At 44.1% G+C, this 71,929-nt stretch overlaps 3 protein-coding genes across 3 annotated transcripts; 2 read left to right on the top strand and 1 right to left on the bottom strand.

Annotated features, from left to right (window-relative positions):
* Positions 1-3,162: 3,162 nt before the first annotated feature.
* SEC61B (SEC61 translocon subunit beta) lies at positions 3,163-11,058 on the bottom strand. The gene is made up of 4 exons (XM_073332534.2): positions 10,411-11,058; positions 10,230-10,327; positions 9,672-9,773; positions 3,163-3,527 (listed from the first exon to the last, which is right to left on the bottom strand). The coding sequence occupies exons 1-4, from the start codon at positions 10,411-10,413 to the stop codon at positions 3,440-3,442; spliced, it is 291 nt and encodes a 96-aa protein (XP_073188635.1). The 5' UTR covers positions 10,414-11,058; the 3' UTR covers positions 3,163-3,439.
* Positions 10,719-13,569, top strand: ALG2 (ALG2 alpha-1,3/1,6-mannosyltransferase). Its single transcript, XM_073332532.1, is given in 3 exon segments — positions 10,719-10,775; positions 10,777-11,223; positions 11,822-13,569. Coding segments are annotated over 3 exon segments (1,392 nt in total). The 5' UTR covers positions 10,719-10,733; the 3' UTR covers positions 12,725-13,569.
* A 31,349-nt stretch (positions 13,570-44,918) lies between these two features.
* LOC144930218 (uncharacterized) lies at positions 44,919-49,709 on the top strand. The gene is made up of 3 exons (XM_078851657.1): positions 44,919-45,191; positions 46,965-47,111; positions 49,541-49,709. Exons 1-3 carry the CDS (start codon positions 45,044-45,046, stop codon positions 49,561-49,563), a joined length of 318 nt encoding a protein of 105 aa, XP_078707783.1. The 5' UTR covers positions 44,919-45,043; the 3' UTR covers positions 49,564-49,709.
* The last annotated feature ends 22,220 nt before the right edge of the window (positions 49,710-71,929 follow it).

A 71,929-nucleotide genomic window follows, 5' to 3' on the forward strand; every position in this document is an offset into this window, starting at 1 on the left:
TGAAATTGACTAAATGGACCACGAATTTGGTAGCTAATTATATTCCTACAACTTAGATCTATTTAGCATGCAATGATTTTTTATATATATATATATGACATGTTAGTTAATCATAACATCGCACTAAATAAATGAATGATAAAATGAACCAATTAGCTACCCATTTCAAAAGAGGTGATAACAAATGGACGGTTGGGGACAGATATCTAATGTTGGAGCAAATGAACATGGAATTGGTTCACCAAATGCATTCGTACAAGGATGTTGTATTTCAGGAAAGTAAATTCTGGGGAATCAAGAATGCAGTATGTAAAGTGCAGCGGAAATGCTTGATGTAAGTGACCAAAGACTGACCTTATGCCACAAAATTACAGGAACAGATGTGCCAATGGAGGGTATTGCGAAAAATGAACAACAAGATTTTTTGATTACAAGATACCCAGTAGTCAGTTTTCTAACATGCGCCCTAACCGCAGGGTGCATTATGTGCATAAATACTAATGAGAATAAAAGGAACTATAAGCAGCCTATGAAAAATGGGGTACCTGTTAGCCGACGGCCAAGGATGTTTGGTGAGGTGCCAGCTATGCCCGTTTATACCATCCGTGACTTTAACCGCTAGGACGCACTGTCCCTTCGCGGCAGGCAGCCCGGGCTAGGCTGACGGATGCCCCAAGGTCCTAACCACCCGTGACTTTAACTGCTAGAGCTCAGAGCTCCTTCGCAGCGGGCAGCCAGGATTGACTGACAGGTGCCCCAAGAGTTTGCCCCGTGGAGGCGGCACAACTCAACGCTAGGCTCTTAGTACTCTCACCTAATGGCCAGGCTTTAGAGCCAAAACGGCTGAGGTTCTTTAATTGTGTCGGCTGCTTTACAGTAAACCAGAGAAAACAAGTCAGGCTTATGCACAAATGGTTACCAAAATTTATTAAGCTAGATTCTAATCATGTGGTTACAAAATTGCTAGTGCCTACGTATTTAAATGTAGAAATGTTACACACACACAAACAAGTTACAAAACTGAAGCCACAATCCCAAAGAAAGAAAACAAAGTATAGAGCTCTATTTCAAAATATGTGTACACTAAAGATAAGAGATCAGGTGCGGGTGCTTCTTACCCTCCTTGCATCTCTCGATTCCAGCGGTGCCAAGTCAGGATCGGTCACTCAATTCCACGGAAAGACGAATAAGGGACAAGGCTTAGGGACCCTCTTAGCTGTAGAAGCCTTGGGAGGCTGTCACTTATCTGACCAGCAGATAGATAGTGAAAAAGCACTCAAAAATCATGGTGCTGTAGGTCCCCTACTTATACCTCTGTACTCCTTTATTCTCTTTCTCCTTTCTAATGCCAAATTGGGGCTGGTCTGTCGGGGTGACGCCAGCTTTCGCAAGAGTAGTTTACACTTGCAAAGGAGAGAAACAATAAGTGTTGACTACTGGACATTTCTTTTATCAGGGTAAATATTTTCCCACCTAGGATGTTGGTGTGTGTGCATCACGCTATTTAGTAGGGGCTAAGAGCCATGTCTGTCACAGGACCTCTGCCTGCTGTGAGCTTAATCGTTCTAGCAGCACACCTGTGCTTTTCACAGCTTCAAAGGCTGTGCTGGAATATATGTTAAGTGCCCTGTTCCAGCTTCCTCCTGTGTTTCCAGCAATGCTGATCTGCGGGGGGGGGGGGGGGGGGGGGGGGGCTGGCTGTCTGGCTGGCTACAGGTACCCCAATATTCTTGGGGGACACTGCAAATAAGGAAACAGGGTGGACTCCTTCACGCACATGCACAGAATGGATAGTCAATATCACAAGATAAAAGAGGGCTCCCAAATTGGGTAAAATGAGCTCCCTAAGGGAAAACTCCAGCAGGACTCATCCCTCTACTGATGATCAATTGGCAAGGCATCTATCAGACCCTCTGAATATCATTAAGGATGTGAGTATGACTATATTTGTACCTTGTGCATAGGTCTTTAGAGGATTTCTATATGTTTGGGTAATCATAACTTTAATAAAACTTGTAAAACAGACTAGACCTTGTACTTGGAAATGTTTGTGCGGTCACTGCACCCTTGGTCTTCATGTGTTCCTGGAGGCTCTAAATCTAAAGCAAGTAGCAGAGGTGACTTTCGTTCTGTTAAGCTTGAAACTGTAGCCACCAGAGCCAAACCCATGGTGGTGTAATACCACATTGTTTTATTTAAAGTGAATTCAGTAAACAGCTACAAGTGTGAACTCCCCAGCACAGGGACTGTCTAACTGTTTTTGTACTCCAATCCTAATGAATAGAAATGCATGTGTAATTAAGTTGCCAGATGTTTTGTCAGAGAAAAAGGAGATATTTGCCCTCTCTCTGTGGTAGTATGACTTTCAAATAGTTATCAGCCTCAATACCAAGAGTATTCAAAGAGAGAAAAAGGATGGGAGGGTGAGATTCTGTGGCCTGCAATGTGTAGGAGGAGGTCAGACTAGATGATCATTATGGTCCCTTCTGACCTTAAAATTGATGAGTCTATGATGCTGCTGTAGCCTACTACCCAAAGACAGCTCTTTTACTCAGGGCTACATATCCAAGAAGCCAAAAAGCATGCATTTAGCCTCTCTTGCACAATAGTTTTAAGTGCACCTGGCTAGGGAAGTGAAAAAAGAGCAAGTGAGCTAAAAGTCATTCTACCCAATATTGAGGGAAACAGATAAATGAACCAGTCCTCACTCAAGAGTTTACAGTGTGCAATATAAGCAATTCTAATTGTAGCACAGATATATATGCACTGAGGGAAGTGGGGGGCGGGGGAGAAAGAGAGAGAGAGAATGGGAAAAGGTTTTTCTGTGATCCAAAGCTGGCTGATTACATGGTCTTTGCTGTGGAATGCCAGATCAAAGAGGTGGAGCAATCTACCAGCACATGTACCACACTACGTTTTTATGACCAAGTGCATTAGCATATGTTATTTCAACTATTTTCATGTCTCACAAATTTTGTTCCAAAAACAATTCTCTGATGTAATATTTTATTTTCTACCTATATTGTACAGTATTCAAAATTCCATTTTGAACTATTGTTATACCACTGTTTACTCAAAACTATTCAGAGAGCTCTTTATAATACTTCATGACAGTGCTGTGTTGGGGGGTGGGGAGGAGAAGAGGAATAGAGAATGCATTGCTTCAATTTATGTATACAAATTTTATTGCAAGACCTGTAATTTTTAAGTGTACAGGCAAACACACAATGACCTGTGACAGAAAGACTTCAAAACCAGCACAAACAGAAAAATTTAACAGTTCATTCAACACTAATACCAAATAAAAGTGACAAGGGACTCCTCAATAGCCAAACAGGAAGCTTTCCAAATATTCTCTCTCCATGAGCAAACAAAATCCTCCATACTTTTGGTCCAAGATGTATGCTTTAAATTGACAGACATATGGATGCAGAGGAGTCTATGAGCGAGTGTACTTGCCCCAGATATGCAACATAAATACAGAAGCAATAAAGAGGAGACTCATAACCAAAACTGGAACAGGACCACTAGAAAGAAAGAAAAAAAGTCAGTTAAATCTCAACGATACATAAAGACATCTTGTTCTGAAGGTTAGGTAGAACCAGCCAAATAAATTACTCAGTAAATACACAGACTTCCCACTCCACGCCCCTCACCAAATTAGTGATGGGGATTATTTTGTTATCTATTGCAAAAGTTTTAATACAAACATTACTGGAATGCAGCTTTTAGTAGTACAAGTTAACCCTTTAAGATTAACAGAAATACGAACCATTTTCTCAGAATTCGTATCTGCCACATTAAGTTGGAAATCTAAGATTTAATTTTGATACCTCAGTTTTGAATTGCTGAAAGAATATGGATGCTTCCATTTGTACTATAACTATTACAGGGAGTATTTAGTCATTCACTGCTAATCACTTGTTGAAATCAGGATCTTAATACTCTGATCGTAAACTTTATCTCCACATTTTTCAATTCATGTTTCCGCCTCACATTCTGGTGGGTCTGCTACTGAGTTAGTGACCTGAGCATACTTGTACACAAATAGAGCACAAGAAACAATAGAGTCCCCTAGCAGCTAGTCAAACTTAGGTTCAAAATTAGAATATTTTAGCTTGGGAAGTAATTTACAGCCAACTCTCCAGTTTTTAAGAAGTGAACAGAATTTTAAATGCAGCGAGGCAACAGATACAATCATTTTTCAAGTAGGCTTTTATAGTTACACCAGTTTCAGTTTGATTAAATTTACTGCAAGTGACACTGAAAAAAATCACAAGTGGAAGCTCTGTCCATTATAAATCCTTATCTAAAACTCCCAATCTGAACTTCGTGTTGGAATCTTTTATGCTCACTAATTCTATTTTTAAGAAATTATAATTAGGGTATTATTGTTTGGAAAACTTCTCACACTTTCAATTTTAGACTGTGTTAAACTAGCTGATCTATGCTGTGACTAGTCTGAAGGGGATCCCAAGCAAATTAACGTGAGCGTTCCATTACAATAAAAACACCATTTTCTTACTGTGCATCTCATAACTACGGCTGTCAAGCAATTAAAAAAATTAATCACGATTAATCGCATTATTAATTGCGCTGTTAAACAATAATAAATACCATTTATTTAAATATTTTCGGGTGTTTTCTATATTTTCAAATATATTGATTTCAATTACACGACAATACAAAGTGTACAGTGCTCACTTTATATTTATGATTACAAATATTTGCACTGTAAAAAACAAGAGTATATTTTAATTCACCTAATTCTCAATCTCCACTTACTGATAATTTGCTTCCCACAACCAAATCTCTGTACAAGTTTTCATGAATGATGTACCCAAGTATTCAGATTCTAATATCTGAACTGGTGTGAAGACTTAAGTTTTTTTATACCAGCATTTTATTTTTTTAATCTTACTTTGGTGCAAATACATCAGCATATAGTGACAGGCAAAATGGGCCTCCTTAAAGCAGACAGTTTTGTTATGGGTTCCCTCTTTATGAATTTGCATGTGACACAGATCTTACATAAGCTCTGTCTCTTCATAAACATATGCAAAACCAAAGACTCTCAAGTGCATTAGTCTTCATGGAAGAACTTGGTACCTTACTAATTATCATCACTATTAAGGAGTACTAAACTTCAGTAAAGAAAAATTGTACTTCAGAAATTTAGTAAACATCTGCTACATAAATTACATTATGCCACGATGGTAACACACAGGAACATTAGCTACAAAGAGACCAAAAAGCCTGTTTCTATAGTTTAGAGATTTTACAGAACTGATTATAAAAAAAACCCCAAAATGAACTACTCAGTACTGACAAATCATTACATTTTCAATTACACTTCCTCCAATCCCATGGAAGGTCCTTGCTGGAACCTAGGAGATCAACCATTCTCCCCACCAACACACACATGCTTCTCACCCTCATTAAGGTCAACATTTTTTCTGACTAGCCGGATGAATTCCCTTAATAAGAGTAACAATGTTAAATAACCACAGCAGTGACTCCATATCTAGAGTTCCCTGCAGTCAATAAATTTGAAGTCAACTTTGATTTTCTATACAATCTAGTTTTATCAAACCAAACCATTCTGCTCAAGATTTCTATTACATAGTCTTGACATTCTCACAGTGATCAGATTCAGAGTGCCACAGAAGGAGGGCAACAGGTCTCAAGCGAACTATTTTGCTCTGACTATCCTTCCCATTAAAACATATCCCCCCCCCACCACTTCCCTTAATAGCCAAGACATTTTCAACTTTAGCCCATTGCTTTTTGGTAACACTCACAACCAGAGTGAAAGGGATAAGCCCCTCAGAAACAGGGCCTTGAAGTTTGTCTGCTGAACTGGTGACTAGCAGAGAATGCAGGGCAGGAGTTGATGAAATTCGGATGTTGCAGGTCATAACTGAGACAGAGAAGGGGACAGCACTAACCTGTGTATACTGGAGAAGAGCTTATGTTATTGGGTAGTGACCACTAACACTTAGAAAGGTGAGACATCAAAAGTTCACCAGTGATTTTCTTTGTAGTGGCTGTTTTGACCAGTCTCCCTTAGACCTAAATACTGTCACCACCACATGCTGACAAATTCCTGGCTCAGACATCAGATTCATATATTTACTAAAATTGTCTGTGGAGGTCAGAAACATGCATAGAGAAAAGAAGAATTTTTCCTTCTGGATAAAGGTTTTTGTCATTTTGATGAGATTGGAACAGATAGTTCCTTCCTTCAGGGTTGGCAATTTCCTGGGAAAAACTAGTTTAGGACAGAGTGCTGATAAATAAAAGCTTAAACCAGGAAACTGAGGAAAAAATTTTTATTAGAATATACTAATGAATATTACTGAAAAACATTTAGCAATTTGATAATAGTTTTGCAGTAATGTGGTCTGTTTAATTTAAAAATAAGGAAAACAAAACAAAATAAAAAAGAGCCTCAAAAGAGGTATGCTATTGTTTGAAACAAAAACTTCTTAATCTGGGAGACTGGCTGTTGGCCAGGAGCCCAGGTCTGAAGGCAGAGCCGCCGCCAGCAACAGCACAGACAAACGGGAGGCAATACCATACCATGCTATCCTTACTTCTGCGTTGCTGCTGGCGGCAGCTCTGTCTTCAGAGCTGGGCTCCCAGCCAGCCACTGCCGTTCTCCAGCTGCCCAGCTCCAAAGGCGCTGCTAGCAGGAGCACTGACGTAAGGATAGCAGTACTGCAACCCCCCCACAATAAACTTGTGATCCTCCCACAACTCCTTTTCCAATTACAACACCATGAACTTCATGATTTCAGCTATTTAAATCTGATATTTTACAATTTTTAAAATCTTATCACCATGAAATTGACCAAAATGGACAGTGAATTTAGTAGGGCCCTAGTTATTAAGCATCAAACTTTTCAAAAAATGATCAGCTGCCTATGGTCAGGCTACAAAAAGCAGGTAGCAGGTGAACTGTTAGACACTGATAGCACGAGAGTGGAAGTAACAAATTACATGGAAAAAAACAGGTTTCAGAACAGCAGCCGTGTTAGTCTGTATCCGCAAAAAGAAAAGGAGTACTTGTGGCACCTTAGAAACTAACACATTTATTTGAGTATAAGCTTTTGTGGGGCTACAGCCCACTTCATGAAAGCTTATGCTCAAATAAATTTGTGAGTCTCTAAGGTGCCACAAGTACTCCTTTTCTTTTTATGGAAAAAAGTTACACTAATGCAAGATGAAAAAAAGATGGAAAGTATAAGAAGTGATTTGGAACAAGACAACAACAGTTTGGTTATATATTAATGAGCATCATGTTGGCTAAATCTACTTGGACAAGACCTTATCCCAAGTGCTTTGATGAAACGTTGTAGATTTACAAAAGTATTTTTGTAATCACCGTCAGCCTGGTTAAAAGAATACCAAGGATCTGTAAAACCCCAAATCTGTGGTGACATACGATGGAACACTCAAACATGTATGGAAACCTATATTAAAAATCAGTTACATTATCTCAGGATTGTGAGCGGTCTTGAGGAAGAACTTGAAGATAGTGGTCAGTATAATTGATAATCAAAGGGCTTTCCGGGAAACAAAGAACTTGATCAATCAATTGAAACCAGCTGTTGTGGCACTTGACACTTCAAAAAGGGACACATCAACAATTGCTGTTGCATGCAAAGTATGGTTGAACCTAATGATAAATGAAGATCTTGCACCATATCAAGCAAAAGTACACAAAAATTTCATGAAGCAAGTATTCATGTACACATGTTGGCCGACCTCCTTCATGTAAAATATGCAAGAAAGGAATTGTCATTTTAAGAAGAAATTGCAAGGCAGTGATTACTCAGCAAAAAAATCATCTCAACTTTCTGCCATATATATACACTTGCATTTAAAGTAGAAGTAGCTCTGTATCCAAAAACACACACACACACCCCACAATATTTTCATCTGCTATCAAGGAGAAAGTTTCTCCTGTAATATGGTGGGGAAAATCTGAAGAATACTGATATTCTATCTGACTTAATAGAATTGGTGGTGCAATTTCAACATCCAGCAAGTACAGAACGAATCTTTTCAAATGCTGGATACATCCATTCAAATCTGGAGAATAGGCTTGGTCTAGCCACAACTAAAGTTGGTCTCCGGCTACAGAATGCTACATGCCCAAGTGGACTTCAACCAGTTGTCTGCAACTATGCATGCTTCTGATTGCTTAATGCTTCAAACCTGAAACTCTGCATTTTCATCTAATCAAATGTTTTTGACTTTTGGTTACATAACAGTGAAAACTGAAATGAGCTGACATGTGTAACTTCCTTGAGAAGATACTGAACCAAACTGTGCAATATTCAGTATTATAATTATATGTTATGCCCTCTGCAGTTTTATTTTTATCTGAACAATTCTAAATTAATCTCTGAGTCTATTGCCTCATGTAACCACAATTTGAATATGTAACTAAAACAAAGTGTACTGTGGTGTGCATTAATGAAACAGTTTTTAAAAGGCCTTAAACTGGGACTAACTAGTTTCTCCCTGGGTGTTAAGAACCATGATTTTACCTGGTAAATAACATGCTATTCCTGCCTCAAGTTTCCATGTGACAAGGAAAGAGGCTGTTTCTCTCTATTTCTTGACTGTATTTGTCCGTCACCCAAGCCTGGATGAGGGTGGGATCTATCACTTTTTTGGAAGGGACGAGGATATCTCCAAGAGTGTCAGGAACACTTGCAGAAGTGAGAAATCTACAGGCCTAAGTGTATAGGAGAAAATGGTTTGCGAATGGGATGGTATTTTAATAGCTCTATCAGAATGGCCATTTTATTTTATATTGCTTTTGCTGCTTGCTCAGGAAGCTCTTTCTTTTACAGCCAGCTGCAGCACCTACCACTTCGATTACCAACTTAAGGTATCTAAGAAGCTGCGTGCTGAAGATATGGTGTAATGGGCAAAGGGACTGATTGAGAGCACCTGGCTTTCTTCATCCCTACAACAGAAGACCAAGGAAATACAGGGTTGAAGCATTAAAACAAACCTGTGACACAGGTGTGAGCTAAGGCTGAAAAGGTTAGCCTTATAACATCAGTGTCTCTTAAAATGTTCGTCACTTCATTATGTTTAACTCAAGACGTGTGATTAATGAAGTTACCGTGTCCAGTGGACCTCATTAGCAGTGAGTTGCTTCTGACTGCGTGTATGACTGCAAACGGTACGTATTGATGTGTAATGTTTTTTGGTATTTCTGCAATGGTGTTTTTATTGGCATTAAAAAAACCCAGAAAAACTGTAGATAATGAAGCCTTAGGTCCGAAGCCTACAACCACATATGCATGTGCCTTACTACTGTGAGTAACCTCTCTTGATTTCTTAGAACCGTTCACAGTATTCAAGAAAAGCACGTGCACGTCTGCAGGTTTGGGACCTTAAAGAAAAACAATTCAAGTAATCATCTTGACTGTACTGTATTAACTTAAACATCTACCTACAAGATTGATCTTTTATATTTTTATAACCAGGTCTCCTCAAGGCATTCTTTCTGATTTATCTAAGCAATTGTGGTTCCCCCATATTTTCATGCATAATGTGCAGGCCAGATCAAATGACTCGGGGAGCCTGGACTACTGTATATAGATTTAAAACAACACTGTCACCCTCTTGCTGCTTTTGGGACTTACACTTTGAGCCCAGGGGAGTCCTCTGTGTAGAATCTCCACATGCCACCAGTGCCTGCTGAGGTAGTGCGGCCTGCGCTCCTAGTCCCACAGCTGGCGTTTTTCCTTGGAGGGAAGAACAAGGGAATCACAACCTGACCTGCATTAGCGATCAGCTGAGAACCACCAACCTTTCCTAGAAGTCAAGAAGAAACCCCCCCCCCCCCACCCCACACAATCTCTTCCTGGTGCTGGTCTCAGACTTTGGCCCGAAGTGACCGTGCTCAGCGCTGGGCCCGGGCCACAGGGCGCTGCCAGGCTCGGTTCAGTGCCGTTAGCCACAGACATAGAGAGAAGTTGCCTGACACCCTCCCCCAGCCGCCCGCTCCCAGCTGGCACCAGGGGCAACGACGCCCATCGAGGCTCCCCCAGCTCAAGTGTCAGCCTCGGGGGTCGGAGGGGGGGGGGGCAGGAGGCGGCGCTATCGAGCGTTGTCGCGACCGGTATCTCCATCGGGTCGAGGCCGGGCGGCGCAGCCAGGCTTTACCGAGCCCCGACCTCGGGGTCCGCCCCCGCCGGTACCTTTGCCGGACGGTGGATCCCGCAGCTCGAGGCGCCACCGCTTTGCTGGGGGAGCGGCCAGAGGCGCCGACGTTGGTGCCGCTGGGGCTGGGGCCGGGCTGCGGAGAGAAAGAGACAGCGCGTGAGACGGGACCAGCGCGAGCCAGGGCGCGGAGGGGGGATCGGGGCCTCGCGCTCTCACCATGGCAGCGACTCTGGGTTCAAGGAAGCGCGCGCGGGCCTCAGAACTCTCCCGTCTCCAAAATTCGCTGCGGCTGCTGCAGATACCCCAGGTCTAGCTGCCCCGCCCCTAGGAGCGCTCGCCTCCTGGGCCTCCCAAGGCCCCGCGGTGGACTAGGACACTGCCTGACTCCAGCCGCCTCTCAGGAGACAGTTTCCAGAGCAGCGAACCGAGCTCAGGGCTCCAGCCGCCAGAGTCCTGTCCCCTCCTGTGCCCGAACCCCGCCTGAAACGGAGACACCACAGGACGCGCGGGCTAAGGAACCAGGCAGCACCAGGCCACCTATGCGGGGACGAAGGCTGATGTGTCCCAAGCTGGCAGCACACGGGAGAGGGCGGAGCTGCGCATGCGCTCTCTGCAGTGACACGTGGACTAGCCCAGGTCCCGGAATCACTTCTTCGCTCAAAAGAAGCGGGCTCCGCCTCCTCTCTGGCGGGTGCAGGCGCCAGCATGGCAGGGGGCCCGGGCTCGGGCCCGTCCGTGCTGTTCCTGCACCCGGACCTGGGCCTGGGCGGCGCCGAGCGGCTAGTGGTGGACGCGGCGCTGGCGCTGCGGGCGCGCGGCTGCCGCGTGCAGATCTGGACCGCGCACTACGACCCCGCGCGCTGCTTCTCGGAGACGCGCGGCCTGCCGGTGCGGAGCGTGGGGGATTGGCTGCCTCGCAGCCTCTTCGGGCGGGGCCACGCGCTCTGCGCCGCGCTGCGCATGGCCTACGTGGCGCTCTACGTGCTGCTGCTGAGCGGGGAGGAGATGGACGTGTTCGTGTGCGACCAGGTGCGGGGGCGGGGCCAGCAGCACGTGCTCTAGCCCAGCGCGAGGAGCTGCCGGGGCCGCGCGCCCGTAACGGCCGTGGCGGGGAGGGGCGGCGCGGTCACAGCTCGGTTCGCAGCCGGGAACCGAAGGGAGGGGGCGTCAGGTGGGCCCTGAGCCGGCAGGACGCTGCCTCCCCTCGCTGGGCACGGGCCCTGAGCCCGGGTGCGGACCGCACGGGTGGGGCTGCGAGTCGCACAGCCACGTGTTTCGCTGGTCACGGGCAGGGGGAGACCGCCAGGCGCCTGCCCTTCGGGTCACCTCTCCCTGGACCGAGAAGGGAAGCCCGCCGAGTGGCGGTTTGCCAGCAGCATCTGAACCCCCCCCCCTCCCACACACACACACACACACACACACCTCCCCCCCCCCCCCCCGCCCCTTGCGGAAGGCCGCGAGTGAGAGTAAGCACCGGGTCGTTCCAGTCCGCGCCGCTGCTTCCTCACGCGGAGCGCTTTAGTTTTGAATCCACAAGTGTCGCTCCAGGATAGATCTTATTGTAGAAACTGGGACTGAATAAACAGTGCTGCCTCTTACTCTCACCCCCACCTCTCGGTTTATCCAGGTGTCTGCTTGTATCCCAGTCCTCAGGCTGGCCAGAACTCCTAAGAAGGTTTTGTTTTACTGTCACTTTCCTGATCAGCTTCTGACCGAGAGAGAATCTTTTCTTAAACGCATCTATAGAGCTCCACTTGACTGGTTGGAAGAGTATACTACTGGCATGGCAGATTGCATTGTTGTCAACAGCAATTTTACAGCTAATGTCTTCAAGAATACATTTAAATCCTTAAATCAGATTAAACCAGACGTCCTATACCCTTCGTTGAATGTCAGTACCTTTGAAACAATTGTTCCTGCAGATATAGCTAGTATAATTCCCCAGGGGAAAAAATATTTGTTTCTTTCAATCAATAGATTTGAAAGGAAAAAAAACCTAGCATTAGCTCTGGAAGCTTTACATGATCTTCGTGGCAGGCTCGATGCTCAAGAGTGGAATGAAGTTCATCTAGTTTTGGCTGGTGGTTATGATGAAAGGGTTTTGGAAAACGTGGAACATTATGAAGAGCTGAAGACTATTGCGACCAAGCTTAATATTAGCAAGCAAGTCACTTTTGTGAGGTCTTTTTCAGATGAACAAAAAATCTCTCTTTTCAATAACTGTGTGTGTGTGCTTTATACGCCAAGCAATGAACACTTTGGCATAGTTCCTTTGGAGGCTATGTATATGAGATGTCCAGTTATAGCAGTTAATTCAGGTGGTCCTTTGGAATCTGTTATAAATAATTTTACAGGATTTTTGTGTGATCCTCTTCCAACACAATTTTCTGAGGCCATGGAAAAATTTGTGAGAGACCCTGCCTTAAAGAATACAATGGGAGCAGCTGGAAGAGCAAGAGTTACAGAAAAATTTTCTTCAGACGCTTTTACAGAACAGCTGTACCAATACATATGTAGATTAACACAATAACAGATACACGCCGTAGTGTAATTTAGTGCTTTGTCATGTTTCTGATTTGTACATGAGACAGTTGATTAAACTGACGTCTAGGCTAGTGCAAGGATGCTGAAATATTTAGAAAATTTGAGTTAATCTTTAAACTACACTTTTGATAGTCTGTTTCATGCCGGTTGCCATAAAATAACAAGATTTAGTTGAGGTGGATTTGTTTACCATTGACTACATTGAATTTTTGCTGCATATCATGTACTGGAAAATAGTTTAATAAATTTATTAGACTTGCTAGTTTAAACTGGGGAAAGTTAAAATTATGGCAAGTCTTCAGGTTGTATAAGATGATTAACTTTCTTATTTAAACTTTCTTCTCTACACTTGCTATGAATTAACTTTACAGTGCAATTCTTCTGTTGTAATACTATGCACCATAATTTTCCACTTGAATGAATTTCTACTGAAAGGCTCTGCCAGATCTCTGCCAATTCTGGTGTGGATGCAGTCATTGAAAATACAGTGAGCTATACATATGCAATAAAGTCCCATGGTTTTTTGTGTTTTGTTTTTTTTTTAAATGCTAACCTCTAGCCTGGTGATGTTGAACAGTCTTAAACTATCTTATTTGTCTGAGAACTGCTGTCCTTAAATTGTATCACCTAATCATCTCTGATGTCATAATCCCAGTAACTAGCTGTTGTTCTTGGAGCAGTGGCAGAGGAAAGAGAGAGAAGGATGAAACCAAGGATGTCAAAATCCCTCAGACAAAAAATGGAGCTAGGATTTAACCCCATTTTCCCCTCAAAAGTCTCTGAAATCTTCTTGAATATCAGCTGTTATATTAAATGTCTACATCTACTGAATTTCATTTTGTCTATTAGAAGCGTGTCTTGATACGGCTTTCCTTTGTGGATTTTCTGATCCGCACATAACCAGAGAGATATGTGGAAAAAGCCTTGACATTTTTCTTCCATTTCCTTTCAAGATGTATCCCCATAGTCTTGAGTCATGCAAAAATGATAATATGAATGAATATTTCCCACAATCAAAATGTCAAATTGAGTTTTTAAAAGAGACGGTAATATGTCCATCACTGCATAAAAGTTCAGTTATGTCTTTTAAAACTAAGATGGTGGATGAAGTCATAGTGAGAAAAGTATACAGTCCTCTGTTTTGGTTTTAGAAAATCACACAAAGAGCAAAAAATGCATGAAGTTAACTAACAGCCTTAGATATAGATTCTGCAAGTTTCTCTGTTCAGGGAGACTTCACTGTGAAACAGGCCTTAGATATGTTTGATTTATAGTGGTTCTTATAGTGTACAATGTATCAGAACATCACTTGAAAAGATTCTAAGGGACTGCATTTTGTGGCTTGCTAGAAATTTGCTTCTAAGTTTATATTTTATGCACTGTATACAAGTTAGTTATATTTTGGTCTGAAATCCTATTGAGGGGGGCAAATATTAGCTCATTAATCTGAGGACAAGGAGTATCAGATTTTATAAATACCTCAACTCATTTTACTGAGCTTTGCAGGCCCAATTCACTTTATTTAACTTTGTCTTATATGCTTTTTCATCTACAACAGGGGTTCTCAAACTGGGGGTCGGGACCCCTTGGGGGTCACAAGGCTATTACATGTGGGGGTCTCGAGCTGTCAGCCTCCACCCCAAACCCCACTTTGGCTCCAGCATTTATAATAGTGTTAAATATATAAAAACGTGTTTAATTTATAACGAGGCTTGCACTCAAAGGCTTGCTATGTGAAAGGGGTCACCAGTAGAAAAGTTTTAGAACCACTGATCTACCATATACTATATATATATATATATATATATAATATACTATAAATGGATATGTAACTTGCATAATTCTCTGAGGTTTAGGTTCTGTACTTACTCTGTATGGGCTCTCTGCGTACCGCACTGTGTGTACGCTTTTGGGATAGTTAACTTTTATTCCAAGGTGTCTCTAGAAGTTCTCAGAATTTTAGAATTGAATTGCTGTTTGATTTATGCAGAGATTTTAACCTTTCCATTGTTAAGACTGCAGCCTAAATCCTACTGTAACATGTTTTGCTTTACTCTTCCTCACTTTTTAACTAAATAAAATCCCCTGGAGTCTGCATGCTTCAGTAGCTAGGGCACTGGAATCAGAGTCAGACAACTTGGATTCTCTTCCCAACTCTGCCACTGATACGTGAAGTTCCAATAAGTCCCCACCATGCAGCCAGAAGTCTGCTGTCCCTTAAGCCTCACATCTTTTCTTCACATCTTTTCCTTTCACTGACTCTTTAAGCTGACAAAGTTAAAACATGTAAAGTTTTTAGAAGGGAAAAATTCATCCCTTTAAAGTAAGTGAAAAAGTGAAAAGGACTTGTAAGAGGAAGAAGGGGAAGCTGGTCTCTAATGTTCTGCTAAGCAGGCACCTTTTTCAATGAACTGAGACCTTCAGGAGGCAATTGATATGGATGGGTGAGAGCTGAAGAGGAGGAGAGAGTTTGGGGTGGTTGGTGCCTATTTCCACACAGATCCAAGCCCCCTGCTGCATAATTTAGGTCTAATGAATCTTACAGGGCCTTGACAATAAACACTGAGTGTTAAGTACCCCAATATCTACTAGATAGCATTCATTGGTGGCAGCTTCAACTTTAAAATGATCAGCATTTTATTGAACTCACTAATACAAGTCATGCAAACTTGTCAGTGGTGTATATATGCTTAGTTGAAATTGCTCGCTGGCCTTTGCACCAACCGTGGTGCGATGTTGCATCGGATTGTCACCGACAGTTGCAGTGATGCTGGGGTGATGTATTGCATTGCGTTTAAACTGTTTTCTTTCTGTGACAGTTGCAAAGGCACCAGGGCATAGTTAATGTGATGAGAATGTAATTACAAAGCCCCCTTGCACCTTAAAAAAACGTATGTTTTCAAAAATTTAAGATGGACTCTTGGAAGGAAAAGGGCTTTTTTCCTGAAATTTTGAAGGAAATTCAGTTTACACTTTTCCAGCTCAAAAGATTTGAAATAACTTATTAGAAACTTCAAAAATATTTTCTTGTATTCTTATTTCCTAAAAATAAATTATATTTGAGGAATTAGTAAATACTTCCCCCCAATAGGGGGTCAGTTTTCAAGCAAAAAGAAACTTTTACAGCTAGTATTTTTCAAAAACCAAGAATGAAGCCGCTAATGAAAAAATGTGCAAAGGGCTGGTATTTTTAGTGTGAAAGCCAAAAGGAGGAGGGAAAAAACCCCATGTCAATTCAGAACATTTTTGTTGTCAAAGCCTACCTCTACAATTTGTGTGCCTTTTCATGTAAAAGCATTATATGAGCAATACATTTGTCAGTGGGTGTGAGCAGGTATAACTTCTCATTCCCATTAGTTTGGGCAGGAAAAGCTTTGTAGGTACAGTGATTCCTCTAATAGGACTTCAGCACCCACTTTCTGAACAGTCTCCATTATCCCCTTGTTCTGTGCTGCCACTTCTTCTCAGGCAAGAATGGCTTGGTCTGTATTCTCTCCATGCTAACCCAGTCTATGTAATACTTCTCACATCCTTAAGGACTATTGTGGAACTTGACTCAGCAGACCCAGTCTATGGCATACCTATAAAATCAATAATGGTCCATGCTGATTTTTCAATCATTATATGGCTACAGCAGCTGGGATGGAGCATAGACCAAGGATGTGACACTTACCTTTAGGTGGGAAGGCCTATAGCATCTAGAAGGGAAAGAGGTCCTGTCCCAATTCAGCTCAGGAAGCTGTTGGAATTGAAGTAGATTAACATAGTGTTCTCATCCAGGGATTGAAAAATTTCCTTAACACCTACTAGCTCATTTGAAAACATCTGTCACTGAGCCCCTGAAATCCCACATCCCTGCAATTTAAAGGAACAAAACATCTGTGGACTCTTCATAACTGAAGCATTGTCAATCAACTTTCTATTAATAAATATTTAAAAAGTACATTTCTCTGTCTCCTGATCTTTTATTATATTGTTTCACTCTGCTTTTTATTTCCTATTACTGATCGTGTATCTTTTTATGCATTCTCCACCCATCATACCCTTTTGCTCCCCACTATGCTGTCTTCTATTCTCTCCTACACATGTCCCTCCTTCTTTATCCCCAAGCAGTTTTCGGTCTGTCCTATTGTAACGGGGTGCACTCATCTCTCATGAGCGCCCCCTTGGCCAAGTGTGTGTGTGAGCCTGCACTCTCTCTGTTTGTCCCTGCTCTGGGCTAGAGCTGTGCGCCAGGGCTCCTCCCAGGTGACAATGTCTTCGCCTTCTCGGGCTTTCTGGCTGCAGCTCTCCAGCTGGGCCTCTGCAGTTCAGTTCCTTCTCTGGGGTGCTTCAATGTCCAGGCCACTTTCTCTCCCCTCCCCCCTTCTTCCTTTTATAAGAGCAGCAAACCCATGACCACCATTCATCAGCTTACTTATTTGTTTCAGGAAGAGAAGCCAGCAGCTCCAGGTGATCTGGTCCCAGTCAGCCCATTCATCCCCTCCAACTTCCTCTTTGCCATGAGTTTTTCAAGTTTTGATGTTATGCAAACAGGGAACAATCCAGCAAATACTACTGAGTGCAGAGATTGCTGCTAGGACTACTACTCCTGGAAATAAGTACTTGTGATGGGCAATAAGTGTTTGTAGGATCAGGACCATAAATATGCTGTAGGCTGCATGGTCATCCGTCCTTGTTAGTCTCTCAAGGAGGCCATGCCTCCTTGCTGTCACATACCTGTAAAGGAGAGTTCAAAGGGGGAATTAGCTACACCTAGTGCTGTGGTCCTTCTCACTACACTTGCACTGAAAAAACAAAATCAGTACCCACAGTAGTTTTATGCAACCTTTATACAATGAACAGATATCACATAAATACTTATAGTTTATATGCTTTTTAACAAGAAACACTTTTATGGGTTGTATCCTCCCTCAACAGCTGCCATAGACTTCTCTACCTGAAGTCTGAGGAGCTGTTACTATGCTGCCTACCAAGCTTATTAAAGGACCCTAAACCCTTCAGTAGCCTGAAGACAAGTCTACTTGAACATAAGAATGGCCATACTGGGTCAGACCAATGGTCCATCTAGCCCAGTATCCTGTCTTTGACATTGGCCAGTGCCAGATGCTTCAAAGGGAATGAACAGAACAGGGCAATTTCAAGCAATCCGTCCCTAGTTGTTCAGTCCCAGCATCTGGCAGTCGGAGGTTTAGGAACACCGAGAGCATGAGGTTACATCCCTGACTATCTTGGCTATTAGCCATTGATGGGCCTGTCCTCCACGAAGTTATCTAATCCTTATTTTAACCCAGTTATACATTTGGCCTCCTCAACATTCCATGGCAACAAGTTCCACAGGCTGACTGTGCAACTTGTCCTCAGCATTCTGCCTGAGAAAAAAATATGTTTGTCTTGATTCCCTCTCTCTGCTCTATAACAAGATATGCCTTCCTTCCCATGTTTTGTTCCCTCTTTCCTTGCAACAAAGATAATGGCTTACTCCAACCCCCCAAGAAAATCTGAAATAGAAAGAGCTTCACTTCTTGCCTGCTGCCAGCCCTGTCTTCCTACACAGGGTCAGTTGAAGCTCTGCGTCAGTTGCTCCCTGCCCTGTCTGTCATGATGTGTGCAACCTACCCATTGTTGGTGCCCAGCCTAGAGATGGCATTGATACCTAGTAGGAAAGGAGAATGACACACTGGAAGGGCAGTTCTGGGGAGAAAGGAGGATTCTCAATGGGGTGCAAGCATGAATGCCAATGCAGTGCCACCTCCCAGCAGATATAAAACTTTCCTGATGCCCAGCACGGTGCCCCAAACTAAAAAACATGGAGATTAGCTAGTCCATAAGGCCTCATCTTCACTAGGCTAAAAAGGTGTGTTTTTAATTTGAGTTAACTCAGTCAAGAAAATCCTAGTGAAGAGAAGGCAATTTGTAGTTTACATATGTTAACAGATGAAGGTAAAGATAGTCTCCCTCACAATCTGTACCTTGACCTGCCAACTCATCTGCAAACTACAAGCTGCATTGTCTTCCCTAGGATTTTACCTTGAGTGAGTTAGAGTTAAAAAACACACCTTTTTTTCCTATCGAAGATGAGGCCTCTGTGAAATTCACACAGGAATTATGTAGTCTTCCAAGGGTGAATCAGTAATGTGTTTATTATTTTATTCCATATGAGTCAGAGCTTTTTCATGGACATCATTAATGTGGGGAAATTCTCTGCTCACTCAGTGTTTTCTGACTGACATCACGTTCAGCAGCCGAAGGTATCCTGTTGGCTTTCCTCCTTTTTTATTTCATTTCCTCCCTTCTTTTCATTATATAATGCAGAGGACCAGTTCAGCATTGCCCTGCACCCCCTTTGTGTGGATGTAAGGGTGCATAAAGAAGTTTTGCCATACCTTTAAAATATTTCTGCTAAAATGACCAACAGTGAAACAGTTAACGTTGGGATTTAAATGGTCATTTTTAGATTTTAGAGTTCATAGAATCATAGAATATCAGGGTTGGAAGGGACCTCAGGAGGTCATCTAGTCTGACCCCCAGCTCAATCCCCAACTAAATCATCCCAGCTTTGTCAAGCCTGACCTTAAAAACCTCTAAGGAAAGAGATTCCACTACCTCCCTAGGTAACACATTCCAGTGCTTCACCACCCTCCTAGTGAAAAAGTTTTTCCTAACATCCAACCTGAACCTCCCCCACTGCAACTTGAGACCATTACTCCTTGTTCTGTCATCTGCTACCACTGAGAATAGTCTAGATCCATCCTCTTTGGAACCCCCTTTCAGGTAGTTGAAAGCAGCTATCAAATCCCCCCTCATTCTTCTCTTCCGCAGATTAAAAAAATCCCATTTCCCTCAGCCTCTCCTCATAAGTCATGTGTTCCAGTCCCCTAATAATTTTTGTTGCCCTCAGCTGAACTCTTTCCAAATTTTTCCACATCCTTCTTGTAGTGTGGGGCCCAAAACTAGACACAGTACTCCAGATGAGGCCTCACCAATGTCGAATAGAAGGGAACGATCACGTCCCTTGGTCTGCTGGCAATGCTCCTACTTATACATCCCAAAATGCCATTGGCCTTCTTGGCGACAACAGCACACTTTTCACTCATATCCAGCTTCTCATACACTGTAACCCCTAGGTCCTTTTCTGCCAAACTGCTGCCTAGCCATTCGGTCCCTAGTCCCGAGTTAGCAACACATTGAAATGAAAGGGAGATTTCACTCTTCTGAGCTGTTGTTTCAGGCTGTCTTCAGACTCAAGGAGACAAGACTGCATCAGTACACTTGATTCATATTTTCAAGCTTAACTTCACAAACATTAACGCAAGAAAGATTTTTTTATAATTATTAGGTAATGAAAGCTGCAATTCTGGAGCATACTTCTGACCCAAGGGATAAATTCCAGGGAAAATTCCATGGCTATGAAGCACACAGGGCCTGGCCCCAGATTTTAAAAAAATGTCTTCCCCTCCCCAAAACACACACACTTCTGCCTTTTCCCCCTAAGGGTACAAAGTTAAAAACGGGACATTCTGACAAATTCCATCCCCCCCTCCCCTCCCCGCCGCCAGGGTGCCACTTGGAACTGGGGTACCACTGACCCCGCCTGACCCACCAGCCTGGATTCTCTTTGCACTGTGCTGCTGAGGCAAATCAGCCAAGCCCTCCCTCAGGCTTCAGACTGCACTTTACCAGCACACACACAGGTAGGGACACATCCAGCTGTAGCTATACACACAGATGCTGAGATCAGCTGTGCATGGGAAGGCTCAGCTAAGGAATTGCCCAGCACACAAGTGCACACCCCCTCTGGAGTGTAAACCCAAAATTGTACAGTCTTCCGCTGCACCAGAGAACTATACAGCGTAAACTCATGAAATTCACCCCTCCCTCCATGTGGAGGAAGATATGCACAGCTTTTTGCCCCCAGTTATGAATTCCACAAACTGGTTTTAGAGAAAACAAAAACAAGTTTATTAGCTACAAAAGATAGATTATAAGGAATAGCAAACAGATCAAAGCAGATTACGCAACAAATAAAACAAAAACGCAATCTAATCTTAAAATACTAAAGAAACTGGATACAAGTAGTAATTTCTCACCCTAAATGTTGTTTTAGGGCGATTGCAGAGATTCTTGAAGGACAGCTGCTCTTGCCTGCAGTTTAAACCTTCAGATATTTCATTCACAGGCTAGACAACCTTCCAGCCTGGGCTCAGTCCTTCTTCTTTGGTTCAGTCTTTGTTTTTAGATGTTTTCAACAGTCACCTTGGCCAGGGATTCAGTGAAGAATGAACCATGATTATGTCACTCCCCTGCCTTAAATATATTTTAAATATGGAATCCTTTGTAATTCCTTTGTAAATTCCTTTGGAAGCCTTTGTCTTTCAGTTTACATCTACCCCACTCTTATGTTCAATTCAGTCTAACAAGTTGGAGTGTTGTCATGGAATCTCTCACTCAGCTCCAAAGAGGTAATTACATTTTTGTCGGATTTTTCTTAAATTCCTCCAGTAAATTAAATTAGATACTGTAACAGTCTTCATTTCCTTCCCTGTACTATTGTATAGTGTTGCTTTAGGCTATTAGACAACTACAATATACATCATAGAGAGAGTTGCTTTTCAGTAGCAAGTGAAGGTTATAAAGTGTTTTATGAGATAAAAGGAGGTAGAGAAAGAAAAAGTCAATGCACAAAAAGCAGTCAATGTGGCATTGTGCATGGGCACCCAGTGAGGGTGGTTTTTGGGTACCCCCACCCCAGTGCACACTGTGAGGAAAAAATGTTACATTTATATCAACATGTCATGTTTTCTTGTTCTGTCTCTCTCCCTTCAGGTCCCCCTATCTTTCCAGTTTACATTCCTCTTCACTTCATACAAATAATCCCCCATCTCCTCTGTAGCAACAAAGGAGGCTACAAAATGGCCAGTGAGATTTTTCCTCTCCTCAACGTATTCATCCTAGAATGAGCTGTATGAATATAACCTAACCAAGACAGGAGCAAGAAGATAGTCTCCGGCAACAATAAAACTACATTTTATAGTGTTAGGAGCACTAGAAAGACAAGCAGTAGTTTTCATTTAAAAGTCAACATTTACCTACAGCTACAACACAGTAGTAGCTGTGATATCTCATTTATTTCCCATGCTAAATATAGGGAAAATTCTATGGAATTTTGATGCCAATGTGTGGTAAATGTTTGTGAATGCTGACTTTTTAGTGGCAACCACTCTAGATAGATAAGTAGATGATCAATGGACAGCCAGAAGGCAGGCAGACAGATGTATGTTCTCCTCTTAGGACTTCATTCAGATCTTTTTTCTCTCTTGCCTCCAGGATATCCTTCAATTTTCTCTCTCCTCCTAGAATCCTCCTCAATCCCTTTCTTTCTTTCCTCAGGACACTTCCCCCACACAAAAGGGAAGGATGTTTACCACCGTCATAGAAAGTAGATTAGAACTGATAAGGACAGTTTCTGTTACAAATCTTTAAGAGCATTAAACTGGTGAATTAGGTCATTAGACTTCCACACTGGATTTTAAGACAGCTGCTTCCTCCAGATGATGGTGCCTTGAAGGCTCTGAGTTTACCAAAGAGGTAGACAGTTAATAATTAATGCACAAAAGACCTATAAGCAAAGTATATCAGTCCACCACCCAAACCTTATCACTGCCCTGCAGTAGTACAAATTCCACATCACAGGGACAGGCTGTGCCTGGCCCCTGTATGGGTGTACAAACGTAAGTGACAAGAGCCTCTGCCCCTCAAAACCCCTAAGCAGGGAGTCAACCACAACTGAAGTCTTTGCATTCCCCTAAGTACACGACTGTTCCTGCCTGTCACCCCTAGTTGCACTAACTGCCTCAGTAGAGACAGGGAGAAGTGTGGGAGAGAGGAGGGCCCATGGCCAGGAAATGCTCTGTTAGGTGAAACACAATCTGGCAAATGGAGGCCAAACTTACAAGCTCTTTTGTATGTGGACACACAGGGCCAGATTAATCTTTTGTGGGCCCAGCGCCAAACATATGTGTGGGCCCCAATGGAGGCAATGGTGCATGGCACGGGGAGGTCAGTCCCCAGAGCAAGGGGCCAGCCAGAGGCAATGGGGCATGGCATGGCAGGGGTGGCCCCGCTCCGCCCAGCCCAGTGCGAGGCCACTATTTACAAACCGTCAGTTGTCAGACGCACAGTGGCCCACCCGGCCCTGTGCTGCCAGCATGCCCCTTCCCCTGGGGGGCGGGCCCATGCCATGCCACACAGCCTCCCCCCCCCCGCCGCCCAACATCCCCCTGACTCCCTATGGCCAGAGCCCCCGTGAACCCACTATGCCCAGAGCTCCCCCACCCCACCCCACAAATGCACAGCGGCCTGCACAACACTACTGCTGCCCAGCGCCCCCCTGCCTACAGCCCACCACAACTGCCCAGCACCCCCACAGAACCCCCACTCCCTAGTGCCCCAACATACATTTTCCACGCCCCCTCACAGCCCATCTCCCCCCACACCCCAGAGACCCACTCCCCCACACCCTGCCTCCCAGCCACACTCACCTGCTCTGCTGGGAGGCTGAGACGGCAGCATAGCCAGGGCTGGTCCCGGGGTGGGGAATCGCTCTGGACCCTCGGGAGTGACACGATCAGCCGGTCCTGGCTGGGCTCCCTCAAAACGCACTTGCTTGGAGAGGCCCAGCCAAGCCCCCCACACTGTTCCCCCCACCCCCACCTGGCTGAGACTGGCCGGGCTTCTGCACCAGTCCCAGGCGGCTCAGGTCTGGGTGCCCCACAGGTGGTAGGAAGCAGAGACTGCCTGGAGCCAGAGGTGCACTGGGGTCTGGCCAGGGGGCAGAGAGGAGCAGGGTGGGGGCCAGGGAGCGGAGAGAAGCCCTCGGGCAGGTGGTGGGCAGGCCAAGAGGAGCAAGTGGTGGGCGGGGGGAGCCAGTGGGGTCTTAGGGCGCAGTGCAAGTGGAGCAGGCTGGGGCCCCTTATGAGAGTGGGCCCGGCTCCATGGTGCCACTGGTGCCATTGTAAACCCGGCACTGTGGACATGAGGTGTGAAACAAACATGGCAAATTCTTGCAGTGCCAAAATTTCGTAGTGTAGACAAAAGTTCAGGCCCTTGTTCCCATACACTGAGGGTCAACAATAAGCAAATATCACACCCTACCATCCTGGCCTTCCTGCCTACCACTGGCCTTGCCGATATTTTAACAGATGGGTGAATTCCCATTGTGAGGTTTTATTTGGAATAGCCATACTAACCAGTGTTACCATTTAAATTGCATCCCATAGTCTTTGAAATTCACATGTCCCTGGAATGAATAGGGTAGGGGAGAGATGAGTTCACACCTTTAGAAGAGTCACTGTTCAGCTGGTGACAATTTTGCAGGCCAGGTCCAGATTTATATTTTCAATTTACATTAAGAGGCGGGGCTAGAAACTTAATTTTTAAAAAATGAAATCTTAGACTAGACAGAATCTGAAAACGCCATTTGAAGAAATGAATTTACTCTAGTCTGTGCTAACAAATGTATTTTTAGCCCCCAACAATATCAAGTTTATTCATTTCAGTCCAGGAGGAGGAGGACCACAGAAAAGAACAGGAATGTTTATGAGGAACAGTGAGAGGATATTTGTTTAAATGTGAAATTTATTTATTTATTTTCAAAATAAAATGCTCACACAGTATTATGAAGAACTAACAGTCATACTGGGTCAGACCACTGGTCCATCTAGCCCAGTAGCCTGTCTTCCGATAGTGTCCGGTGCCAGACGCTTCATAGGGAATGAACAGAACAGCGCAATTATTGAGTTATCCATCCCCTGTCATCCAGTCCCAGCTTCTAGCAGTGACAGGCTTAGGGATAATCAGAACATGGGGTTGCATCCCTGACCATCTTGGCTAATAGCCATTGATGGACCTATCCTCCAGAACATATCTAATTATTTCTTGAACCCAGTTATAATTTTGGCCTTCACATCTCCTGGCAACAAGTTACACAGGTTTACTGTGTGTTGTGTGAAGAAGTTAGGGTTGCCAGAAACTGCAGAAAAACTAAAACACCCTTGCCCTGCCCCCTTGCCCCGCCCCTACCCTGAGGCCCCACCCCTTCTCTGAGGCCTCACCCCCACTCACTCCAGCCCCCTCACTCTGCCACTCACTCTCCCCCACCCTCACTTGCTTTCACTGGGCTGGGGCAGGGGATTGGCGTGTGGGAGAGGGTGAGGGCTCCAGCTGGGGGTGCAAGCTCTGGGGTGGGGCTAGGGTGCAGGAGGGGGCTCTGGGCTGGGGCCAAAGGGTTTGGAGTGTGGGAGTGGGCTCAGGGCTAGGGCAGGGGGTTGGGGTGTGGGAGGGGGTACAGGCTCCAGCTGGGGGTGTGGGCTCTGGGGTGGGGTCAGGGATGAGGGGTTTGGGGTGCAGGAGGAGGCTGGGGGCAGGGGGTTAAGGTGGGGGTGCAGGGTCTGGGAGGGAATTAGGGTTCGGGAGGGGGTTCCAACCTGGGGCAGCGGTTTCAGAGTGTGGGATCTGGCTGGGCGGCACTTACCTCAGGCGGCTCCCAGGTGGCAGCACAGTGGGGCGAAGGATCCCTGCCTGCCCTGGCTCCACACTCCCGGAAGTGGCCAGCATGTCCGGCCCCAGGTGGAGTTGCGGTCACTGGCCAGGCAGCGCTGCGCGGTGTGCGCTGCCCATTGGTTGGAACCCGCAGCTCCCATTGGTCATGTTTCTTGGGGGTGGGGGCAGCACACAGAGGGGGTGGGGGCAGCGCTGGGGGTGGGGGCAGCACACAGAGCTTCCCTGATTGTCCCTGCACCTAGGGACCACAGGGACATGCCAGCCACTTCTGGGGAGCTGCGCAGAATCTGCCTTAGCCCTACTGTGCCTCTGACCGGACTTTTAAAGGCCCGGTCAGCAGAGAGCCTCCAGGGTCCCTTTTCGAAAACCGGACACCTGGCAACCTGAGAAGAAGTACTTCCTTATGTTTGTTTTAAACCTGCTGCCTATTAATTTCATTGCTTGACACTTGGGTCTTGTGATGTGAAAGGATAAAAAATATTTCCTGATTCACTTTCTCCACACCACTCATGACTGTATGGACATCGATCATATCCCCCCTTAGTCATCTCTTGTCCAAGCTGAACAGACCCAGGCTTTTTAATCTCTCTTCATAGAGAAGTAGCTCCAGACCTCGAATCATTTTTTGCCTTTCTTTGTACTTTTTCCAATTCTGATATACCTTTTCTGAGAGGGGGCAACCAGAATTGCACTCAATATTCAAGGTGTGGGCGTACCATGGATTTCTATTGTGGCATTATGCTATTTTCTGTCTTAGTATCTACCCCTTTCCTGATGGTTCCTAACATTATTAGCTTTTTTGACTGCTGCTGCGCATTGAGCCGATGTTTTCAGAGAACTATCCACGATGACTCCAAGGTCTCTTTCTTAGTTGCAAAAAGCTAATTTAAACCCGATCATTTTGTGTGTGTGGATGAGATTTCAGTTAGGAAAAAAAAGATTATTATTGTTATTATTATTATTATTATTATTGCATTTTCTGTTTTTGTAGCTTCTCTGGTCTCCTTTAGCAATTCACTGTCATAGTTACCCTCCTGGTCAGGTGGCCGGTAATATATTCCTGCTGTTATACTCTTATTATTCAAGCATGGAATTTCGATCCATAGAGATTGTGGTACAGGTTGTTTCATTTAAGATTTTTACTATATTTGATTCTGTGCTTTCTTTCACATATAGTACTACTCTCTCACCCGCACAATTTACTCTGTCATTCCTATATATTTTGTACCCTGTATTACCATGTTCTATTGATTATGATCAGTCCACCAAGTTTCTGTGAGGTCTATTATGTCAATATCCTCATTTAATACCAGGCATTCAAGTTCACAAGTCTTTAGACTTTTAGCATTTGTATACAAGTATTCATAACATTTGTCAATATTTAGTTGACTGCCTTCATGTGATGTAAGTAAATGGGAGTCTTCCCATTTGACTGTTTCTCTTCAATTCCTATCTGTATTTTATCAACTTCTATCCTCTCCTCTTTACTAGGATATAGAGTATCTCCTCTAATAATGGACTATAAGGTGGATAGAAAGCTGGCTAGATCATCGAGCTCAACGGGTAGTGATCAATGGCTCCATGTCTAGTTGACAGCCGGTATCAAGTGGAGTGCCCCAAGGGTCGGTCCTGAGGACGGTTTTGTTAAATATCTTCATTAATGATCTGGAGGATGGCGTGGATTGCACCTTCAGCAAGTTTGCAGATGACACTAAACTGGGAGGAGTGGTAGATACGCTGTAGGGTAGGGATAGGATACAGAGGGACCTAGACAAATTAGAGGGTTGGGCCAAAAGAAATCTGATGAGGTTCAACGAGGACAAGTGCAGAGTCCTGCACTTAGGATGGAAGACTCCCATGCACCGCTACAGACTAGGGCCGAGTGGCTAGGCAGCAGTTCTGCAGAAAAGGACCTAGGGGTTACAGTGGACAAGAAGTTGGATATGTGTGAACAGTGTGCCCTTGTTCCCATGAAGGCTAACGGCATTTTGGGCTGTATAAGTAGGAGCATTGCCAGCAGATCAAGGGACATGATCATTCCCCTCTATTTGGCGTTGGTGAGGCCTCATCTGGAGTACTGTGTGCAGTTTCCGGCCCCACACTACAAGAAGGATGTGGAAAAATTGGAAAGAGTCCAGCGGAGGGCAACAAAAGTGATTAGGAGGCTGGAGCACATGATTTATGAGGAGAGGCTGAGGGAACTGGGATTATTTAATCTGCAGAAGAGAAGAATGAAGGGGGATTTGATAGCTGCTTTCAACTACCTGAAAGAGGGTTCCAAAGAGGATGGCTCTAGACTGTTCTCAGTGGTAGCAGATGACAGAACAAGGAGTAATGGTCTCAAGTTGCAGTGGGGGAGGTTCAGTTTGGATGTTAGGAAAAACTTTTTCACTAAGAGGGTGGTGAAGCACTGGAATGTGTTACCTAGGGAGGTGGTGGAATCTCCTTCCTTAGAGGTTTTTAAGGTCAGGCTTGACAAAGCTGGGATGATTTAGTTGGGGATTGGTCCTGCTTTGAGCAGAGGGTTGGACTAGATGACCTCCTGAGGTCCCGTCCAACCCTGATATTCTATGATTCTATGATAAATCCTCCTCTAAGGGATATCTCTTCCAGAATCATGTCGTCCTTCATATCCATTGGCTTTCCTCCAGCCCTTAGTTTAAAAACTCCTTTATGATCTTTTTAATTTTACATGCCAGCAATCTGGTTCCATTTTGGTTTAGATGGATGCTATTATGGGACCCCAACAGATTGTTCAAAGCCAAATTGACAGACATGGAAAAATCCTGATTATTATGGGATATGCACATTATGGGAGTGTTGCCAATTGACTTCATATTGGCAACAAATATGTCTTATTGTCAGATGTTTTTAATATTCAAATTGACCATTCTGTTGAAATATGCATTTTGTACATTATAGATAATATTTCTGTTCACAAATCACATTGCAGAAGATTCTTCACTGCACTGATAATAACTAGGCAAATTCTAATAGTATTTTAACTCTGATGCTTTATTTTCTTGCAATGAGTGGCTGACAGTATTATCCCTGTTGCACCATGCAAACTATTTGTAGTAAATAGTTTATCTGGGTCCTGATTCAAAGCCCACCAAAGTCAATGGAAATCATTATTTACTATTTGTGTTGTGTGATTGGTCACATACTCCAAGACAAAAGATGTCATGTCTCCTCCATGATTGGATAACCTAAGCTTTATAAATGGGAGGGATCTCTTTTCTCTTCAAGAATCACCCACAAACATTTGGAATTGTTTGACAAACCTATTGTTTCCACTTTTGACCAAAGTGGTTAACCAATAATCAGGGCCCAGTGGGTTGTTTCCTTTAGAAAAAGAAATTAATGACGGAGTCAGGTATTTCTTTGATACAATCTTGTTTATTTACAAAGAATGTACATAAAGTCCTGTTTCCCTGAACACAGTAGGAATCAAACAGTAGGAGACAGTTTCTTTGTTCACAGTTCCAAGCTTCTTTCCAGCCAGTACTCAATCAAAACCTTTCTCTTATCTTTTTCTCAGGATCACACTACAGGCGCTTGTAGGGCTGTGTTCAGGGCTTCCGCCCACCTTCCTTCTGTGCTTCTGTAGTCTTTTTGCTGATTCTCTGCCATATACACACAACTCCATCCCAAAATTATTAGGCAGTAGGTTTAAAACAGACAAAAGAAAATATTTCTTCACACAACACACAGTCAACCTGGGGAACTCTTTGCCAGAGGATGTTGCGAAGGCCAAGACTATAAGAGAGTTTTTAAAAGAACTAGATAAGTTCATGGAGGATAGGTCCATCAATGATTATTAGCCAGGATAGGGAGGGATGGTGTCCCTTGCCTCTGTTTGCCAGAAGCTGGGAAAAGGTGACAGGGGATAGATCACTTGATAATTATTTGTTCTGTTCATTCCCTCCGAAGCACCTGGCATTGGCCACAGTCAGAAGACAGGATACTGGGCTAGATGGGCCATTGGTCTGACCCAATACAGCCGTTCTTATGTTCTTATTGAAAGCGGACTGTTGCCCACTTACTAACATTCAGTGGGGGTGTTTTAGTTGTTAGCTCCCAGAACTAAAAAGGGGGAAGGGTTGATGGGGAATCAGGACCCTGAGACTGACAGCCCCCAGGAACAATGGGGAGAGGCCAATGCTCCAGGTCAGCCTGAATGACAGGGCAAGCAGGCTAATCAGGGAGTCAGGAGGCCAGGGAGGTCCCGTCCTCTGTGTGGGCTGGATTTGCCTGGGTCAGACAAAGTGGGGCCGAGCTAAGGAGAAGGCAGGGGGGCCCAAGCTAAGCTGGGGAGCAGAGCTGAGCCAGATCCAGAGGGACCAGAAAAGCAGCCCAGAGAGAGCAGCCCCTGTGCTGGGAGCAGAGCTGCAGCCCCAAAGCCAGAGGCACAGCCCAGAGAGAGCAGACTTGCCCTGGGAGCAGAGCTGCAGCAACCGGAGCCAGAGGGGCCAGAAAAGCAGCCCAGGAAGCAGGTCAGTGCTGGGAGCAGAGTCACAGAAGCAGCCTGCAGAGTAGACCTGTCCTGGGAGCAGAGCTGCAGCAACCAGAGGCAGAGGGGCCAAAGAAGCAGCCCAGGGAGCTGGAGGCAGAGCAGCAGAGACCGAGTGGTGGAGCTGGGGCTGGAGCAGTCCGGAGCTGGGTGCGGTGAGCATCTGGGGAGAGCGAGGGGGACCCTGGGCAGCAGGCCCAGCACAGGGAGACACCTCAGCGAAGAGGCTCTGCAGGCCAGGGTTGGATCATAACCCCGACAGGGCGGGGGCGACACTGGGAAGAAGGGTCCTACCACTTAGAGCCTGAGAGCATGTGGCCACCACCAGAGCAAGTGTCCAACCCCCAGCATCCCTGCAGCATAGCCAGGGCCTGAGAAGAAGGCCTGGGACTTACAAGGAACAGACTGTGAACTGCCCGGACGTTCCAGAGACACTGTTTGTGATGTTCCCTGCCACAGAGCGGGGTGATGTGTTTCCTTTAACCTTTCCCATTATTCCTTATTCTTTTTAAAATTAATTGTTGATTAAATAACTTGCATTTGCTTTAACTTGTATGTAATGGTCAGTGGGTCAGAGAAGTGCCCAGTGCAGAAAGAGTACCCCGGAGTGGGGACACCCTAGCCCCTGTCCTAGGTGACCACAGCAGGGTTGGGGGTCGAGCCCCACAGGAATCCTGGGCCCAGCTTTGTTGGCACTATTAGGACTCTGCCAGACAGGATAGTGGAAAGGGAGTCCTCAAGGGCAGGGAGGCCACTGGGTAAAGGAAGTGGGAGCGAGGACTCAGATCCTTTCGCTAGCCCACTTCACTGGGGTAGTGCAGAAGCCAGGAAAGTTCCCCACAATAGCAGGACTATTCCCCCACTTACATAATTTAAAATATCCAGCCCCCTGTGTTTGCATTCATTTCCAAGTGAGACCTCTTCCACCCACATAGCTCAGATTCCTGACTAGTCCTGCATGGTCTGTGCTTTGGGTGATAACCAGTGGTGAGCTGGAGCCAGTTTGCACCAGTTTGCTAGAACCAGTTGTTAAATGTAGAAGCCCTTTTAGAACCGGTTGTCCCACGAAGGACAACCGGTTCTAAAAGGGCTTCTAAATTTGACAACCGGCCAAAAGTGGTGCCTTAGGCTGGAGTACCCATGGGGAAAATTTGATGGGTGCAGAGCACCCACCTGCAGCGCCCCGCCCCACACCCAGCCCCAGTTCACCTCTGCTCCACTCCACCTCCGCTTCCTCCCCTGAACGCGCCACCCCGCTCTGCTTCTCTGCCTAGCTCCGGCTTCCTGCGAACCAGCTGTTTGCACGGGAAGCTGCCGGGAGGGCGGGGCGGGGGGCTGAGAAGCAAGCGGTGGCTTTGTGCTCAGGCCCAGGGAGGAGGAGGTGGAGCGGAGGTGAGTTGGGTTGGGGGGGGTGGGCCGAGGAGGGCCACGCGCACCACAGCAGGTAACTCGGGGATGGGGGGTGTGCAGGGGAACCGCTCCCCGCCCCAGCTCACCTCCGCCTCCCTGGGCCTGAGCACGAAGCTGCCGCCTGCTTCTCAGCCGTCCCCAGCTTCCTGCGCGACCAGCTGATTCACGGGAAATTTGGGGGGGTTGGAGAAGCAGAGCGGGGCGGCGCATTCAGGGGAGGAGGCTGAGGCGGAGCAGAGGTGAGGTGAGCTGGGGCCGAGCGCGGAGCTGCCGGTGGGTGCTCTGAACCCACCAAATTTTCCCCGTGGGTGTTCCAGCCCTGGAGCACCCACAGAGTCGGCGCCTAAGGCACCACTTTTGATGTGATCAGTGGGGGAACGGTCGCTCCCCCTGCTCCCCCTTAGCTACGCTCCCCCCCCCCAGGAGCCAGAGGGACCTGCCGGATGCTTCCTGGGAGCTGCCCCAGGTAAGGCCCACCGGGACTCCCCACCTCGCCCCCCGGCAGGTCCCTCTGGCTCTTAGGGACAGGGGGGGCACCCACTACGGTGGCCCAGGAGACCCTCCTGCCCAGTTCTGGGGGCAGTCAGGGGACAGGGGAGCAGGGTAGATGGGGCAGGAGTTGGGGGGGGGCGTCAAGGAACCCAGGGGGTTGGATGGGGCAGGAGTCCCCTGGGGGGCGGGAGTGGGCCACGACTAAGGACCAGATACTGAGATGCCTAAAGATGTAAATATGCATCTTGCAAATTTTCAAAAGTGCCTAGTCACATAACTCAATTGAAATGGTTTCTGAACACCCCTAAGCCTGATGTACACTAGTACCAACACCCCTAATGCCTCTGCTAGAGAGTCAGACTTCCCTTTCAAATTCCTACTCTTTGTTACATTGTACCATATCCTTGGGTTACTCAACAAGTGTCTGTGAACTAATGAAATCTGGTTTTAAAGGCTGTTATAATTGCAAATAGTTATGTAATGTTCACAATTAGCATATTTGGCAGTGAGTTCCATTCAATAAGCAATTTTGATTATATTTGAATAGCAGCAAGGATCTCAGCACTCTTACAAGTAAGTAATAATTTACCTATTAATTCAGTTTCTTCACCGTTTATATTTATTTCCACCACATTTCTTGCAGAGAAAACTTTATAATGTCTTGGGGGAGAGCTACAACTAATTAGCTGCTTATATATGTAATCTTCTGGCTTCATGAGCTTGCCCTCTAGGTTCCTGAAGGATTTATTATCATAATGTCATTGTTTCATTCTTGTCTGTTCCTGCAGATTCCAGGAACCGACTAATACATTTTTTCTTTCAAATATTCTGGCTATAAGCGTGCATATCACTTAAAGCTGGAAGTTTAGTTAAGAGACTTTCATATGTGGGAAGAGTTTAATACAGTGACCAAATGGAACTTTCAATCAGCAGATTATAGTTTTACAAGTTTCCCCCCTATTAGTATCTAGATGTTCCTTTGACAGAATACAGTGCAATATTGTTTTCTATTCAAATGCATATCAGGTTTGTGAGCATTCCTAGTTCTCCTTACCTTTAGATTTGGACCTCAAAATAAAGACACATTACTGTTTGCATTTATTTGAAAGCAACTAAAGCAAAGATATAGTTAATACTTTGGCAAATAAAAGTTTTAGTTTTAAGGGAGGGAGTTTTAAGGGGCGAATAATGGTCTTCTGTTTGAGACACTGCTTGGGAGTTAAGGTCCAGATCCTCTGATGTATTAAGTCCACCATTTAGGTACTACTGACATTTTCAAAACCACTGTTCAAGTGCCACCTAATCCCATAGACACTTAAGTCCTTTAGGTGCCTATGTTTCTGCCAGCTGGCATTCTCAAAGCTGCCAAAGCACTGACGTGGCCCAAAGCTTATGATTGGCTTGGAGCCGTAGCTCAAACCAAAGACCTGGAGGCCCTGAAGTAGGATTCTCAAATCTGGGGTGGGAGGAATGCCTATCAGGTTCTGATCATACCTATAACCTGATACCAGTCAGACCCTGCAGCAGGAGGACCAGATGCAAGCCTCCCATAGGTGGGAGAGGGCAGCACAGCATCCACACAAAAGAGGGAAATGTAGAGTAAAGCATGAGAGAGGTACTGAGTATGATCTGGAGTCAGAGAAAGAGAATGCACAAAATGGTTCCAGCTGCTAGGGCACAGGCTAACTAAACATCTGACCTGGTTTAGGTGCCTAACTGCTGGAAAGGGTTCACTGCTGAGGATCCTGAGCAGATGGAGGTGCTAGCTCTGCCCTGTCAGTCAGATGCATTATGTGCAAATTTGTGAATACGGATCTAATGCAAAACGTATCTGAGAGCAAGAATAAAGTTTGCAGTGTCTCTGGAAAAAACAGAGATGTCTACATCAATCTCAGAGTTTCTGACGATAGCCTAGAAGTAGCCACTAAGCTATTGTATTCTAAATGTACATTGTTTTCCTGCTTTTCAGGTATGAATCATTATAAAGTATCTGCTTTCATTCTTGTGTAATGTTGGTTTTAGTGGTGACGTGATAAGAACAGAAATGAAAATCACAAAGCACTATTTGTATCACACCAGTCCAGAAGGCACACTTTTAACCTTTTCGCTCAGGCACAGTGCCATATTCATATTTTTAACAACTATTATTAGTATTTTGTCATTTTGGATTACTTTTCTAGTATGTTTTGATAACAAGCTTCCTACCTTCTCCCAATACATCTGCATCTTTAAAAGTATACAGTTTTGCAACTAACAAACTTTGTGCCATCTATGTTTGTGAAAAAAGAATGAAAATGTATTTTTGGACTTCTCAAAACAGCTTTCTATTACCATTTCAAATGGACTGCTCTACAAGTGTCTAGGAATATATACCTCAGCTGCATATGGCTTATATCTTTCTTATCTTGGGTAAAGTGAAAAATTTAATTATTTGAAAAAGTGCAAATTACTGCCAACTCTGTTAACTATGAGAGAGTTGTATTATCTTCTAACATAAATTGTCACCAAAATGAAGAAAAGAGACTTTGGAAGCTGATCTGATTACTGTCAGTGTGAGTGCTCAAACTCAACTGTTGGCGAATGTCCAGTACCGATCATTGAATAATCATCACCTCATCATTCAGCCTTCTCAACTGACATGCAAAACAACATCCAAATATTCATTGCACATCTGTGCCGGACAGATTACGCATTAGCAATTCAAATCAATTCAATGTACAGGCAGTTTCTGCAAAGGCGTCTGTTTGGGTGAGATGCCTTGTTGTCTAGGATGGATAATAAGGCAACTCTGTCTAATCTTGGAGAACAATCAACCCATCTTGAGAAGGTGACTGACTACGTATGCTCTTGCCCTGACAGCACTAGAACAATGGCCCCATAATGCACTTGACTCAGCTGGTAATAAAATCTACTTTTGATTAGCAGCCATGGCTTGTGTCAATCACTGTATGATGCACCATTGTCCTCTGCTCCTGAACACAGTTTATTTACAGAGAAACAAAGGCTTTTTGGATATGGCTGCTGCCCAGAGATTGCAAAATAGATTGAGCTGTCAGCCCCACACACTAGATGAAGATTAATGAGTTGTGCAGACAATAAATATGAAGCAATGACCATAAATATGCTAATAGGTATTATCCATATACACTATAATTGCTACAAAAATTAAAAGGTAGTGTGAAGGAAATAGGTCACAAGGTGACAGATAGATAATCTTGGATGCTGGAGATCTTTGGTGCAGTTAGATTCTCTACAGGTTTATTTTCTCCAATTAAACCCCTCAAAAGACTAATTGTTTAAAAGCTGTTTGAATAATCTCTTTTTAAATAGAGGTTTATGGGGAAAATGTTTATGAAAAAGTGACTTCAATGAAAGTGTTATTAGAATGAAAAAGGTGACTATCAAAAGCAGGGTATGCGGAGATTAATATTCACGATCAGCTGCCAAGCTTCATTATGAGAAAAATATACCTAAGTAGCACATCAATCAGGACTTCAAGGAAAACATACTAAAAGGACAACAATATATTTCCACACACATACAAGTGAATCAGATCATTCCTTGGGGAAATATACCAGAACCACATGTACATCTGTCTCCTTTGCTATTACATGTTTAAAGAAACCAAAGATGGAAAGGATACCTCTGGGTAATATTTTCCAAGTGGTTTCAGCCAAGCCTCTGATTTTGCAGTCTCCATAAAAGAGAATGCACTTTTGATGGCACATATGTTTAGACAGTCACGAACTCAGTTTTCCATGCGACAAAGTCAAATAGTTAAATGTCCAGATACTTAGTTTGCAGGTATAAAAGTTCCAGTGCCTGGCACTGCACATGGAAAAAATTGGGTTCATACATTGAGAGGCTATTGTTGAAAAATTGGTCCATAATATTTAAAGATCCCAACCCCCTTTGTTTCAATCTGAGAATCTAAAAGCTTTTTCAGTACATTTGCTTTGGAAATATAGGGTCTCCACAATGTAATTGATCAAATAGCTTTTTAAGTTAAACTCTTTGACTATCACAGTTTCACAGGTGCTGTTGCACAGTTTGAGAAGTAGGACATGGCAAGGTGAGTGATCACTGTGTAGAGAAACAGAAGATGTATTGAGAACAGGGGTCAATTTGAAAAAAAAAAAAGTGAAGCTGAACTCTTCAAAGCCCTGCCCACAAATGAAGCTCCACCCATATGAGATGCCAAAATGAGATGCCATTCACAGAAAATTTTACATGAAATTCACAGGAAATTTTATGTTTAAATACAGGATTGGCTCCCCCTCAGTGAGACTCAGATGTGCCTTTGGGCTCTTTCGGGCTTCTTACGTTGGTTCAGCTCATATGTTCCCCTCTCCTGTGCTCTTCTTCCTTCTGGCTTGTTGGCTCCAATGGTCAGACTGGGAAAAAAATAAGTAGAAATATTCTCCCAAGAACCAGCCACTTGCAGGGACCCAAAAACAAAACTGCTGCATAAAACCAAACAGTTCCCCTGCCCGAAGCAGGCTGCAGTCCCCAGAGGCCTTTCCCCTTTGCCTCTCTGTCCTGGAAGGAGGACACTCCCCCTTCACTTCAGTCCCCTGCTGGGTCATGTTGTTGGGTAAGAAAGGTTCAATTTATTTAGTGTACATAGTCGCCATTTTGGACTGGTAAAAAGACAACCTGTCCTCCATCTTGCCATCCCTTCTCCTTCAACTTTTGGCAAACTTTTCGAGTTTGGCACCAAAACAAGGAAAAGGCGGGAAAGATAGTGTCTTGTGGCAGCAGAATCTGCCTAGCAAGAGAGAATGCATACAAGGGAGTGTCACCGTCTGAGGGGCACTCTGGGTGCTGTGAAAGCAGGTCACCCCAGTGAGGCACAGAAGCCCTCCCACAGAACACCAGCCTTGCTATTAGCTAGAGCCCTGAGGGATTAGGACTTGAGGTGAACCAGTAACATCTACCAAGGTTCCCTTAACTTACCTCCATTCACCTGTTCCATCATCACAAGAGATAGCATTCACATTCAGCACGCAGGATGATGACATCAAGAATAGAAGACAGAAGAAATCATACTGAAGATCTACTTACCTGTCACCGAAGTTCCTGAGGTCCGATTCCTGTTGTGTTCCTGTTCCTGGCACCTGTCCCTGAGATCCTGGTTCCCATCTGTGTTCCTGTTCCTGTTCTCCCGTCCAGTGTCTGCAAGATATGGTATAGTCCTTCTTGTTTAGTCCTGTGTACCTCATTGTGTATAGGGTTTGGGGCTCTGGGATTCACCCCCATTTACATCATTTGTGTTAACAACCGAGCTGTTATTGTGTTATCTTAGTTTGCAGGGAGTCTTAGCCTGTTATTGTTACTCTTAATACATACCACCTGACTGTTTGCAACCTCAGTCTGCCTTTGTCTTAGCTACACAATTACCCGTGATAGATGCGGAGGGGGCAGAACACTGCAGATAGCCCATCTTCTGTAAAGTAAAACCTAGTTCCAACTGTCTCAGGCTAACAATGTGTCAAGCGGGTAGCCTTTAACCCTTTCCTGGCTGTTTCACCCAGTCACAACCAAAAGCTTACTTTAAAATAATATAATCATATAATCATAGAACTGGAAGGGACCTCAAGAGGTCATCTAGTCCAGTCCCCTACACTCAAGGCAGGACTAAGTATTATCTAGACCAGGGGTGGGCAAACTTTTTGGCCCAAGGGCCACATCAGGGTTGCAAAACTTTATGGAGGGCCGGGTAGGGAAGGCTGTGCCTCCCGAAACAGCCTGGACCTCGCCCCCTATCTGCCCCTCCCACTTCCTGCCCCCTCAGAACGCCCATCCAACGCCACCCCTCCCCACTCCTTGTTCCCTGACCGCCCCCTCCTGGGACCCCACCCCCTCCTGGGACCGCCACCCCTCCCCACCTGCCCCTTACTGCCCCCCGGGACCCCACCTCCTATCCAACCCCACCTGCTCCCTGTCCCCTGACTGCCCCGACCCCTATCCACACCCTCCCAACTGCCCCCCAGGACCTCCCCCATCCAACCCCCCTGCTCCCTGTCCCCTGACCACCACCCCCTGAACCTCCACCCCATCCAACCACCCCCTGCGCCCTGTCCCCTGATTGCCCCCCGGGACTCCCTGCCCCTTATCCAACCCCTTCCCGCCCCCTTACCACGCCACTCAGAGCGGCTGGAGCTCACAGCCATGCCGCCACCCTGCCCGGCAGGAGCATCGGGCCAGAGTGCTGGCAGCGAGGTGAGTCTGCGAGGCAGGGGGAACAGGGGAGGGGCTGGGGGGTAGCCTCTCCGGCTGGGAGCTCAGGGGCCGGGCAGGATGGTCCCGCGGGTCGGATGTGGCTCGCGGGCCGTAGTTTGCCCACCTCTGATCTAGACCATCCCTGACAGGGGTTTGTCCAACATGCTCTTAAAAGTCTCCAGTGATGGAGATTCCACCACCTCCCTAGGCAATTTATTCCAGTGCTTAACCACCCTCACAGTTAGGAAGTTTTTCCTAATGTCCAACCTAAACTGCCCTTGCTGCAATTTAAGCCCATTGCTTCTCGTCCTATCCTCAGAGGTTAAAAATAACAGTTTTTCTCCCTTCTTCTTGTAACAACCTTTTATGTACTTGAAAACTGTTATCATGTCCCCTCTCAGTCTTCTATTCTCCAGACTAAACAAACCCAGTTTTTTCAATCTTCCCTCATAGATCATGTTTTCTAGACCTTTAATAATTTTTGTTGCTCTTCTCTGGACTTCCTCCAGTTTGTCCACATCCTTCCTGAAATGTGGCACCCAGAACTGGACACAATACTCCATTTGAGGCCTAATCAGTGTGGAGTAGAACGGAAGAATTACTTCTCGTGCCTTGCTTACAATACTCTTGCTAATACATCCCAGAATGATGTTTGCTTTTTTTTGCAACAGCATTACACTGTTGACTCATATTTAGCTTGTGATCCACTATGACTATGATGATGATAATAATAATAATAATAATTAAAAATAATAAACTGAAAGCTGAGATTCTGAAGCACAAGAAGGGCACCTCAAGAAAATAGTCCTTGTTCTCCAAGCTGGCCCAATTTGAGCCCTGTCCGAGAGGCATGCAGGGAAAATAAACATTTTGAATCTAGCTTTGATATTCAGGCTCTGACAGAATATCATTCAGCTCAGAGTAACTCATCAAAACTCTGATAGGAGAAAGAAAACCAAAAGATTAATTAAACTTCCCCCATGTATAGTCAGAGGCCAAGATCCCAGAATGTTTCTAGAAGGACTTGATTTTTATCTGTATAACAAGAGTATCCACGTAATAAATATTATAAGTAATCAAGGATTTCTGAAGGGATGTAAACATTTGTGATTCACAGCTTTAGCCAACTCTAACTATTGGGGGTTAGTAAGCAGTTTTCCATGAGGGCAGGTTATCCTATAACTGGCTAATGTCGGGTTTCGAGCACCTTCCTCTGAAGCAGATGGTCTTGGCCACCACCTGTGACAGTACACTGGACTAGATGGACCAATGGTCTGATCCAGTATGGCATTTCCTGTGTTCCTCAACTGCTTTGACTTCAGTGGAGCTTACACCTATTTACACCAATTGACCCTTAGGGTACGTGTATGTCTCCACTGCAATCACAGGGTATGATTTCAGCTTTAACCTAGCAGAAGAGTGAAACTGGATCAATGTATGCTTCCGCGTACAAATCTGCTGGGAACTCTGGGTAACTCCAGCCCCAGAACCAGATGAACACACATACATTAACAGAAAGAAAAGGAGGACTTGTGGCACCTTAGAGACTAACCAATTTATTTGAGCATAAGCTTTCGTGAGCTACAGCTCACTTCATCGGATGCACGAAACCTTATGCTCAAATAAATTGGTTAGTCTCTAAGGTGCCACAAGTCCTCCTTTTCTTTTTCCGATTACAGACTAACGCGGCTGCTACTCTGAAACCACACTGAAACCACACATTAACAGAGCAAGTCTGAGCGGACCGGGTCAGTCAGAACTTTCAAGCTGCCCCCCCTTATATGCCCCATGGCTCCATAGGCTGGGCCAAGCAGCACTTTCAAGCTGTCACCCTTATGTGCCACAGGTACCGCACTGGAATAGAGTGAGCCTGAGCAGGCTGGGTCGAACAGCACGTCCAGGCTGCCACCCTTATGTGCCCCTGGACTCCATGGACTGGGTCAGGCAGCACTTTCAAGCTGCCACCCTCGTATGTCACGGGTTCAGCACGTCCCTATCCCCACTTTCACGTCACAGTTGTTCTGGTAGTACCATAGAATAACAGGGTTGGAAGGGACCTCAGGAGGTCATCTAGTCCAACCCCCTGCTCAAAGGCAGGACCAATCCCCAATTTTTGCCCCATATCCCTTAATGGCCCCCTCAAGGATTGAACTCACAACCCTGGGTTTAGCAGGCCAAAGCTCAAACCACTGCGCTATCCCACCCACTTGATGAGCAAACCCCACAGTATTTTTGGGCGCTACAGGGATCTTTAGCTTAGGTAAAAGAAGCATTGCTGCAGAGTAAATGGGGAAGCTAAAAACATAGAAGAGTAAAGTTCAGAGAGAGAGAGAGAGAGAGAGGCAACCAGCTTAACCATAAAAGTTATTTATTGAATAATAGTGATAACTACACAAGGAGAGCCTAAACCAACATAACAGTTACATTATTAAAGGTTAATACCTGAGGTAGAAAGGAAAACAGTGAGAGAGAAGCATGTCACTGCTCCATGAAGCCTGAACTGGTTGGGGTTTCCAGGTGATGGTGGTAGTTCAGGGTCCTGAGTGCTGGAGACAGACAGAGCCCCCAGCACGATCAGTCAGGAGAAGATGGAGTCCCAGTGGAACCGATGCAGAGTTTGAGTCCATGCATCAGAACACCTACCGGAGTGTGAGCAGGGGTTTTGTAGGGAAAATACAATGGTTCAAGGGAGAACACTAGGTTTGTTTATGGGTAAACTGATGACTCAAGGGTTTTCTTTAGGCTAGACAATAGGAGCTGATCACTCTTGGCTATGGATGATGTTCCTTCCAGGAAGCTCACAATGCAATTAGGCTGCTTCAATATTTTGGATATCAATCAAGGATTCATTACTAGAATTGGTCTGATAAGTGCTGAGCTGGGTGTGTACAGGCATAGGTTCATTACCTTCTGGAACAGAGATCCCCCATGATGCAGTGCTTCCCTGCTTTTCTGGTCCCAGAGTTCAGTGCGGTTCTTGCCTTGGAATCTCTGTTCTCCATTCTGTATGCTAATGGAGATGCCTCCCTGTCCCATCTTTGATGCAGATGAAGCTAGGGGAGTTGCCTTTAATCTTGTCACCCTTGTCAGGAGGGATCTAAGTGTGTCTCCCACCGCCCTTCATTGCTTTCTGCAAGTCTTTTCTCTGATTGGTTTCAGTTCAAGCAGAGGCTGGGGGCGGGGGTGGGTGGGTGTCTTTCATGAGTCAGACAGACAGGCGGGGAACCAGGGCACAGTATCCAGAGAACACAGAGCTGACTGGTATCATGCTTTAATTGACATCAGAGCTGTAGTCTCAACATTAGTTTCAGCCTGAGAGTAACTTGAGCTTCCCCGTACTAGGTTGAGAATGAAGGAACATAAATATAGAATTTTGCATGGAAATTGATGGCCTGTTACTTTAAGGAATTGTTGATTTGTTTGGTGTGTTTTAATCAACCTGATAATTAGGTTAATTAGACACTCTGATATTAACTCACTTCCTTTTAATTCGATTTGTTTATGTAACCCTTCTGCCAGGTATTGCTGGCAGCAATAAGGACCAAGTTCCATATCTAGGGTTTCCTCTTAAAATTACAAAACCAAAGCAGCGTAAGCCCCTGTCAGAAACCTGGGAAAACTAAATACATCTCCTGAGTACCCTTAGTAGGCTATGCTTTGCCTCTCACAAGCACTGAATCCGTAGCTGAGAGGTGTAATTCCCAGGTCAGATAGCGTACATGCTGATTGAGATAGTATGCTAAAGACAGCGGTGTGGGCCTGCTGGCACAGGCAGTGCCTCAGGCTAGCCACCAGAGTACAATCCCAATCAAGATCCTAGGTATGTACTCAGGTGGCTAGTCCCTCCTGCTACCTGTTCTGCCATGGCCATGCTAGACTAGAAGGGGCTGAGAACTAAGCCCAGAAACAAGGTTGCAGACACTGACAAGGGCACAGCAGTAGTCCTTATTGGACCTTTGTTACTTTGGGAGGGGTTCATCCATTTCAGGCTTTGTGTGACTTAGTCAGAGGGCTGAGTTACTGAAGATCCACCTGATGAGGGCAATAGCCGACAGGGGGCACCATGAGCAGACAGAGAGTTCAGGTTCACACCTAGATGACAGGACACACTCACAAGATGTGAAGGGGCCCCCTCACAGGGAGATTCAGAGGTACCTTGTGCTGGCCCACACACCATACCACCCATGTGCCTACCACACGTACACAAGCACATGGGGCCCCTGCCCGAGAAACAGGCTATATGCCTTTTGTTTTTGATAAACTGTAACCTACCAAGTATAAAACATAAAAACAATGCAAAACTAACTTTGTCAATGCCTTTGCCCTACCTCCTTCCCTTTCCACAACCGTCCCCATTCTACTTTGACCCGGCCAGAAAGTCCTCCTTGCACAGAGAGGGAGACCAATGGACTTGCGAAGCCTGTTGATTAAAGATGGAGGTGCCTAAAAGTCCCTTGAATCAAGCCTCACCAACGCTCAAGTGGCTTGTGAAGATAAGTTATGAGGGAAAGTTGTGTGAACTGAAGAAACAAATACAATGTTGACACAATTGGAGTTTGAGACACCAGAGCATGTCCTGAAAGTAGGTCAATGGGGATAGTTACTGCTGAATGTGATCACAAGGCCAGACCATTGACCCAACTTTTATTTGAGATTCTGGACCACAACCAGGAGTCTTCTCATGATTCCAGCGGAAGGAGGAATATGGAGAAAGTCACAGGTGAGTTGTGCATGAGAACGTTTTAGGGGTTGGAGTAAATGGGGGTGGCAACAGGGACAAGCCATCAGAGCTTAAGTGGCTGGAGCATTTGGCTTCCAGTTGAAAGGTGGATAAAGACCATACCAAGGCAATTTTTTTTAAAACAGTGAGCTGAAGAGGCCTCTTGACAAGAAAACAGTGAGCTGAAGAGGCCTCTTGACAGGAAAAAATAATGGTTTAAAAGCATGTTAGAAAAACGAAAGTGTTGCCTTCCATGTATTTCTTATTTAAATTTCTCAGCAGCTGAGTGACGGTTCTTCTTGGAGAAGCTGAACACCCACAGCCCTAAAAGAACAAACAGATTAGGCCAGATCCGATTCTGCCCAGACTCAGGGGTTTTCCAGTCAGGGTCTAGAGTCTCAAACAAAAATTGGGTCAGTGGTCTGGCTTCATGTTCCTCTGGTGCTTTCAAAGCAATACAACTAAACTAGAGAAAGGCACTCTTATTGTCGAGCGTCCACATGGGAAGTGCTACTGGTATAATTCTGCTGGTAAACTTTCCTGTGTAGACCAATCCTTAGTTGGGTTGAAAGTTCTCCAAGGCAGAGAATGTCTTTTACTCTGTTTGTACAACACCTAGCACAAGGAGTCCTGATCCTCGGAGGGGCCTCTGAACATTACTGCAATACAAATAATAAACAGCAACAACATAGAGACAGACAAAATCAGCATACAAGAAGTTTGGATTTATCTGATCTCTTTCCAAAGCAGATCCAAGGGGAGGGAGAAGCTGAGTGAACGGTCCACCCTTCCCTCATCCTAATTCCTAAGAGTACTTTATGCATTTGCTATATGTCCCTGTACATATAATGTAGCCCCAGAATAGGCTCTGTCAACTCTTCTGGCTCTGTCAATCTGTTTCTTCACTTCAGCAGGGGGTATTGTAGTTGTAAGAATGCTGGATAGAGATCTTGTAGGTGTTTGCCTCCAGCTTTCATCCAGACCACCCCATATGATCCATTGTCTACAGCCAAGCTCTACGATACAACCGCATTTGCTCCAACCCCTCAGACAGAGACAAACACCTACAAGATCTCTATCAAGTGTTCTTACAACTACATACCCACCTGCTGAAGTGAAGAAACAGATTGACAGAGCCAGAAGAGTACTCAGAAGTCACCTACTACAGGACAGGCCCAAAAAAGAAAATAACAGCATGCCACTAGCCATCACCTTCAGCCCCCAACTAAAACCTCTCCAACGCATCATCAAGGATCTATAACCTATCCTGAAGGACGACCCATCACTCTCACAGATCTTGGGAGACAGGCCAGTCCTTACTTACAGACAGCCCCCAAACCTGAAGCAAATACTCACCAGCAACCACACACCACACAACAGAACCACTAACTCAGGAACCTATCCTTGCAACAAAGCCTGTTGCCAACTGTGTCCACATACCTATTTAGGGGACACCATCATAGGACCTAATCACATCAGCCACACTATCAGAGGCTCGTTCACCTGCACATCTACCAATGTGATATATGCCATCATGTGCCACCAATGCCCCTCTGCCATGTACATTGGTCAAACTGGACAGTCTCTACGTAAAACAATAAATGGACACAAATCAGATGTCAAGAATTATAACATTCAAAAACCAGTCGGAGAACACTTCAATCTCTCTGGTCACTCGATTACAGACGTAAAAGTTGCAATTCTTCAACAAAAAAACTTCAAAAACAGACTCCAACGAGAGACTGCTGAATTGGAATTAATTTGCAAACTGAATACAATTAATTTAGGCTTGAATAGAGACTGGGAGTGGATGGGTCATTACACAAAGTAAAACTCTTTCCCCATGTTTATTCCCCCCCCCACTTCCTACTGTTCCTCAGACGTTCTTGTCAACTGCTGGAAATGGCCCACCTGGATTATCACTACAAAAGGTTCCCCCCCCCCACTCTCCTGCTGGTAATAGCTCAACTTAAGTGATCACTCTAGTTACAGTGTGTATGGTAACACCCATTGTTTCATGTTCTCTGTGTATATAAATCTCCCCACTGTATTTTCCACTGAATGCATCCAATGAAGTGAGCTGTAGCTCACGATAAATGTAGCTGATGCTCAAATAAATGTGTTAGTCTCTAAGGTGCCACAAGTACTCCTTTTCTTTTTGCGAATACAGACTAACACGGCTGCTACTTTGTAACTTATCACAGAATTGATTCACAGAGCTGTGATCAGTTTTGTTTTTCAGTAAATGGAAACTGCAGCAGCTAAGGTTTCAGTTTCAGTTTCATTTCTTTCCCTGCACTGAATCTCTCCCCCTGCCCCAAAGCAGTATTTATAGGACACAGGCTCTGCCCAGGAGCTCAGTTCAGTCCAGAAAAGCAGAAGGAAGGATGGCAGACCAAAATGTGCACAAGGCTGGTTTTACCTCAGGTGGGATAAAAGGAAGATCAACTGCCTCTGAGATAATGTCCAAAGAGGCGAGGAGCCATGGAGGAGGTGTGCCTTCTGGAGGACCTACTTCTACCCTACAAGAAATGGGTATGAGTTGGAATTTCTTCTTTCGCATAGAAAAGAAATTAAAGGCTACTGCACCTTAGAGAGGAGGGGTAAAAAGAACCTAGTATTGATTATACAATTCTGCCCTAAAAAATAAGCTCTGTTAAGTATTCTCTTCTCGCTTACAATTTTAATTGAAGTAAAAATGATTGACCAATATACCTAGGGCCCTACCAAATTCAGGGTCTATTTTGGTCAATTTCATGGTCATAGGATTTCATTATATCAGCTATTTAAATCTGAAATTTCATGGTGTTGTAACTGTAGGGGTCCTGACCCAACAGAGAGTGGTAGGGGGGGTCGCAAGGTTATTGTAATGGGTTGCAGTATTGCCACCCTTACTTCTGCAATGCTTCTGGTGGTGGCGCTGCCTTCAGAGCTGGGTGGCCAGAAAGCGGCGGCTGCTGGCCAGGAGCCCTCCTCTGAAGGCAGCAACACGGCCAGCAGCAGAGCAGAAATAAGGATGGCATGAGATGGTATCGCCACTCTTACATCTGCACTGCTGCCTTCCGAGCTGGGCCCTTGGCCAGCAGCCACCACTCTCTGGCCACCCAGCTCTGAAGGCAGCAGCGCAGAAGTAAGGGTGGCTTGGTATGACATTACCACCCTTACTTCTGCAGTGCTGCTGACAGTGGCGCTGCCTTCAGAGCTGAGATTCATTCAGAGGCACAGACAGGGACTGAAACTTTAGCAGAGACTATTGGGTTACAGTTGCAACGACTATATCAAATGTGTGTTTATGGGAAACACGTTTCTGGAGAAGAGAAAGATGCGTGCCTGATGCCAAAGGAAATCGTACCTGTGCCTTTTGGAGATATTCCAAGATCGCTCTTATCCTTGTGAAAATATTAGCCCTATAATGCCACCAAGGTAGGTGACGGCTTTGGCTCTCTGCAGTGTAAGAGCTTGCCATGCATGCTGTGCCTGCCTGGGTGAGAATGGGAGGTTCTAGTCTCGCTTGCACAGGTATTCATTGGAAACCTTGCTCGTTAACACTGTGTTTTAACCTTTTCCCCCTGGATAAACATACCCCTCTCACCTTTACCCCAGCATGGACATTTGCAGGGGAGTGTTTCTGTCTGCGGCAGCATCTGAGCAGTGTCCCGTGTCACTCTATTCTAGTCAGTATAGGCTTTTATACCGTACTCATGACTGTGGTATCTGAGCACCTTCCAGCTGTGCATTAAGCTCCATGACTACACATGTTGTTTGTTCTCTCCTCCTCTCTCCCAGGGGGAAAGTGCAATATGCTGCTCAAAATTTATATTTGAGAATGCAAAGTCAAGCAAAAGCACCTTACACTTCAAGTGGAAGGCGGTGAGGCTTGTGATGGTCCTTAGTTCTTTATTGTAGAAAGCTCTATTGAGCCAAATGAGCAGTGTTGTTAACCACTTCCTCACCCCAGAGCTTTAGTTGATCTTTTACAGTGGAGGACTCTTACTTAGAGATGCATTACATGGCCCCTGCAGGAAATTGTGATGGAAATTTAGAACTGGTTTCCTAGCTTCCTTCCTGGTGTCCTTCCACCCTGGAAACAGTAGCAGCCAAAAGATTGCACATTGCTAGTATTCTTGCATATTGGTGGAATGGGATGAGTGACTAGCCATCTCTTTGCATTTATTTTTGATATCACTATTTGAAACATTTGGTGGAATTTAAGTGTTTTATAGCTTTAAAATGCCATACTGTCCCATGAGGCCCCTTCCAGCCTGGAGATCTTTATCAACACACTCTTTATAACTCTCTTTGTTGTAGGTGCCAAAAGCTCAACCCATTCATCAGGTTTCACCTCTATTGGGATCTCCAGTGGAAGTAAGGCATCTGGAATGATGTCCCACGAAGCTAAGTCTCATGGAGGACAAACACCAAAGGGTGGGACAACATCCACCGTCCAGTCTGTCTGTAAGTTAAAGTCCTCTTATTGTTTATAATTCAGTGAAAGATTCATTCATTCATTCAGAAATGTCAACATCTACTTCAAAAATGTCATTATATGAACAGGGTGTGGCTAAGCAAAGCCACGGCATTGAACAATATTTCTCCTGCTTGTTACCTGATATTCAGTCAGGAACAGAAATTGGAAAGCTGCTGGAAAACTGTAATGCTGAGAGTGACAGCAGATAGTGCATTACAAAGTGTGATATTTGCTATGGCAGAAAAAAAAGGCCAACAGAGTTTTGGGTTTGCATTGGCATCAGAGGGAATAATTCCTCTATGGGGCCATGCTCACACTAGAGAATCTGTAAAATTTCCCACTCTTGCTAATACTGTTTCCACTGCACTGGTTTCTCTAGAAGTCCTAGTAGAGTCGGACTGCCAGCTACTGCTGGCATTTTTATCACCATGAGATATAACTCTGCTCGCAGCGGGTATAATCTACACTGTTAAAAACAGTGGCGGCAACCAGCAAATAATCTACGCTAGAACTCTCAACATTGCTGAAACCAGTGCAGATGAGCAAGTTATAATGATAGGAAATGTTCAGAAAAATTCCCTAATACAGAAAGTGGCTGTAGAAGATGGGTTAGCGATACCTGGAACCCTACATTCAGTTCTGGCATCTCAGTACAGAAATATATTGACCAACTGGAAGTATAGACAAAGGAAAAGTATTACGACATTGGAAGGAGACTGTAAACTCTTTAGGGCACGGAATATATCTACCTCTGTATTTGTACGGTGCCTGGCACAAAAGGGCTTAAATTCTGCATGCGGCCTTCATTCAGGTGCTAGAAGAAAGAAAAAGAGAAAGAAAGACTCTCTACAAGTACTGAAAGAATATGAACATACTTAGACACATTTAAAATTACACTGGGAAAAGTACATAATACATCCACCATGAAGAATTATCCTGCAATTTTTATTATTATTGATAGTATACATTATGTGGATTCCGGTAGCACCTAAAGGTCCCAAATCAAGAGTGGTGCTCTATTGTGCTACAAAGTAGATTATAGGATGTTGTGAACAGAAGGAAGGGGGACAGGATGAGTTGATAGGAGCATGGAAAAAGGAAGGTATGTCAGGCTTTGGATTCTAGGTAGACCGGCCTGGTGGTTGGAGCAGTGTTCGAGGCCAGATGTAGGGTTGAAGGCAGCACTGAAACCAGGGTCCAAGGGCAGGCCGAGGATCAGAATGGGGGTCAGAGTCCATAGCAAGCCAAATCAGGGTCATGGTCAGATGGAAGCCGGCTGAAGGTCAAAGCCAGGTTGGAATCAGTCCAAAGGTCTGGGGGGCAGCAGGTGGATGCAGGGCTGGAACAGAGTCAGAACAGGCCATGGACAAGGCTGAGGAGGGCTGGAACAAGGCTCAGGTAATGCTGAGGCAGGGACAGGGAGAGGCTGGGAGTGTGTAACACTGTGAGGCAGCAGGAGGTTCCTAACCAAGCCCTGCCGCTGCACAGCCTAACTTGCGCTCTGGCAGTGAGAGTGAATTCCTGTATCTGGGGGGCCATCTGACCTGGGCTGTGCCCAGAGATAAGCTGCTGCAGCATGCCCAAGGGATGAGATACTGCAGGGGGGTGAGTCATCGTAGCTGAGTGAGCAGCCCTGGAATAGTGGCGAGTTTGCCTCCCAAGTAAGGGAAGGACAATACTGATGAGGGAAGGAGGGGAGAGGAGGAAGGAAGGTATAGAGGGGAGGATGGAAGGCTCGGAGTGAACTGGCAGCAGTGGGAGAGGCTTAGAGCAAGTAGCTAATCAGCAAGGAGTAAAACTTGTCCAGAAACATTCCTGAGAAGATAAAGTCCAATGACATCACTGTCCAAAAGTTCCAAAGGAACTGTTGCTGCTCCTGTTACAGCCTCCACTGCCCACAGGTCTCTCTCCCACGCCCCACGTGGCTGGAGCTTGGAGGCTGCACAAGTCCTCATTTCCTGGCTGGCGGTCCCTGAAAGGTCTCCAGAAGGGGAATCTCCCTGCTGGTTCTGGGGGAGGGGAATCTGCACTTAGCCACAGAAAGTGGGTAACACAGCAGTGCAACCTACTTCTCACTACACTGCCAAGTTTCCTCAGCCTAGACCTCCTACTCCTATGAGTGAGGATGTAGTTCATTCTCTACAGCCCATTCATTACTTAGCTTTCCTGATGAGACTGCCAACGAGGGCAGGTGCTAATAATGGAGGTGGGTTTCGTGCTATACTAGACACTCCATTGAGACCTCCGACTCATTTTACATACATCACTGAGTAATTTTCAAAGGGTTATGCCTGGTCAGGTTTTGAACAGCTGATCAGGTGTCAAAGGCAGCTATATTCCATAAATTCCCCTTAACTTGAATAAACATAATTTAAGGTCATTAATGTTAATATAAAGGTCTCTGTTTTTCTTTTAGCAATGGGTGGCAAAGGAAAATAAAATGAAGAAAGAAGCATTGCTCAGCCTGCCAGCCCTGCAGACACCACATCCCTGGATGACATAACTGGCGACCTTTCCCCCCCACACCTTACTGATATGAAGTGTCAGAGCTTTAACATGCAGAATAAAACCTTTGTTGAAGTACCGGACTTGTGCAGGAAATTTGATTTTTCGAGTTGTGTGTTAATTATTCATTAAGGTAATATCTCTTTTGTTGGTACGGAATGCATCCTCCAAAGGCTTTTTTTCCCTAATGAAGCTTCTGTGAGTCTGGCCAGTGAGTTTTATGACTTTCTGAAACACTCTCAGAAATGTAGGCGCACACACAGAGCCAGATGCTCGGCCCCTGTCCCTGGCAGCCAGGCCAGGTGTTGCAGGACCAGCCACTTCTCATGCCGGCAGGACCAGCCACTTCTCATGCCGGCCACTCCGGGTCACTGCTCTGTGCAGCACAGTGGCTGCTTGCGAGAGCCTGGCTGGGGAGGTGGTAAGCAGCAGTGGTGGCCTACCCCAGCCCCCACCAGCCCAGGCCCGGCTGCCAGGGACAGGGGTCGAGTGATCCGGAGTCCTCTCTATCCCCAGCATTTTTCCAGCTCACTCAGTTCCTGTCCCCAGCAGCTGGGACCGGGTAGGCAGTGGCCTGCCACTTGTGCCACCTCCCCAGCTGGGCTCTCTCAGGCAGCTTCAGCCATTCCCAGCCTGGACCCAGCTGCCAGGGAGAGCAGCTGAACATGCCAGGGGCAGACACAGCGGGAGAAGGACAGAGCCATCCCTCCCCCCCTCCCTGCCCCCACCACACGCAGGTAACTCTAGTGGGGTGGGGAGAGCACCGCAGTCCCAGGCTGGGTGTAGGACGGGGGTTGTCCCTGGGCGGAGGAGACATGTGGGACAGTCGCGTGTCCTCCCCTTTAGATTGTGCCTACCTACCACGAGTCTATGACATCGCAGTAAAGACTACAAGTGTAGAACATAGGAACAGCTAACTCAAGGAGGATCATGGGTTTCTTATAGCCACTTTACTACACTGAGTTCAAGTATTAGGGCTGCCTTCCTTCAATTGCCACACAAGAAAATATTATAGTGTCATGATGTCATCAGGAGATATACCAGGTGCCCGACACTGTCTTGATGTGATACTGCATCAGCACAGGATACCACATGCCAATGTAACGTCTATCTGTAATTCCCATTGTGACGCAATATTAAATCATAATGTAATTAATGCCCTAGCTGAAAGAATTCAGAGCTATTTACGTGTCGACATGAAATAGCATGAAAATCAGGCCCTGTTGCAAGCAATTCAATATCTAAAATAAGTGTATCTATATTTTCATCTGTCTATAATTTATTTCTAATGTGCATAGTATCTAGGCACTCCACTCAAAATTTAGGAAACAGCAGTTTTGTCACTAAAAGATCAAAACTACTCCTACACATTTTTGTAGGACATCTAAGAACAGCCCAGAAGGACACATTTTCTCTTGTGTAGGGGAAAGCCTTACACCAATCAACTCACTTCCCTAACCTTTAACCCAACATTCACACTGGCTCACTGCCCTGCTCATTCCTGCCCACCTCATACATACCTTCTCACTGCCCGCCCCCAATTTTCTGCCCACCTCATACATATACTCCTCTATTCCTACTCCCCCGCCCCCACATATCATTGCTCCCTCACATACATATTCCCACAATCTTGTCCTCCACATACATATACTTCCCTACTCCTCCTTTCCTCCCATGGTCTTGGTTGGTCACCCTTCCCTCCATAAACCTTGCAGAGCTTCTTTTCCTGGTCCTCCTCACATCCAATGGAGTGAGGTGGAGCGGGGGGGAGGAGTGGGAGAGAGAGAGACTTCTATCAGAAAGAATTGTGTGGTGTGTGAAATCTTTACTTCATGTCCACCCTGAATCCCAAAAGGAGAGAATTTACCAGGAATTCTCACTAGGGTACCATCATTCCCTCTCCCCACCCTGAGCTTAGGGGATGAGATCCTCACTCCTGCTTCCTTCCTCCTATAGTCTAGAAGGAGTTAGGTCTCTGGTGCTACAGGCACTAACTTAGCACAGGTGACCTCTGTCTCGGGGCACCAGCATTCCCTCCCCAGCAGCTTCTTGCCAGTGTGGGAAGTGCTGAGTCACATAACTAGTTTCGGGGAGGGAGCCCTGTGCACCTGTGTCACTGTGCCTCCATGGGTCACAACTGAGAATACCAAATTCAGGACAAGCTGCTGAGAGAGAGGGCAGACACACCTCAAAACTGGTGGTTATTCTTCCATGAGATGTACCAAACCACCAACAAAAGTAAACTTCTGTCTCACCTCACTGGCTAACAAGAAGTCAGAAAAGCAGTCTTCTTAGGCATTCCAGTCCTGGATTCAACACCCAGACACTAGACTTAGTGACGCGTGGTTATTTAAAACCAATTTCATCAAACAAAAGGTTCTTCTGATCCCAAATGTCTAGCCACATACCCAGGTCAATATACAACTCAGATCTTACCCAATAAGCATGCTGTTGCCAATCCTTTAGTATAGAAAGAAAGACAGAAAGAAAGAAAGAAAGAAAGAAAGAAAGAAAGAAAGAAAGAAAGAAAGAAAGAAAGAAAGAAAGAAAGATGAGAGTTAAAATTGGTTAAAGGAATTACCAATTCCCCGTGGAAGGAAAAGGCCTAGGTAGGGAGCGTCGAATCGTGGAAGTCAACGAATGGCTACGCAGATGGTGTCGGAGAGAAGGCTTTGGTTTCTTTGACCATGGGATGGTGTTCCATGAAGGAGGAGTGCTGGGTAGAGACGGGCTCCATCTTACGAAGAGAGGGAAGAGCATCTTTGCCAGCAGGCTGGCTAACCTAGTGAGGAGGGCTTTAAACTAGGTTCACCGGGGGAAGGAGACCAAAGCCCTGAGGTAAGTGGGAAAGCGGGATACCGGGAGGAAGCACAGGCAGCAATGTCTGTGAGGGGAGGGCTCCTGCCTCATACTGGCAATGAGGGGCGATCAACAGGTTATCTCAAGTGCTTATATACAAATGCACAAAGCCTTGGAAACAAGCAGGGAGAACTGGAGGTCCTGGTGATGTCAAGGAACTATGACGTGATCGGAATAACAGAGACTTGGTGGGATAACTCGTATGACTGGAGTACTGTCATGGATGGTTATAAACTGTTCAGGAAGGACAGGCAGGGCAGAAAAGGTGGGGGAGTAGCACTGTATGTAAGGGAGCAGTATGACTGCTCAGAGCTCCGGTACGAAACTGCAGAAAAACCTGAGTGTCTCTGGATTAAGTTTAGAAGTGTGTGCAACAAGAGTGATGTAGTGGTGGGAGTCTGCTATAGACCACCGGACCAGGGGGATGAGGTGGATGAGGCTTTCTTCCGGCAGCTCACGGAAGCTACTAGATCGCATGCCCTGATTCTCATGGGTGACTTTAATTTTCCTGATATCTGCTGGGAGAGCAATACAGCAGTGCATAGACAATCCAGGAAGTTTTTGGAAAGCGTAGGGGACAATTTCCTGGCGCAAGTGCTAGAGGAGCCAACTAGGGGGGGTGCTTTTCTTGACCTGCTGCTCACAAACCGGGTAGAATTAGTGGGGGAAGCAAAAGTGGATGGGAATCTGGGAGGCAGTGACCATGAGTTGGTTGAGTTCAGGATCCTGACGCAGGGAACAAAGGTAAGCAGCAGGATACGGACCCTGGACTTCAGGAAAGCAGACTTCGACTCCCTCAGGGAACGGATGGCCAGGATCCCCTGGGGGACTAACTTGAAGGGGAAAGGAGTCCAGGAGAGCTGGCTGTATTTCAAGGAATCCCTGTTGAGGTTACAGGGACAAACCATCCCGATGAGTCGAAAGAATAGTAAATATGGCAGGCGACCAACTTGGCTTAATGGTGAAATCCTAGCGGATCTTAAACATAAAAAAGAAGCTTACAAGAAGTGGAAGGTTGGACATATGACCAGGGAAGAGTATAAAAATATTGCTCGGGCATGTAGGAATGTTATCAGGAGGGCCAAATCGCACCTGGAGCTGCAGCTAGCCAGAGATGTCAAGAGTAACAAGAAGGGTTTCTTCAGGTATGTTGGCAACAAGAAGAAAGCCAAGGAATGTGTGGGCCCCTTACTGAATGAGGGAGGCAACCTAGTGACAGAGGATGTGGAAAAAGCTAATGTACTCAATGCTTTTTTTGCCTCTGTTTTCACTAACAAGGTCAGCTCTCAGACTGCTGCGCTGGGCATCACAAAATGCGGAAGAGATGGCCAGCCCTCTGTGGAGATAGAGGCGGTTAGGGACTATTTAGAAAAGCTGGACATGCACAAGTCCATGGGGCCGGACGAGTTGCATCCGAGAGTGCTGAAGGAATTGGCGGCTGTGATTGCAGAGCCACTGGCCATTATCTTTGAAAACTCGTGGCGAACCGGGGAAGTCCCGGATGACTGGAAAAAGGCTAATGTAGTGCCAATCTTTAAAAAAGGGAAAAAGGAAGATCCTGGGAACTACAGGCCAGTCAGCCTCACCTCAGTTCCTGGAAAAATCATGGAGCAGGTCCTCAAAGAATCAATCCTGAAGCACTTGCATGAGAGGAAAGTGATCAGGAACAGCCAGCATGGATTCACCAAGGGAAGGTCATGCCTGACTAATCTAATCACCTTTTATGATGAGATTACTGGTTCTGTGGATGAAGGGAAAGCAGTGGATGTATTGTTTCTTGAGTTTAGCAAAGCTTTTGACACGGTCTCCCATAGTATTCTTGTCACCAAGTTAAGGAAGTATGGGCTGGATGAATGCACTATAAGGTGGGTAGAAAGCTGGCTAGATTGTCGGGCTCAACGGGTAGTGATCAATGGCTCCATGTCTAGTTGGCAGCCGGTATCAAGTGGAGTGCCCCAAGGGTCGGTCCTGGGGCCGGTTTTATTCAATATCTTCATAAATGATCTGGAGGATGGTGTGGATTGCACTCTCAGCAAATTTGCAGATGATACTAAACTGGGAGGAGTGGTAGATACGCTGGAGGGGAGGGATAGGATACAGAAGGACCTAGACCAATTGGAAGATTGGGCCAAAAGGAATCTGATGAGGTTCAATAAGGATAAGTGCAGGGTCCTGCACTTAGGACGGAAGAACCCAATGCACAGCTACAGACTAGGGACCGAATGGCTAGGCAGCAGTTCTGCGGAAAAGGACCTAGGGGTGACAGTGGACGAGAAGCTGGATATGAGTCAGCAGTGTGCCCTTGTTGCCAAGAAGGCCAATGGCATTTTGGGATGTATAAGTAGGGGCATAGCGAGCAGATCGAGGGACGTGATCGTTCCCCTCTATTCGACATTGGTGAGGCCTCATCTGGAGTACTGTGTCCAGTTTTGGGCCCCACACTTCAAGAAGGATGTGGATAAATTGGAGAGAGTCCAGCGAAGGGCAACAAAAATGATTAGGGGACTGGAACACATGAGTTATGAGGAGAGGCTGAGGGAGCTGGGATTGTTTAGCCTGCAGAAGAGAAGAATGAGGGGGGATTTGATAGCTGCTTTCAACTACCTGAAAGGGGGTTCCAAAGAGGATGGCTCTAGACTGTTCTCAATGGTAGCAGATGACAGAATGAGGAGTAATGGTCTCAAGTTGCAGTGGGGGAGGTTTAGATTGGATATTAGGAAAAACTTTTTCACTAAGAGGGTGGTGAAACACTGGAATGCGTTACCTAGGGAGGTGGTAGAATCTCCTTCCTTAGAGGTTTTTAAGGTCAGGCTTGACAAAGCCCTGGCTGGGATGATTTAACTGGGAATTGGTCCTGCTTTGAGCAGGGGGTTGGACTAGATGACCTTCTGGGGTCCCTTCCAACCCTGATATTCTATGATTCTATGATTCTATGAATCAAATACATAAAATAATTGCAAAGTTCTTGGATCAGGCTTGTAGTAGTGATAGAATAAACTGCTGGCTTGTTAAGTCTCTGGTTGCTTCCAAATCACTGGAAGGTCCTCAGTCCCTTGGTTAGAATGCTCCCATTAGTACAAGTTCAACATAGTCCAGAGATTTGAGCAGGAAAGAGGCAAAATGGAGATGTTTCCAGGGCCTTTTATAGCTTCTGCCATGTGAACAGAAACCCGTTGTTCTCTCTGTGGAAAATTACAGGGAACAAGATGGTGTTTGGAGTCACATGAGCAAGTCACATGCCCATGCATGCTTCGCTTAGTCATAGTTAGAATGTTCACAGGAAAGTCCATTAAGTGTAGAGAGGTGTCTTCCATGGTCCATTGTGAGTTAAGTATTCCTGGATGAGCCATTTAACTAGAACAGTCCCTTCAAGATGTACAGGCTAAATACTTTGTGGGTGTTACCACTGGAGCAAACATTTGAAACAGGTACATAGTTAATATTCAGAACTTCAAATACAAAAATGATACATACATACAAATAGCATAACCACATTCAACAAATCATAACCTTTCCATAGACACCTTACTTGACATACTCTGTACAAGATTTGTTGCAATTATGTAACAGTGGTAGCAGCAATGATCTACATGGTCATATTTTAATTAGATAACGTCACAATCTGCATGCATCATATACCCCTACGACTAGCTCTGCTCCCTCCTTATTCTTAGGCTGCTACCTGAGCTGACGTTGAGAAATTCTTCTTGGCCCCAGTTACAACTACTCTAGAATAAAATACTTAGTCAGTTGCCTTAGCAAAAAGAGGGGAGCTTGGATAAGGAGGAGCTGAATGAGTGGCAGAAGGGGAGCTGCACTTACTGTGCTGCAAATGGATTAAAAATAAGCCTCCATTTCAGGAAAGCAGCTGTGTTAAGAAAATCACTGAGGCTCATGCTTAACTTTAAATCACATGACTTCAATGGAACTTAAGTAATGCTTAAAAGTGAAGTATGGGCATATCTACAGAACAAAGAAAAACCCCTGGCTGGCCTGTGGCAGCTGACTCAGGCTCCCGGGCTCAGGCTGCAGGTCTATTTCATTGCTGTGTAGACTTCCTGCCTCAGCAGGAGCCCAAGCTCTGAGACTGTCCCACCTCACAGGGTCCTAGAGCCCGGGCTCCATCCTGAGCCCAGAAGTCTACACAGCAGTGAAACAGACCTGAAGCGCAAGCCCAAGCCCGCTAGCATGGGCCAGCCTGAGGTTGCCAACCCTCCAGGATTGTCCTAGAGTCTTCTGGAATTAAAGCTTAATCTTTAATTAAAGATTATGTCATGTGATGAAACTCCCAGGAATACGTCCAACCAAAATTGGCCCCCTAAGCCAGCCAGAGGTTTTTCTTTGCTGTGTAGACATACCTTATGTGTTTAAGTGCTTCCCTGAATAGGGACACACCATCGCATGGGGAGACCATTATGTTGTCACATAAATGAATTCTGTGAAATCATGTTACTGCCTAACGTCAAAATGGTAACAATAATATCTTACCTTTATATATTCACCTTAAAGGATCCCAAAGTGCTTTACAAATTGTATGGAACCACATCTCTATCCTCAAAAATGCAGCCACTTTTGAGGGAAAATAGATCAATTTTTAAACCCTTAATTTATTAACTTCCCCACGCCACTAGCCTCAACACTCCTCCATGCTTTTCACATTGAATTCCCCCTCATTTGGATTAAACAGCAATACATATTTTAATTACTGTAAAAAGAAAAGGAGTACTTGTGGCACCTTAGAGACTAACCAATTTATTAGAGCATAAGCTTTCGTGAGCTACAGCTCACTACATCAGATGCATTTAATTACTGTGTGTTTTATTGCATGTTGATTTTGCTTTTGTTACACAGCATCCTCAAGCACCTTGTTATAACTGTCATAACTATTTCATTTTAGTATTAATGGTGCACTCTAATATTATACAGCAGAAGACTAACATACCCTATTGAAGCTGAAGCAGGAATTTAAGTAGGCTTGTATATTGGGCTTTCAGGTGCCCCAGAAAGAGTTGTGGGTCCACCAAGACCAGAAGGTTGTGAGCCTGAGCAATAAATCACAGGCAGACTCCCTCATTTGGGGGAGTTCAGATATAATTTCTTCTATTTGCTCCCCACACCCTACCGATGTGACTTCACCCTCCTCTAGGGTGAATCTCAGCCAGCTACCTTCATGGGAGCTTTTATCCTGCACAGGAGCCTCGATCACCATTAGATGCTGGGTAAGTTGTTCAACCAACCTGAAAACATGAAGTTGGATGTCATCAGCCTAAGAGTCTGAGAGCTGCAGGACTTTGTGTTCTTGGCATTTTTCCCAGTTCTTCGGTTGTGATTGGTGAATTCTGACCCTGCCTGAGGTGGAGGCAGGTGATTTCCCACCCAAAAAGGGGCTTCTCCCTCCTGCTGCAACCTCCCAACACTTCCCCTAGCATAGCATGGGGTGAGATCCGAGTTACCCAGGAAAGAATTTTCTGTAGTATCTGGCTGATGAATCTTGCCCATATGCTCAGGGTTTAGCTGATCGCCATATTTGGGGTCGGGAAGGAATTTTCCTCCAGGGCAGATTGGAAGAGGCCCTGGAGGTTTTACGCCTTCCTCTGCAGCATGGGGCACGGGTCACTTGCTGGAGGATTCTCTGCTCCTTGAAGTCTTTAAACTACGATTTGAGGACTTCAATAGCACAGATATAGGTGTGAGGTTTTTTTTGTAGGAGTGGTGGGTGAAATTCTGTGGCCTGCGTTGTGCAGGAGGTCAGACTAGATGATCATAATGGTCCCTTCTGACCTAAATATCTATGAATCCCCCACTCTGATCTCTGCCCTCTCTCCTAACCTGGCTCCACCAGTCCAGCCCTCCCCCATCCCTCTTACTACAGCAACACAACCCTCTTTTCTCTCCAGTAGAACAATGCCATCCCCATCCCCTGCTTCCACCTATCTACTTTACTCAGCTGTGTGGGTTGCTGCCTGGGTAGGATGCTGCTTTATCCCTGCCTCATGTTAACGACTCTAGGAGGGTTTGCTGGTCTTGGTGAAGGCCACCTTGCTTGTGCTGGGCTTGAAGTAGGGTGGCTGCCTTCTAATGGTGTCTACCTAAATAGTTCCAGGTTATGGAATGTACACATTATGGAATGTACACTGCTTTGCACCATTTGTAGATGTTTACACCTGTGGAAGGGAGTACAAAGTGAGCACACAGAACTGCCATTTTCATATGGTAGCATTTTACATCCACTCAGCACAGATGTAAATGACTTCACCAGGTGCAAAACAGTGGAGAATCAGGCCCACTGTTTGCCAATTTTTACAGATCACCATTGCTTCAGAGCTCTGGATATGGAAGTTTAGGGCTTTATTAATTAAATTTTGAGGTGTTTGTCGCCATTTCTGAGTTTTATGTGGGTGTCCAGAATTGGGGTTTCGGGTCTCTTTTTATACATTGTAATGAGTAATCTCTTTGTACTGTTTCTTAGTGCACTTTAACATACTAATGTTTCAAACAGCACAGCTTTAAAGTGTACTAAGGAACCTTTAATGCACACCAGCATGGTTTACACAGACAAATTAATGTGTAACACATTAGTGCGCTTCAGCAATCACACCCCTTAGTGCACATTCCTGTTCTGTGTAGACAAGCCCTTAGATACAAGTCACCATTTCCGATGTTTTTCCAATGTTTTGTAGATACACACTGATTTTTTTTGTATGGGGTGTTTCACTGGTGTTTGTCGGTTAAAACCTAAAATCATACGCCCAATAGAAGCTCCTTCTTTTGGATTTTACTCCTTTTGCTATCCTTTCATCTTTTTAAAAACCCAGAAAATTAACTATCATAAATATAAAGGGAAGGATAAACACCTTTAAAATCCCTCCTGGCCAGAGGAAAAGCCCTTTCACCTGTAAAGGGTTAAGAAGCTAGGATAACCTCACTGGCACCTGACCAAAATGACCAATAAGGAGACAAGATACCTTCAAAGCTGGAGGGGGGGAGAAACAAAGGGTCTGGGTCTGTCTGTGTGGTGCTTTGGCCGGGGACAGAACAGGAATGGAGTCTTAGAACTTAGTAAGTAATCTAGCTAGATATGCGTTAGATTATGATTTCTTTAAGTGGCTGAGAAAATAAGCTGTGCTGAATGGAATGGATATTCCTGTCTTTGTGTCTTTTTGTAACTTAAGGTTTTGCCTAGAGGGATTCTCTATGTTTTGAATCTAATTACCCTGTAAGGTATTTACCATCCTGATTTTACAGAGGTGATTGTTTTTACTTTTTCTTCTATTAAAATTCTTCTTGTAAGAAACTGAATGTTTTTTTCATTGTTCTTAAGATCCAAGGGTTTGGGTCTGTGGTCACCTATGCAAATTGGTGAGGATTTTTATCAAACCTTCCCCAGGAAGGGGGGTGCAAGTTTTTGTTGAGGATTTTGGGGGGAAAGACGTTTCCAAACGACTCTTTCCCAATAATAAACCCGGCTAGACATTTGGTGGTGGCAGTGAAAGTCCAAGGGCAAAAGGTAAAATAGTTTGTACCTTGGGGAAGTTTTAACCTAAGCTGGTAAAAATAAGCTTAGGAGGTTTTCATGCAGGTCCCCACATCTGTACCCTAGAGTTCAGAGTGGGGAAGGAACCTTGACATTAACCAATTAACCATCTAAAACCCATCAAACAATGAGCTGCAGCCAGTGAACACTGGGCATAGCTTGGAGGTGGGGGATGAGCCATTCACTGCATGGAAGGGGTGGAGTAGGTGCCTCTATGACAGCTTTATGTCACCCAGTGATTCTCTTATAAAAGGGATATATGGAAGTGACCTAGTAAGCTGCCAGGGAGCAGCCAAAGATCTAGCCCATACTGTTATACAGGTAAGTACTCAAACATCAGGAAATGTCAAAGTTAAGGTTCAAGGCCCAATAAGTCAATAGAGATCTAATAATAAAATTAATTTACTAGTCCAATATAAGTGTACAAAAATGACAAAAGCATTACAAGATGCTACATGTTTGTAACTAAAGGTATTAGACAAAGAATTGTATTTTTTTATTCTATTACCTGAGATATAATATGTGATTTGTATGAGACAGAAGAATCACATTCAGCTTTAACTGTGGCATTTCCTGACCTTTGAGCGCTTACCTCTGTAAGTTTAGTGTTACATGAATATAGGTTTTAAAAAAAATATTATAAGTGAGAGTTAAAAAAAGTGGTATTTATGCAAAATATCTTCAGGACACATTATTTAACTTTCTAGAACTTCTGTTATTCTTGTTTCAGAGTAGCAGCCGTGTTAGTCTGAATCCGCAAAAAGAACAGGAATACTTGTGGCACCTTAGAGACTAACACATTTATTTGAGCATAAGCTTTCCCCTCTGCCGTGTGCACTGGCCAAACAGGACAGTCTCTACGCAAAAGAATAAATGGACACAAATCAGACATCAGGAATCATAACATTCAAAAACCAGTCGGAGAACACTTCAACCTCTCTGGCCACTCAGTAACAGATTTAAAGGTGGCAATTTTACAACAGAAAAGCTTCAAAAACAGACTCCAATGAGAAACTGTTGAGCTTGAATTAATATGCAAACTAGATACCATTAACTTGGATTTGAATAGAGACGGGGAGTGGCTGGGTCATTATACATATTGAATCTATTTCTCCATGTTAAGTATCCTCACATCTTCTTGTCAACTGTCTAAATGGGACATCTTGATTATCACTACAAAAGTTTTTTTTCTCCTGCTGATAATAGCTCATCTTAATTAGCCTCTTACTTCACCTTTTCATGTTCTCTGTATATATCTCCTTACTATATGTTTCATTCCATGCATCCAATGAAATGGGCTGTAGCCCACGAAAGCTTATTCTCAAATAAATTTGTTAGTCTCTAAGGCGCCACAAATACTCCTGTTCTTTTTGTTATTCTTGTATCCCTAGTTTTGGATATTTGTGAATAGATCACTGGATTGGAGCTCAGGACACTTGGGTTCTATTCCCAGTGCTGCCACTGCCCTGCTGGGTGACCTTGGGCAAATCACTGTGTGTCTGTGCCTCAGTTTCCCCATTTGTAAAATGAAGAAATTGCTACAGACCTCTTTGTAAAGTGCTTGAGACCTATTGATGAAAAGCACTATATACGAGTAGGATAAGATGTATGCAGAGCAGCTTTGTCTCAGATGGAAATGTCTTCAGCTGCACTTGATTGCCCCTTGCTGAATCATCCTGACTGGACATAGTGGATCAGAATAGAATAAGATGCTTCCCTCTGAAAGCCTTATTTATCCCCCACTTAAAGAAATTGGACATGTTTATTTAAAATAAAGTATTTTCGTCTTAATAGAACATAAGTTACATTGTTACCAAATAATAAGTACAGAAGATAGCATAACAAAGACAGCAACCAAAACACTTCACATCTCTCATTCAAGCCTTCAGAACAAAAAAATGAAAAAGAGAAGGTGAAAGTGCTGTGTGATTACCAGAGCAATGCATTAAAGCAATATGCTACAGGAAGCGCAGAGCTTTCTGTAAGAAAAATCAATTTCTCCCATGGGATGGGGTCGATATTTGTCTGACAGGACAGTATACAGGCAATTTAATAGCATTTTATCCAAATGAATCCCTGTCTTTTCCCCACTGCCCTCACAATTCAGGAGCTGGATTTTTTATTAAAATGGATAATTTTTTTCCATACAGTTGGCAAATATTTATAATTCTGAAGACACTAGTGTTCTGTCTGAAAACCACTCAGCACTCTTACTCATTACTGCAGTGGCAGTTCTCACCCAACCTTCTTGTTCTAATTAGTTAACTCACAGATGCGGTATATAAAAATCACTTTCAGTTACTCTGAAAATACTTTCTTTACCCAGATACATTTTGAACCAGCAGTCACGTCTCGAGGAAATAAAACAAAACAGAACAAAACCAACAGGCAGAACCAGGAAGTTCAAAGTAGTGAGAGCTGGAAGCGTCCACATTGTAATGACACGTTATGCCAGAAGAAGCCTATTTCTCAAGAAACGAATAATTCACAGAGACTGGTTGTCCAGTTTATCGGTTTTAATAACACTTTATTATTAAAGCTGAGGTGATCTTATAAGTGAATTTTGGGGTGAAATAAATAGTAATGAACAAGAAAACCTACTAAGCATCATTTCAAGTATGGATCTTCATAGCTGTAGGAGGTTAATATTGTGCCCCAAAGGGTATTGTAATCCAGCTGCAGTTCTCACTCATTTAGAAGATTAGGGGCTGATAAGCGAAGGTCAAGCCTTATTAGAACTGGCTGAGGCAAAAGGAAACTCTAATTGGATAATTTAATCCACAAGGAGACAATAAATGCCAGCATTGTGGTTCAAACATTATTCTTTTATTGATTGGTTAATCTCCTGCTGCATGAAATTATCCACAATTTCTTATTGCAGGAAAAGGACTAAAAATCTAAATTTGAAGTCACTAGTTTACTGCTGCCATTTTTCATAAGATCCATTCTCCTTCTGTTTTGCTGAGACACTTTATCTTAACCCAGGAACTGTGTCATGTCAAAGAAAGGAAGCTCGCCTCTCCCCTGAGAGCTCAGGTACAGCTCTGGAAAGAGAAAACCTTAGTTCTCAGCTCGAGTATTTCTAAGTACACTAAAGAGATGTCAAAAAAAATCACTGTCTAAATTGAACCAAAGGATATGCCTAGGGCCAGTGGCTAAAAATAGGAGTATCAGCTCCCCACTTCTGGGACAGCTGTATGTTACCATAGGTGTTGATGTCATGTGGTAAATTGCCATTGCATCATCTTGTGTGATGAGACAGGGCACAGGGAGGAGAATGGGAATGAGGGAATAAATATTTCTGAAAGGGATCCATGTTCCCAAGCAGGCTCATACCCAGCCACACAAAAGTGTGTGGGGGTCTCTCTCTCTCACACACACACACACGAACGTGTGTAGCTGTTTAGGATAACATCCCCTTATCTCCCAGCCACCATCTCACAAACAGACACCCCACTCTGGAGTGCCAGAAGGGGAGAGGGAACGGACTGGAACGTTCTGCTTCTCCTGGATTCTGACTCAGGGAGAGGTAGCCTGGAGCCCAGCGTTTCTTTCCCCAGAAGGGGAACTCGCAAGAGATCGTCCTATAAAAGAGAAGAGGCAGAGAGGATACTTCCAGCTTGGCTAGTTCTTCTTCAGTTAAGCGCCAGCGCTAGAAGGAAGGCTTAGAGCACCATAAAGTCTGAAGCCAGGTACCCGCTCCCTATTGTGATCCTACTTTGATTTTCCTACGTAAGGAGGCCCCAGTTCTCTGGCTTGTGAAGAGATAGAAACAAGAGGAACTTGAGGAGCTTCACCAAGCCCCAGAGACAGAGAGGAGGGGGAAGCTCTCACTCTCTATTTAGCAGATGTGCTGAACCCTTTCTTCCCCTCACTTTAACCCTGGCCTAGGGCTAGAACTTGGACTAGTTGGTGTGTTAGCTCCCGGACCCTTTTTTTCTTTTTAAATAATTTAAGAGTCAAACAATTTAAATATTAAAATGTAGTTCAAGGTCACGCAAGCAGCATTAATTCAAAACAAACACAGTACGTTATGCTCCGTTGAACAGCATTCACTCCTACGCTGTGGCTTTATTCTGCTTTCAAGTTTTAACATCTGCAAGCCCTGTGGCTTTTTGTGCCTCCATCATGTCCCTGCCAATATAGCTGGCCAATGGATCTACTCCTGCCCCCTCCACAAAACATTCCTCTGGGATAAAGTGCAAGGATTTCCTGTGGAGCAGTGATCCTGTCAGCAACCAGGACTTGAGCAGGCTGACCTATTGGTTGAAGCAGTGGCAGTCAGGGATAGTTGTCAAAGCCAGAGTCAGGAACTAAGAGTGAGAGTCAGGAACCGAGCAGAACGGAGTAGGGCTGGAACAAGGCTTGGAACAAGGAGGAGTGGTCACAGCTGCAGGCATAAGCGTGGACCTGCTGTTGCTGGCCCCCTTGTGCTAAGTGCTGTACAAAGCCATAACAAAGATGGTCCTGTTCTAAAGAGCTTACAATCTAATCGGCTGAGGCTAGCAAGCTCCTTTCCTATAGTAATAGCTGACTGGCCTGCTTCGTACTGCAGAGTGAAAGGGTCTGCCCCTCATTATAGCCTTCTGGGCTGTCCAGTCTGCCTCAGTACATTTATTTTAATAAACCTTCTTTAACTAGAGCAAAACAGTGTAAAATGCTGCAGGCTGCCCACCTACACATAAATCACCATTCTTTATGGATTAACGCTTTCAAGGGAAAAACAAACAAAACTAATAAAGCTTTTTATAAAATTGCAACCCATGAAGTAATTAAAATGATTTAATTGTATTTACTTATTTAAGTATTAATTGTGAGTGTTTAATAAAGTAAAATATTTCACTCTAACATTCTGAAAAAATGAACGTTAAATTTAGGCTTGGAAGAATTCAATTAATTTTTTTAAAATTTTGACAGAGTATCAATATTTAAGCATTTTTTCAATTTTTACCTATTTAAATTTTCACAGTTGCAGGCAATTATGGGTTTCAGGCAACAATTAGTTAATGACAGTAGATTTTGAGATTCAATAAGTTAAAGTTTTATAGTTAAAGCACATTATTTTGACACATGATGTTGACAAATATGCTGAAATCAAATTCTAAGACGTTATCAAACAGTACTTTTCTTACTGTGCCTACATTTCAATTATTGTCCATGGAAATATTTATCATTAGTTTCTGTGTATACAGTGAAATTGAGGTTTACCAATATTTACTAACAAAAATCTAATCCTTCCAAACTTAATTAAAATATAATCTTAGTTTAGTGTTCATGTAACTGTAGTCTTGTTTGAATTAAAAAAAAAAACAACTTGTTTTGTTTGTGATGGTAAAGTAAAATCAAGTGTTTGAATGTCAAAAAAAAGTTGTCATAAATCTACATGGAAAATATTACCACTAAAGGTAAGAATTGCTCCCCACAAAATTAGTTCTTAAAATTCAAAAATTTTGCCTTTCAGTCTTGTGCAATTGGAATTTTCACCCACGAGCTTTTAGAGACTAATTTTAACCTAGTTCTGCGATTTATGTTTTATGTATAAACAGCTCTGATTTTAATTGCTATCAACTTCTGATACTCAGCAGGGCATCTTAAATATTTTGTGTCCCAACAGACCATTTACTTTGCCAAGAATGGACACAGTTTCATGATTTAGACTTCTTCAAAGGAGGAAGTACACAATAAAACATTATGTTCCGTGGCTGTGAATGGTAATGTCACTGCAGAATGTCAGGATATTTCACATCTGATACTTATATCTCTATCAGTCAGTGCTGTACTGCTTTAGTCTTATTTTAGGAATAGGTTTTTAATGGAAGTAAAATATTGAATCTGTTCAACATTGTCTCAAAGCTCTGATATTACTGACTATAAGTCCTAGATACCAGTCTCAGCACTATCCTAATAATTACACATTCATTTTTTTCCACTGTAATTAATTATTTAAACTGTAACCATTCTTTTAGAGGGAGCCACTCTGTTATGGGACAGGAATGACTCCTTGCTTTCATATTTAAAGTAGTGGTTTTTTTTTTTTTTTTTTTTTTTTAAACACAAAAGTTTATTAGAATGCAGTATGAAATAGGAGTTATTTCCAGGAGGGTAAAATGCAGCATATAGCAAGCTATAAGAAAATGTTATTAAACAAATATAATTCAATAGATGAATGAAGTTGCCTTTTGAACTAAATATTTGGCAGAGCTTTCAGATAACAATCATGGGTCAAAATGTCCTCTCGTGAAAAAAACCCCCAGGAGGAATCGAAAATATTCTCAAAAAGTCATAGGCCAAACTCATGTTGAGTAATACATTACTCCACAAGTACTCCCACAGAGTTCTGCCAATAGCGGCCCCAGCTCTTTTAAGAGTCTGTTAGAAGAAACTGTTACCACAACATGCAGTTTATAATCTAACCTGGTGTGTGTCAGTTTCATGAAAAACACTGTAAATAAGACCTCCACACTTAGAAGATAGGTTTCTTAGGGAAAAAATAATCAAAGATGTCTCAAAACAATTTTAAAATGTGTTTGATCATGTCTGCTTTTAAACATATTTATTTCATAAGTATTTGACAATTTGTGTTCAGGCAATTTAATAGTACACAAACCATCTATCATCCCTTTTTCCACTAGGTGCAAGGGAAGGCAGAGTTTCTGGGTGCCAGTCTCCCCTCCTTCCTCACTGCAAGCGGGGTGGGGGAGAAGAGCAATAATAGGAAACATGTTCTACAGAACAATACTTCATTGTCTTGGAAATGGACTAAATGCAACTCAAAATAGTCTCTAATTTCCATGGGCTAGATGGTGCTGTTTGCATAGAACTCTGAGCAGAGGACAGATTGTTGGGAAATTTTAAACTGAACACCCTGTAATCTATTACAGAATTACCTGCTACACTATACTTCCAACTCATTTGCCATTTGCCTTCACTAGTGGATTGAAGCATTCCCTAGGATTTCCACAAAATATCTTAACATATCTAGAAACCAGAGATTTGGTCAATGAAATAATTTTGTACAAGCTTTCTTCTTCCACACTACTCAGTGGAGGTGATCAATGACTTTTGACTGAGGCAAAACTCCAAATGACTTCCTTGGAAGCTTTTTCTGAGTAAGGAGTGCAGAGTCAAGCTCTAGAAAAGTAAATATTGAACATGAAAACAGATACAATACAAGAAAGTAAGGAAGCAAGAGAATGGGAAGGAACAAATGTGGAAGCTGTAAATAATCAGCTTTGAAATCAAACAGGCAAGATTGAATAGAAAAAATAAGGCAAAAAGAATAAAGCAAGATATTGTTGTAGACTTGAGACCACAAGGAGAAAGAGGGAGGAATGGAGACATGGCTAAGATTCTGATTCAGAAAATATATAACCATTTGCTTAACAATAAGCACATGCTTAAGTGCTGTCAGAGTAAACTTAGGCAAGTGTTTAAATTCTTTGCCTCAGCCTGGTGGTTGATAGAGGCCTCTGGGTAGGAAGACCCAGCTCTTGCAAAAATGTCACACAGGAACTTTATATTTATACTCTGAAAGATATAACTCTTAGATTGGGAATATCAAGAATTAAACAAATGTATCACAACAGAGGTATTGTTTTTCTATTGACTCAGTTATATCACACAGTAACTGTGTGCCAGTCTAATGGGGAGCTTTTACAAGGGAAGAATATGGAATAATTACTTTATATTAATAGTCACTCTTATTTGTTTTTCCTTTTTACCTTTAGTATGAATGGCACAGGTTGTGTTAATATTATGTTCAGTCCCTGGTGCTTTTTATGGTGAATTTTACAGTGTATATTTAATATTTTAAGAACTAAGATACTGAAAATATTAATATATTACACCAGTATCACCCACTGTGCATATAAATGGTGTAAACATACAAAGAAGCTAATGGTATTACAGTTTTCAGATAATCTATTTTAAAATTGCTGACTTGGAAACTGTTTGAGAGATTAATAGCATTTGAACACATCTAGAGATAATAGGATTACAATTTAATATTAACTAAGTGTTTCTTGGGGGGTTGCTTTAGCGATGTCTCATCTCTGGGATCTACAGTAGTAATTAGTCTGTAGTGGCATACAGTGGTGATGCATGAAAACTGCAGCTTTATCATGCTATAATTAGGCTTTCCAGTTCTCAGTTAGCTGTTATTTATTTTTAATGCCGGACATAAATAAAGCAGGGTGCAATCTGTGCAGTTTCCCTCCACACTGAGCTGCTCAGGGAGGGACTGTAATTCCCTAAAATGCAGCTCCTGGTAGCCTGGGTCAGTGGTTCAATGTCACAATTTGACCCACAGAGCCAGGCAGATGACCCAGTGGACGTGTTATGGATTTTGCATCTCTTACACCTGTGATTCTCTGATGCCAGAAAACATTACAGAAGAGCTTGTATGCGCAAGTAAACTGTTAAACATATTTGGGTTATATAATCTTTAGCACTTTTACCTTTCACTTTTCCCCCTAATTTTTCCTGCCACTGTTGCGAATTGAATACATCCAAGTTACAAAGGATTTGCTTCTTGCTAGCCTAGGGTCTCATCCAGCGTTGGATGATATGGTGATTTAGGTCAGTTTCTATTACACAACCGCTGCAAGTTTTAGTTTGCCTGATGGATCTGTAGCAGCATATTTTCTCTTGGCTGTACCGAACTGAGCTGAGTCTGAAATAGTACCCTCAGCTCATCCAGGGCAAGAACGAAAGGGCTATGGAGTGATAATATGAAGGCTGGAATGAGGGAATACTTAGAAGAACTCCTAGCACTTACACCTTGCTGGGGGAAATCTTGCTTCCGATGTAATGAGACGGAACACCAACAAAAGATGGGGTACATACAAATCCCATTCTGTTAAAATCAGTACTGTTCAGAATGAGAAGCAAAGGCTGGTGGTTACATGAAAAGACAACTAGACCACGCAATGTGACTGAGGGACTTTTTATGGGGTACATTGTTGAATCGTTAGAAAAGCTCAATCCAAAGGGAATTCAAGGCAAAGCAAGATTCGGAAGAGCTCTCTGCAGAAAGGAGAGCCTTGCCCAGGGAAGTTAAGAGAGAAGCTACTAAAACTCCCTGTTTCAGTCTAACTGCAATAAGATACTGTTCAGCTCCTCAGATGAATATAAAGGCACATTTTTCACAATCCTCCCTATTGAGAAGTGCAATACCAGGGTTTCCATAAATTCTATGGTATTCAGTTAATCTAGCAAAAAAAAAGTTTGCTTTTTAATGGAAGTATGTTTTGTAAATTTGGTTTAAAGATGCCCACAATACTTAGGAGATTTTCCAAGGCACAGGTAGCAGTTAGGCACTTAAATGCCATTGAAAGTCTGTGGAATATTAGATGTCTGTCATTTGTGCCTTGGAAAATCTGCCCTTAAGGTAATATTGAGTTTTGAACAAACCCCTTCTGCATACGGATTACTTCATTCTGCTTGCCTAGAAAACCTCTATTTATCAGGGTCTCATTCAGTGATTGTATTTTCAAATGTTTGGGTTTTTTTTTTTTTTTGGTACCCTCACTCTACTTGGTGTAACTGCTTTTCTGCTATGTTTAGGTGGAAGTTGTGTCCCCTTTGCTTGCTGTAGGGATACCCTTGAACATTATCTGTTTTTCATATGTGCCCTTTGTCTGACCTAAGCCATGGTACTATGGGAACCAGCTGTTAGCCTAGACCAGCCATATTTTTCTAGCTTTTCAAACTCTCATTGCTAGAGCAAACTAGTAACAGTGTCTCTCAAAAGACAGGATATTTTATCCACAAGGAGCCTGTTGAATGAGCCTTTGCTGGTTGGTTGGCTTTTAATTCTTTTTTGCAATGGAGGAAGGAAGACAGGAATGGCTGATGACCACTGTCCATCTGTGGGGAGCTAATTCTCAATACTGGGGAGTGCTGCTGTTTCTTTAGTTGCTCCAATGTCTCCTGAATTCCTTTCTGTGTATTGTTACATAGCAGGGACATAGGGCTGTGACAAGTGTTTGAAGAGAGGCCTGCAACACACTGTGCTGAAGAACAGAAGTAAACCAAGTTATTTCATGAGCATTCCTGGGACAGTGATTGGAGTTGCATGAGCAGGGGAGCCTGAGGGCTTCTTGGCTTCTCCTGGCATTAAAGTGTCGCACACACGAAATGAATAACTATAAACAGTAATTGCAAAAGTTCCAGAACACCAGACAGTGAATGGATGAGCCACAGCTAGTAGCCAACCTCCTCCTTCACAAAGGCCGTAAACAAACAAGTGCCATCTACAATAAGTGCCCAAAAGACAAAAACAGAAGGACAATGTATTAGTGCAATATAGAGGACACTATATTTGCTGATGAGTGGGCTCAAGCACCCAGGACCAGCTAATCTGATGGAGTCTGCACAGTTCAAGGGGAAATATGTACAAACTGGTGATAGCACTGCCACCTGGTGCACGCAAGCAGAATATCAACGAACGAGGGGTTCTTTTGTTCATCCACAGATCATGACAGGAAGATTTGACAGCACTGTTAACAGAAAGGAGATAGGTTTCAGAGTAGCAGCCGTGTTCGTCTGTATCCGCAAAAAGAAAAGGAGGACTTGTGGCACCTTAGAGACTAACCACTTTATTTGAGCGTAAGCTTTCGTGAGCTACAGCTCACTTCATCGGATGCAGAAAGGAAATAGTTACTTGTGGATATAGAACACTCTTTTAATTGTTACAGCATTAGTACAGAGCTAAGTTTAGATTGAATGAGGGGGAGCTGCTGCAGTCTAATATGTATTATAATTTATTATTTATACTGAGGTAGTACCTGGGGTTCCCAACCCCATCATGCTATGCACTAAGAAAGAAAATCCCTAGACTAAATACTGTAGACAAATATTTGTACTGCTTCAGAATTAGTGATATTTTGCTATGGAATGTTACATGTAAACATTCAAATTAGTGGAAAATATCATTTCTCTACTGATTTACAATTTGAATACTTACATCTATGCTTTTCAGGATTTGATTTACAAAATGGCCTCCAAAATCTTAACAAGCTGTAAAATAAATGTACGTGGTTAATATAATTTCATTTCACCCCATGTATATCTAATCATGATGTTTACACCTTGTTTGTGAACCCTACCAGTCTTCCCTTACAGTTCCACTTGTAATGGGAACTCTAGGATAAAGACTGCCCCGCAGAAGCCTTCTGACTGGAGCAAAAAAGTTTTTTTTTTTTTTAAGTCATTAACAGAAGCTCACACTTGTGAGCTCACGTGTTTCCAAACCACATTTCAAGGATTATACAGCACTATGTGCCACTGGGTAAAGAGCACCTTTGTGTCACTGAAACTGCCTCAGCAGGCCAAAAGTCAATAGCTAAGAATGAAGAGCCTAGAGGACAAGAAAGAGGTCTAAGCTACCATGGCACTTCTCAGGTAGTAAAAGAGAACTGGTTTCCTCCTCAAGCAGGAAGCAACATATTGGCAGGGACTTCTCAGTAATGGATTGGAAATTAAACAAAGCAATCTGAATGGCAAGTGGTGGGGTACGGAGAATTGTGACAACCCATTTTATGCCACCAGTAGGTTGAAAGGTGGTGGAGATGCATCATTATGACTGAGCAGATGGCTCTCAACTAAGAGAGTTGAGTAAGGAGGAGGGATGATTGATAAGGGACTAGAAATAAAAAGACTTCTGGACATTCCCTGACATACTCCTCAGACTTGCAATTCTTGCGCTGCAGCCATAATGAGGACACCATTAAGTGCTCAGCAGTCTGTGGGAGGAAGTTATTAAATCTTGGCAGGGACTAGAGAACCTAGAAGGTTTGGGAGAGAAATAAGCTGGAAACATAGAAAGACATAGTGAGAAGTTAGTGAGCATTGAATGTGGAGTAAAAGAAGAGAAGTCAAGTAGTGATATAAATAAAATGTTATGGA

This window comes from Lepidochelys kempii, chromosome 2 (genome assembly GCF_965140285.1).
Source record: "Lepidochelys kempii isolate rLepKem1 chromosome 2, rLepKem1.hap1, whole genome shotgun sequence".
NCBI classification, from domain to species: domain Eukaryota; kingdom Metazoa; phylum Chordata; order Testudines; family Cheloniidae; genus Lepidochelys; species Lepidochelys kempii.

Bases quoted from the DNA above. Each gene is read 5' to 3' on its own strand.
- SEC61B (XM_073332534.2), bottom strand. The intron at 9,774-10,229 runs GTACCGGCGGGG...CTTCCCTCCAAG, and splicing joins GGATCCACCGTCCGGCAAAG to GAAAAACGCCAGCTGTGGGA. The intron at 3,528-9,671 runs GTAAGTCCCAAA...CTTTCTTTCTAG, and splicing joins GACTCCCCTGGGCTCAAAGT to TGGTCCTGTTCCAGTTTTGG.
- LOC144930218 (XM_078851657.1), top strand. From the start codon at position 45,044: ATGGCAGACCAAAATGTGCACAAGGCTGGTTTTACCTCAGGTGGGATA. The intron at 45,192-46,964 runs GTATGAGTTGGA...TCTTTGTTGTAG, and splicing joins TTCTACCCTACAAGAAATGG to GTGCCAAAAGCTCAACCCAT. The intron at 47,112-49,540 runs GTAAGTTAAAGT...TTTTTCTTTTAG, and splicing joins ATCCACCGTCCAGTCTGTCT to CAATGGGTGGCAAAGGAAAA.